Here is a 72,089-nt window from a genome sequence, read left to right as displayed (position 1 = left end):
TACTCTGCCCTATAGGGTCTCTATGCGTCAGAATTGACTCGATGGCAATGGGCTTGGGTTTGGGGGTTTTTCTTCCAGCCAACTGTGGTCCACCATCACTTCACTGCAGCTAGGCCAGTATCCAGTGAAGTTCTCACCATCACGACATTCTTGCCCAAGGCAGCACTTCTGTGGCTGCTGCGGGAGATTGCCCCACTGGTGCTGCCAAGGCCTGAGTGTCCAAGCCAGGCTGTTGGCTCCAACACGGGAGGCCCTGCTGACTATGCCAAGAAGCCATTTCTCAGCAATGTCAGAGCTGAGTAGCTAGCACAGTGCCTGGCTTGTGGTCAGCGTGCTTCCATGCTTTCTGAATTGGAATGAAGCTTTGTGCTCTTACCATTCAACAGAGATGGCTCTTCCACTTTATACATTTCCTTTATTTAAGCTCCCTTGACAGGACGCTGATGTGAGAGCATGAGGGCCAGGCCGGAGAACCATCAGAGCCGCCGGCTGTGTGTTAGGCTCAGAATCAGCCCTCCCCTCTGTCTCCTGATTTTTCCCCAGGAAAGTCCTTGGTTCTGCGTCGGTCCAGGCCTTGAGCAGCCTGGCTCCCCAGTCCTTTGGTAGGCCTAGAAAGGCCTGAATCCTATTGGTGAACTTCGGGCACAAGCCTGGACCCCCACAGCATGCCCAACCCTATAGTGGAGCCGCCGGCTGTTCTAGAATTTCAGTTAAAAAAGAGAACAGAGTCTGCTGAGCCTTTGGGGAGGTCTTCATAACAGAAATGAAGCTTGTAAATTCTATAAAATAAAGGCTTGCCACTATTCTTTTCACTGGCATATTGTGCTAATAAGTTATTTGAAAGGGTGTCAGTTGTAACTTGGTAGGCAAAGATTATTCAAACAAATCCCATGGGGGCTGCTAATTTCCTCTTACGCATTGCAATTGAAATTCTTAATGGCTGCCCTGAAATGAAGGAGCCTTGGTGGTTAAAGCACTCAGCTGCTAACCATGAGGTCGGCAGTTCGAACCCACCAGCTGCTCCGCAGCAGAAAGATGTGGCAGTCTGCTTCCATAAAGATTTACAGCATTTGAAACCCTATGGGGCAGTTCTACTCCATCCTATAGGGTCTCTGTGAGTCGGAATTGACTCATCAGGAATGGGTTTGGTTTTGGTTTTGGGGCCCTGAAATGAAAAGTGAGAGGAAAAACAGCCTCCATATTCAATTATTCTTAAAAAAAAAAAAAAAAAAATTAAATAATCATTAAATAGAACAGTTGTACTTTTACCCATGCACTAAACCTACTGCGTTGATAATAACAGTAGCAACAAAAGCTAACGATCTTGCTACAAGACAGTAGTATTTTAAATATTTTACTTTTACTAACACATCTAACCCTCATGGCAGCCCTGTGAGATTGGTGCTATTCAACCAGCCAACGAACCCATTGCCGTCAAGTCAATTTCAACTCATGGTGACCCTATTAGGACAGAGTAGAACTGCCCTATAGAGTTTCCAAGGAGCACCTGGTGGATTCCAAGTGCTGACGTTTTGGTTGGCAGCTATAGCTCTTACCCACTACTCCACCAGGGTTTCCTTGGTTCCACTAGTCTCCCCCATTTTACAGATAAGGAAACTGAGGCATGGACTCAGTTAGAAACATCATGAGGCAAGGTTTTAAGAAATACAACCATGCGGATCCAAGAATATCTTCTCACTTGTTAAAGACTTCTGTGACCTGTTCCAGTGAATACCCACGTTCCACTGCATCCCTACCAGTGTTTTTCAAACTGTGGATTTTGACCCAAAGAAAGTTGTGAAATGAATGCAGTAAGTCAGAACTTGTTTTTTTAACTAGAGTAGAACAAAAAAGTATAGAAATATCAGACTCCATTGCCCATGACAATGATAAATGTTTCTTGAAACTTTCAGTTCTGTTGTATGGTGTGTGTGTGTGCTGGGTAGTCATGTAACATATAACTGGGCTGCAGTCAAAACAATTTTAAAAACACTGCTCACAGCCTGTGAGGGGTGAGATTGTGAGGCCTTGCACTCTTGCTGAGTTAACCGGACCCTACCGGAGAAGGCTTCACTGTTTCCTTGCTTTATCTGAGCTAAGGTATCATAGCACTTTGCCTCTGAAACACAATGACAGCTACCTGTCCATTTCTTTCATAGTGAGAACAGAAAAAGCATGTTATCTTCATAGCATGAGTTAAACACAGACCCAAGAAGCGGAGCCACACACGCACAGCATGATTGACTTGTGATGATAACCACAAAGGAACTTTGGCAACAAAGCTTCGTTATCTCCTTCCCTCTGATTACCCCTCCTGAACGATTTGAGGCGTCTTGCCTAGAGGAAGGACTTTCACTAGCCTAGAAAGGAGACAGAGGCTAAGTAGGAGATTCTGCAAGAGTAATTTACTGGTGGATGCTAGCCAGCTGTAGCACCAGTCAAGGCTTTACGTCACCCTCCCTTGTGTTATAATTAGAGATATCCTTACCTGCCTTCTCCAAGGTTTGAAAGCCTCTTGGTGGTTGACTAAGCCATCTTCATCTTTGTAGCCTTCGGCGCCCCTGGTTTAGTACCCAGTATAGTTTCAGATCATTACATATTGTCATGAATTGAATTACATCCCCCAAAATGCATGTCATTTGGCTAGCCATGATTCCTAGTATTGTGTGATTGTCCACCGTTTTATCATCTGGTGCGATTTCTCTATGTGTTGCAAATCCTACCTCTATGATGTTAATGAGTCAGGATTAGAGGCAGTTATGATGAGACCAGATTCAATCTACGAGAATAGGTTGTATCTTGAGTCAATCTCTTTTGAGATACAAAAGAGAAACGCCAGCAGAAAGACAGAGGGACCTCATGCCACCAAGAAAGCAGCCCTGGGAACAGAGTGCGTCCTTTGGAATCAAAGTTCCTGCACTGAGAAGCTCCTAGACAGGGGAAGATTGATGACAAGGAGCTTTCCCCAGAGCCGACAGAAACAGAGCCTTCCCCTGGAGCTGGCGCCCTGAATTTGAACTTCTGGCCTCCTAAACTGTGAGAGAATAAGCTTCTGTTCGTTAAAGCCATCTATTTGTGGAATTTCTGTCATAGCAGTACTAGATAACTAAGACACAAATTTATTGAATTGAAGGGCTTTCTTCAGGTGTGTGCAAACGCTTTGAAACATAATTCGAAAAGAACCCTTCAAAAAATAAAATTATTTAACAACCTCCTCAAAGAAATGCATGAAGAATAAGTACCTGGTACACAACATGTTTGGGGACTTGATACATTCATAATAAGCATAAGTTTAAGCTAAGAAATAGGAAGCATCCCTTAGAAATGATTTCAATTGGAAAGCATCCCTTTTGATGTTGCAATCTGACCCTTATACCTTCCTGGAGTCAGAATCTTCCCAGGCTCTTCTCTGTCCAGCAGAGCACAGCCTGTCTTCCTCCCCCAACCCTTTGTGGGAAATGCTTTTTTACAATGTGTGTTCGTTATCTATTTATCATAAATTAGAAGAATGACTCATAGGCAGAAAAGTTCCAAGGAAATAGCTGGCCATTGTCAGGTTAGGAGATATGGAAGCGATTTTTTTTATATTCTTGGACATTATGCCATTTACTGCTCAGGCAGGGGCTCCCAAAGAGAAAAACAACCAGCTCCCTATAAATACAATGCTGCCATCCAGGCGAAAGTAACCCAAACCCAAAGCCCACTGCTGTCAAGTCGACTCCGACTTGCAGCAACCCCACTGGGTTTCCAAGGTTGTCGATGTCTACGGAATCTTCTGGTTTTGAATGGCCAGCCTTTTGGTTAGCAGTCAATCGCTTTAACCACCAGGGCTCGGCAAAAGTAAAGCCAAAAAATAAAAACAAAACCTGTTGCCATTGAGTTGATTCTGACTCTTAGTGACCCTATAGGACAGGGTAGAACTGCCCCACAGGGTTTCCAAGGAGCAGCTGGTGGATTTGAACTGCCGACTTTTGGTTAGCAGCTGAGCTCTTAACCATTACACAACCAGGGCTCCGGCAAAAGTAAAGAGGGGGCAAAACTTTCCCTTAAGATGTCACATTTCCCTTCAAACTCTGTGTGAGCCTTCACTTTTGCTCTTTTCAGCGACTCAAACCCACCGGCAGCTCCACAGGAGAAAAGACCTGGCAATTTGCTCCAGTAAAGGGGTTAGAGACTAGGAGACCTTCGAGGGCAGTTCTACTGTGTCCTACAGGGTCACTAGGAGTCGGAATCGACTCGACAGCACACAACAACAGCGACGTCTATCTAGTCCACATGCTGTTTATCACACCCTTGGAATATGTGACACTTTGTGAGAAATCTTTTATATGCGTTGTCTCATTTGATTCCTATAACAGCTCATGAGGTAAGTGCTACTATTATCCCATTTCACAGTGAAAAAGCTTAGGACTAAAGAGCTGACGTAAGTAAGGTGCCCAATGTCACAAACAATGAAGCTGTGGGCCTGGGGTACAAACCCAGACCTTTTAATTCCAAGCCCTTGTTCTTAACCTCTGGCCGCTCTATTCAGCTCCCCAGATTCCAGGCTAGCGCGCATCCCAACCCAGTAAACCCAGTGCCATACATCGGTCTGGTACAAAAGAATGGTCTGCTACATGAAAAGTTTATTATTCATTGCCTCATATACTTACTTGGGTTTCTGAGTATTTTCGTATGCCACAATAGTTAATGATCTACTCTGCCCCAGATAACATAATCCCTTTAAAAAAAAAAAAAATTGAGCCGATTCCAACTATAGTGACACTGTAGGACTGAGTAGAACTGCCCCATAAGGCTTCCAAGGCTGTAAATCTTTATGGAAGCAGACTGCCAGGCCTTTCTCCCACTGAGCATCTGGTGGGCTCAGAACACCCACCTTTCACTTAGCAACTGAGTGAGCACTTTAAATTTTCCCTGGTGTTAAAAGATAATTTTCTCAAAAAAAAAAAAAGGCAAAATCGTGACTCTCATATAGATATAAGGAGCCCTGGTGGCACAACAGTTAAGCGCTTGACTGCTAACCAGAAGGCTGGCGGTTCAAAGCTACCCAGAAGCTCCAAAGGAGAAAGACTTAGCAATCTGCTTCCATAAAGATTTACAGCCAAGAAAACCCTGTGGGGCAGTCCTGCTGCATCACGTGGGGTTGCTGTGAGTTAGAATCAACTCAGTGGCACCCCAAAACAACAACAATCTAGAGATATTAAAAGGAACACTTGTTAAAGATTTTATTTAACTCATTAATGAGGGAATCGGTTAGGATAACAACCAATTTAAAAGAAAATAAAAAGAGCAGATACGATATGAGATCAGGAATATTAAGATGAACGTTCAAACGAAGGTAAAACTACACGCTCTCCCACAGTAGGCGAGAGAAGTCAACGGCAGCCCTATCCTTTACAGGACAGAAATTGTATGCATTTTATGTGATTTTTTTGCGTTGCTATAGTTTTTATAGGAAACCCTGGTGGCATAGTGGTTAAGTGCTACAGCTGCTAACCAAAGGGTCTGCAGTTCGAATCCTCCAGGCACTCCTTGGAAACTCTAAGGGGCACTTCTACTCTATCCTGTAGGGTCACTATGAGTTGGAATTGATTCGACGGCACTGGGTTTGGTTTTTGTTGTTGTTGTTTTATAGTTGTTATAATGTATAGAATTAAAAAAGGTGAAGAAAAGGGCTCAAAGGCAGTGAAAGGCAAGAATCAGATAACCTAGAAAGGTGTGCTCTAGACTGCAAAATGTCTGTGGGCCAAATATGTCCACCACCTGCTATTCTGAGTAAAGTTTTATTGGAACACAGCCAATCCCGTTTGTTTACTGATTGTCTCTGATTGCTTTCACACTACCACAGCAAGACTGCTTAGCAGAACAGAGATCTCATGGCCCACAAAGCCTAAAATCTTTATTATCTGGCGCATTACAGAAAAAAGCTCACCATCTCCTCCTCTAAACAGTGCCTCGTTTTCCATCGAAGGACAAATTTTCCCTCACGCAGGCTAAAACTCATGGCTTCAGAAGCTATGAAAAGCAGGTAGAAAGGATTCTGGGTTTCTCCTTCAGTGCATTGACTAATCAAGGCAGACACTCGGAAGAGGAGAATTTGTACACCCCTCAGGTATATAGCAAAAAGTAGTTGGATTTTCTATCAACTTGCGAGAACCATGCCACTGTGGCTGCGTCCAGGAGCAGACCCATCACCATCCCACTCCTGGAACTCAGTGGCTGTTTGGGAACGCCTAGACTCTTGCCCTGACCTGTGTTTGGAAAGATTCTACTTTCTGACAGCAGCTAGCAGATAAAGAATACTGACATATTATCAATAACCTTAGCAGTGGTACATTCTGGGTATACTTTTATATTACTGTAGTTACCACGTATTTAGGTACATCATATAAACCAGGAAAAGCGATAGCTAACTGTAGGTCTGAATCACTAGCATAACATGAAGTTTATATTGGCATTGGCTTAAATAATAAAAGCAGAGCAGTCAGGTCCAAAGAGGGCTTGTTTCTTCTTTGCTCTGGAAGAAATTGCTAATGCTTTGCACCTTCGCTTAGAGATATATAAAGATGCTGTATACACAATGTAATGTTTTTAATATTAATGTTTTGCATGTCCATTAAAAGAGGTGTACCTTTAAAAAATTCAGCAATAAGGGATTATTTGTGGTCAAAAGTAAAATCCATCACAAAACCATGTCCTGAAGTCAGCTATCTGAAATAGAAAAACACTGTTCTAAGATCGTCATGAGTACCTGTTGTCTTCTAGGCTTGTTTACATACGCCATCTCCACTAATCTTCACAACAGCTCTTCAAGATGGGTGTTAACAGACCTCTTTTCACTGATGAACAAACTGAGGCTCCATGAGGTTAAGTAGCTTTCTCAGAGACGCGGAGCTACTAAGTAGCAGGACCCGGGTTCCCACCTCAATGCATCTTCAAAGGAAACGAGCTTTCTGCCATCTTGTTTGAAAGCCTTGTCCGTGATGACACCATATATGTTTCAAATGTGTTATCGTGGTGAAACTAGACATAACACAACATAGGCCATCACAACCATTCCCCCATGTACGATTCAGTGACATGGATTGCATTCTTCAAGATGACACCATGTTGTTTTTTTTTTTTTAAAGATTCTCTTTATGTACCAAATACCGCACCCATTGGAAATGAGCAGAAGGGCCAACGCTTGCAGATTTTGCACAGCTCAGGACACAGCAAAGAGCACTTTAAGCAGCATTACAATGAGGTTGTTGCTTGCCATTGGATTCCTGGCACAGGGGGAGACTTCACTGGCCGGTCAGCCCTGCTCTTCCTTGCAATATGATCTTCTTCTAATGTGTTTTTCTAATGCTTGGTTTAAGCCTCCTGGAGCTCTGATCCACAGAGCACAAGCCCTGAGAGCTATTTCTCTACATGTGGAAATTGGCAAAAAGAAAGGCGAAGAGTCTAAAAGAAAACAAATCGACCCCATTTTCTCTCTCCTTGGTTATCGCCACTAGCTATTGATTATGGGTGTTTGCTGAAATAATTAAAAGCCTCACCCAGTTTCTTAAGTTGTATAAGAAAAAGAAATTGAGAGTGTTCATGCTGTATAAACGAGGAAGAAAGAAAAGAAAAACAAATTATGCTTATGCTTACCGTCGTAGGGAATTAAACCAAAGCCAATCCCACGTCTGGGCAGTGAAGGCATAGCTTGGATATGCTGCCACAAAAATATTTCTGTATCGACTTGCTATGACCTCACGTTTTATTGGGAAAAACAAGAAAAACGGGCATTGTCTTCAGAAAGTCTGAGTTAAATAAACGGCGTGTTTCCTGAGCGAGGCGTTCTAACCTTTAGAAACTGTTCATCAGATTAGACAGTTGAAATCTGGAGGTGGAGGAATTGAGATACTAAACGGGGGGCGGGGGGGTTCAGTGGGTGTGATTCATGCTAAAGCAAGCTTTGAGGTGTAGCCATGGGACAAAGGAGGCCGGCATGGAGGAACACAGCCCAGAAGTCTCAGGAGGTCCAGGGCGTGTGGCCTGGATGGTTTGGGAGGAAGGAATAAGCAAGTTATGCAAGTATAGCCATAACTTTTTTTTTTTTTAACAGATACACAAGACTGTCTGTTTATGACGATTACTTTGAGGGCTGGAGGGACAGGAAAGAAGAGTTTTAACTTTTTAAAAATTTTATCAGATGCAAGCATAAAATTATTTTTATCTAAAAACTTTTAAAATACTAAAAAGATACATTTGATGGACTGAATGGTTGATTCTATTATGAAATTATTGTTAATCTTCTCAAGCATAGTAACAGTATTATGTCATACGGGAGGATTCCTTCTTAGATGCTGAGATGGAAAGAAGTGTTATCAGGTCTGCAACTACTTTTACATGTTTCAGTAAAAAACGTGTTAGTATGCGTGTAGACACATACATATATACCAGTCACTAGTGCTGTCAGGTTGATTCTGACTTTTGCCTATCCCATGTGTGGTGTGTCAAGGTAGAACTGTGTTCCATAGAGTTTTTTTCAATGGCTGTGAGCTTTCAGAAGCAGACTGCCAGGCCTGTCTTCCGAGGTGCCTCAGGGCGGATTTGAACTGCCAGCTTTTTGGTTAATAGCCAAGCGCTTACCCATTTGTGCCACTCAGGGACTCCGATATATGTATATACCTGTATGTATGTATATTTATGGAAGTCCCTGGGTAGCATAAATAGTTAGGAGCTCGACTACTAGCTTAAAGATCGTCAGTTCAAACCCACCCAGGGGTACCTTGGAAGACAGGCCTGACAACCTGCTTCTGAAAGTTCACAGCCTTGAAAAGCCTACAGAGCAGTTTTACTCTGCACACATGGGGTCACCATGAGTCAGAATCCATTTGACGGTAACTAACAACAACAATATATGTTTATGCACACACAGGGCATGCACAAGTGTGGTAAAATGTTAACAACTGTTGAATCTACGTGGAAGACATATGAAGGTCATCATTCCGTCTTGCCACTTTTCTGTATTTGAAAACTTTCTTTTTTTTTAATCTGGGGAAAATAAAAGAAAAAGATAAAAAACATTCAACTTATTTAAGAACAGAGAGCTTCATAGATCTCCAATCTTGCTACCTTAGGGTTGATATAAGCAGATTTCAGAGGTTGTTGTTGTTGTTGTTAGGTGCCATTGAGTCAGTTCTGACTCATAGAGAGCCCACGCACAACAGGACGGAACATGGCCCGGTCCTGCGCCATCCTCACAATCCTTGCTGTGCTTGAGCCCATTGTGTAGCCACCGTATCAATCCATCTCATTGAGGGTCTTCCTCTTTTTCACTGAAAGTCTGCTTTACCAAGCGTGATGTCCTTCTCCAGGGACTGATGCCTCCTGATAACACGTCCAAAGTAAGTGAGACAAAGTCTCTCCATCCTCACTTCTAATGAGCGTTCTGGGTGTACTTCTTTCAAGACAGATTTGTTCATTCTTCTGGCAATCCATGGTATACTCAATATTCTTTGCCAACACCATAATCCAAAGGCATCAATTCTTCACTCTTTCTTATTCATTGTCCAGCTTTTCCATGCATATGAGGTGATTGAAAATATCATGACTTGGGTCAGGTGCACCTTACTGCTCAAAGTAACATCTTTGCCTTTCAATACTTTAAAGACGTCTTTTGCAGCAGATTTGCCCAGTGCAATTTGTCTTTTGATTTCTTGACTGCTGCTTCCATGGGTATTGATTGTGGATCCAAGTAAAATGAAATTCTTGACAACTTCAATCTTTTCTCCATTTATCATGATGTTACTTACTGGTCCAGTTGTGAGGATGTTTTTTATGTTGAGGTGTAATCCACAGCAAAGGCTGTACTCTTTGATCTTCATCAGGAAGTGCTTCAAGTCCTCTTGGCTTTCAGCAAACAAGCTTGTGTCACCTGCGTAACGCATGCTGGTTGATAATGAGTCTTCCTCCAATCCTGACGCCCTGTTCTTCAGAGCTAACCATATTAAAATATTAGAAATCAGGTATCAAAATCTATAATAATAATAAAAACCCACAGAGAACAGTGGTTAGGATGGTCTGTAGTGGAAAGAGTTCTCCAAAAACATTTCTGTCCAGGGCTATAAAAAGCAGGGCAGCCTTTTTAAGTGCAGCCAGACTCTTCAAACTACTTAATCACTGTTGTAATCACGGTACCTGCTTGGCTGGCAATGCTGTTTAAAAAAATGCTGTGGTCATATTTCAAACGCTTTTCTGGAATCTGTTTTAGAGTTAGCATAAATGAGACTCTTAAAAACAATGCAGGGTGTGTGTGTGGGGGGGGGGTTGACTAGCCCTGTGACTAATCCATTCTCTTGCTAGCTCTTGAGGTGGTGACTCAAGGAGAAAGTATATTCCTGCAGGTCTGTCTTTCAGAGGAAAGGTATGCTGCCCTTCCAGTTGACAGCTGCCTCTCCCTGCCTTGTTAAAGATCACACACACTAGGGTTTAGGAGCCTTGCTTACTGTGTTTTACACAAATGCTGATGTTTCCCACATTAGCAGGGAAGATCCTGGTTGGTGCTGCTGGGTAGAGAGAGTGCTTAAGGAAAGGACCTCTCAAGGTATATTTTCCAGAGTTCAACAAAGTACCCGTTGCTTCCTCGTTGGAAACGGTCAGTAGTTCGTAGGCCACATCCAGGAGACTTTTTTTTTTACAAACCTGTGTGTGCCTGCTACACACAATATGAACTTCTAACCCACACGTTCCTGGAAAATGCTGTGGTCTTGGCTTTTTCTGGCACTCAGCCAAGCGTGTGGAGGAATAAAAGCACTTGTGTATGTTGAAGTGTGATTAACACAATCATTATTTTCATCTAAAATATTTAAGGGAGGCAGTAGGAGGCCTTATCTTTTCCTTTCCCCTTTTACAAGGAGGGGAGTTAAAAGGAAGGGACCTGGGTTTCTGCGGGAGGAGCCTGCGTTTGCTGGTCTGAAATGCTTACGCTGCACGTAGACTGTAGGTCACCTTGGCAAACGTCCCGGATGCCTAGAATTCATTTTTTTTCCTGCTGTTTTTGAGCTCAGTGCTAACTACTGACTGTTAGCAGACATGAAGCGCTCTGCAATTCTTTCCTCAGAACGAGGTACAAGAAAACTACCAATTATAGCCAAGAAACAGTCTTTCAAATACACACACACACATCGTAATGTGGGCTGGAAACCAATTGGAAACTTTTTGATTTGCTCTTTAAGGCCAGAGGCAGGCACTTACGGCAAGCAAACTCCTAAGACATTTTGAAGAACAAAACAGTTATACTAAATTTAGCATCCTAACCAGCTGGTTGGCATATACGCAAAGTTTTAAAAGAAAAGAAATTCAACCCAGAGTAACCGAAGATAAAGATGGATAAAAAGAAGGCCACTAATAGACACATTTGAAAAAAAAATATGCAAACGTAGAGTGGTTCTAAAAGTTATTTCCTTTCACACATGCATCTAAGATGCCAATTGTTAGTCATGGTGTTTTTGAATTCCTGACTCGAGGGTGAATTCCCTAATAGGAAGAATCTTGTCTTTCATATTGTAATCTCCAAAGCCTAGCACCAAAACCAGGTTTTGCCAAGTCACCTCTGACTCATGACAACCCGTGTGTGTCAGGTAGAATTGTGTTCCATAGGGTTGTCAGTGGCTAAGGTTTTGGAAGGTGATCACTAGAATTTTTTTCCAAAGTACCTCTGGGTTGGCTTGAACCTCTAACTTTTCAGTTAGCAGGTGATTGCATTAACCGTTTGCACAACCTGGTATCTTTACTGCCTGTTACGTTAAAAAAAAAAAAAAATTCTGACCCATAGCAACCCTATAGGACTGAATAGGACCGCCCCATAGGGTTTGCAAGGAGTGGCTGGTGGATTCGAACTGCCAACCTTTTGGTTAGCAGTCGAGCTCTTAACCACTGCACCATCCGGGCTCCATACCTAGTATATCCAAAAAACAGAACCAAACCTATTGCCACTGAGCCGATTCTGACTTCTATAGTACATGTTAAATAAATGTGTGTTGTGTAAGTAAATAAATTTGTATGTGTGTGCTCACTGTACAGAATCTTCTAGACTTGTATATAAACATTAAAAAAAATTAGTCCGCTAAAAAAAAACGCTAGAGAGGGGTTTTTTAGTATCTTGAACCAATCTAATAAAAAGGCTGAGAATGACTGAAATCATGCTGTTTCTACTTCTAAATTATTACTCTCTACTGTACATGTTTCTTGCTAGTAAGCTAAAAAGGTATTTTTTGGATTTGCTGTGTTTTATAAGTTACACTTCAAAACTAACCCAAAGCCCAAAACCAAACCCATTGCCCTCGAGTCAATTCAGACTCACAGCAACCTTGTAGGAAAAGTAGAACCGCCCGATAGTGTGTCCAAGGCTGTAATTTTTACTGAAGCAGACTGCCACATCTTTCTCCCATGGAGCGGCTGGTGGGTTATGACCTTTCAGTTAGCAGCCAAACACTTAACCACTCTCCCACCAGGGCTGCTCATTTCAAAATTAAAACCAAACCAAACCCATTGCCATCAAGTCAATTCTGATTCATAGTGACCCTACAGGACAGAGTAGAACTGCCCCATTGGGTTTCCAGGAGCGGCTGGTGGATTTGAACTGCTGACCTCTTGGCTAGCAGCTGAGCTCTTAACCACTGCACCACCAGGGCTCCTCAAAATTGGATGCATGCAATTGAGTTAAACCTTAGGAAGTCTCCACGAGTGTACATAAGACTCCACATTACAGGTGGTTGGCTTAAGTCGAGGAGTAGCTGTGTGGTTTGCTTGAGGTGAAACAAAGAGTCAGAAGTTGTAGATGGAGGTGTCCCAGATCCAGCAAGCTGTGTGTTTTCTCCTAGAGTCAAATTACACCTCATCAAACGTAGGTAAAGGAGTCCAAGATATACTAAATTACTCATGTTAAACAAAGAAATTTGGTGCTATATTTTAAGAAATATCTCTCATCTTTCTTGGCATCTCGAATAACACACAAGCTTACCCTAGGAGACTAAATACTCAGACCTGAATGAAAGATGTAGCAAAGCTGGGCACTCATCCTGTATCTTTTTTTTTTTTTCCTTTCTCCATTCAATGGACCCTCATCTTACACTGTAGTAGCTACTACTTTTTTCACATTCCTTTAATGTTGAGTTAATGAAGCCATTGCACAAAAACGACATATCTGAAGAGGAATCTTATACTGTTAGGTTTATGATTTGAGTTGATTTTAAGCAATTTTCTTTTTATGGTACACATTTATCTCCCCTTCTGTTCTTAGATTTTTCAAGATAGAGTCATCATGATCTCGAAAACGACGCACACGCGCACACACACACACACATGAAATTCTAGTCTCTTTATTCAGCATGAACGGCAGTTAGTTGGGAAATAACAGGCTATTACCAACTAAAGGATGGTTTTCAGTTCTACAGTTCTGTCACAGACTACCGACCTAGAGGTATAAATAATTAAAGTGGATAAGAATGTGCTCCAAAGACCAGTGCGAACAGGGTTCAAAACTAATTAAATCAATCTCGAGTCTATAAGGAAGACAAAGCTAGGCTGGCTAGGCTAACTGGCATTCAGGAGAGGGCCACCAACAGTGGCCAGAGTGCCTGGCCACTGGTGGGCCTGGATGAAGTATTTAAGCAAAAGAATGTATTAGAGGTCTGCTTGCCTTTCTCTGAAAATGTTTTTAAATAAAGAAAAAAGATCTACTTAATGAGAGAAAAGGCTGCAATACCAGAGTACAGCTCCCAGTTCAATTAACACATACAAATGATTAGTTATTAGATCCTTTTGAATTTTTAATCTAGGAAGGGGTAGAGAGAAGCAGAGCTCTGAGCCCCCAAAGAGGACTCTGGACAGAGGCAGTGGGTGGAGGGCAGGATGTAGGAAAGTGGGGGTCGGGGGTGGGGGTTGACTGTGACCCACCATAGGGGCCTTCAGAGCTTTGCCTGTGGGAGGCTTAAATCCAGATACTTCTGCAGAGCTGAAAATGCTAAAGGCTTTGCTTCAAATCATGTAAAAGCCAAAAGCAACCTCTGATGCCTAGCTTCGAGCCTTTTTATTTTATAGGCAGGGCTGCTGGGGCACAGAAAAGAAAGGGATTTGCCAAAAGGTCAGGAAAAGAAAGTCGGTTGCAGAAATAGAGCAAGAAGCCAGATCTCCCTTTTCATCGTTCACTTAACACATTAACTATCCACGACTAGCCATGAACTGTGTTGGTATTATTAGTATTATTTCCCTTATGCCATGCGTTTACATACACACAACAAAAAAACTTTTTTTTTTTTTAATGAGGGAGTCGATTGGTTTTTAAAAACATAATTGACTTCATATGAACTGTTTTGAAGAGATTTCATTTGTCCATTTTTCACAGTATAAAAATCCTGAGCCGGATGTATCTTTAGGTTTTGGGGCACAGTTTAATCACCAAAAAATTGATTAATCTACCTAGTTTGTCATATTACAAATAAATATAATATTTTAATACCACCCCATCATTGATGTATGTACTAGAGTAATGAGTACAAAAAAAAAAGAAAGAAAACCCATTGCCGTCGAGTCGATTCCCATGCACAGCAACCCTATAAGACAGAGAACTGCCCCATAGGGCTTCCAAGGAACAAGCAGTGGATTCGAACGCCCAGCCTTTTGGTTAGCAGATGAGCTCTTAACTACTGTGCCACCAGGGCTCCAGAATACTGAATAGGGGTAGTAAATAGTCATCCCTTGATATCTGCAGGGGATTGGTTACATGACTGGATACCAAAATTCCGAGGATGCTCAAATCCTTTATAGAAAATGGCGTAGCATTGGCATATAACCTACGCACATCTTCTGTGTACTTTAAATCATCTCTAGATGACTTATAATACCAAATACAATGTAAATGCTATGTAAATAGTCATTATACTGTATTGTTTAGGGAATAATGACAAGGCGTGAGGCAAATGATACTCAAACAACCAGTGCTGGAGAGAGACTGAGGATCTGAGTGACGGCTGGAGGCTACAGCAGGGGATGCCTGCACACCCTCATTCGTGTGGATCCAGCGTTGTGCTCAGCACAGCAAATCCAAGTTTGGCTTTTTGGAACTTTTTATGTTTTTGGAATCTACTCCACCTGCAGTTGGTTGAATCCTTGGATTTGGAACCCACTGATACGGAGGACAGGCTCCTTTCCATTACAACATGGAAAACTTGCCTTCAAGTAAGTCTATAGTGTAACTATAACAAACATAACCCCAAATCCATTGAAAACAAAAACAAACAAAAGCAGCAGACCACCTAGGTCAGTGCCCTTGGCCCTACAATAGCGATTATATTCTCAGTTTGAGGCATCTGAAGACCTACTTGCTACCCAACCAAAAAAGTAGAGTACCAATCAGTTGACTTTCGAGTCCATTCTAACACATGGCCACTCCAGGTGTGTCAGACTAGAACTGTGCTCCATAGCCTTTTCAATGGTTGATTTGTTGGAAATAAATAGCCAGACATTTCTTCCAAGGTGCCTCTGGGTGGAATCGAATTTCCAAACACTCAGTTAGCAGTCCAGCAAGTTTGCCCCACCCAAAGATTCTAAAATTAGAGTATTTCCTTTTTAACATACATTAGGAAAGTGATTTTTTACTATTCTTTTGCTTTTTTTTATTTTGGCGATTCTTCTCTGGGGTGAGCCAGAGACTAACAAGGAGTAGTTAGCCAGCTAGTGATGTTTTATTGATTTTCTTCTTATTTGTATTGCATACCTTCATCACAGTGTTTGAAAGGGCAACTGTTTTGCCAAAAAGGGAATTGCAAGCAGCTAGAGCTGTTTTGGAGCCTGGCAAGTCTGCTGGGAAAGCACTTGATTGATACAGTGTAGGGATGTTCCAACGACCGACTTATCTTTCAGACACACTGACCAGTATTTTGTTACATAGCCTCTGTGAGAAATTTCTGTTCCTGAAATTCTTTCTGCCCCAGGTGAAAAGACTAACAAATGGATACATTTCATTTTTCTATTAGCTGAGCTTGGCTTACTCAGTTTGGAAACTTTGATTTCAAAGACAAGTAGAAACAATGCCATTACGTATTTGGTAATTTAAATTATAATGTTGTCGTTAGTTGCTATGCAGTTGATTCCAAGTCCTGGCGACCCATGTGCAGAGTAGAACTGTCCATAGGGTTTTCCATGCTGTGACCTTTTGGAAGCAGATCGCCAGGCCTGTCTTCCAAGGCACCTCTGGTTGGGTTGGCGCCATCAACCTTTCGGCTAGTAGTCAAGTGAAATTATAATTGGGGCCACAAAATAGAAGTTGAAAATGTAACACTTTGCTGTTGTTCTTTTCTTTCTCACCAACTAGTAATCAGAAGTGATTTTTATAACTAGGGTAGAGTAATCAGCTTAGTTACTTGGCTATAATTTGTGCCCCTGAGTTTTGATCTGCAACCAAGGAGCAGTTTGGTACAGTTCATGCTGGAATAGATGAAACCATGATTCTAGCATCAACGACTAAAACCATGGGCCTCTAGATAAGCTGTTTTTGTTTTGTTTTGCTTTGTTTTATGGGGGAGAGTATTTGTGTAACGTTTTTTTAGCACAAGTACTATGCTGCATAAATCCTTGATTCGCAGGCCATCCTTTCATCAGAATCTCCGGGGGAGCTTTTGAAATACACAGATTCTTCCACTTAGTAGAGGTGTGGCCCTGGGCAAGTCCCCTGGAAAACCTTCTGGCTCACTTCCTTACTTCAGGGGCCCTTTCCACCTCCCTTCCTAAAAGAACACCTCATTCCGTATGGTACAGATTAACCTGAAATAACGCAGAGGTTTTAGAACTTTGTGGTAACTAATAGTAGCTGCTCCTACTACGATTACAGCTTTACCACCTTATAACAGATCACACTGATGGACGAAGCACTCCTGCGCATGTGGGGCTCTCACTGTCTAAAAGGCTCCCCCAGGGATTCTGATGACAGGCTTCACACTTTGAAGACCACGAGGGGCAGTGAAAACACTCACAAACTTCAGGATAAACAACCGTCAAAGCATATGGTCAACTTCTCAAGGAAGGCAGGCGTTTGAAAATGTGGCTAAATTCAACGTTGACCTCCGTCTCACCTAAACCCAGTATCACAAAATATGCTTTCATCAACGGCAAATTTCTACAAAGAACGTCAGATTTAAAAAATTTTTTTCATTCCTCCTGGGATTATTCTGTAAAGAAAAAATGAGGCGGTGGATGGCAAACTGCTTTGCTTGAATGGAAACTAGATCGATTTGGGATTAACTGTTAAGAAAACAAAAGTGTGTTTCCCTCCTTTTCCTCTCACGGCTAACTTTGCAGGTGATTCTTCAAACTGCAGTTCAGGTGGAAATAGAGACATCTTCTGTTCAGGATGGTTAGGATTTTATAAAACTTTACTGTGAAATATTACTTGGGAACTGAGAGTAATCCTTTTACCGGGAACTAGTGGGTTCATGTCACTTAACTGAATATTCACATCATGTGCTTGTCCTAATTTGAAAAGTATGCACAGAGGTCTATGGACGGAAATCTCGGGGTGATGGCAACTATAAAGAGAGTAGCAGGCAAATTAAAATAACGAAAGAAAAAGAAAAGAAAAGAAAAATGCAAAGAAAAAAAGAAGGAAAGGAAAATACTTGGGAGGCGCTTTTTCCATAGGAAAAAAATATTTTATTTTTTTAAGAACAAATTCAGTTTGAAACAGACGTGGAATGTGACTTCACGGATTTCATTTTCTGGGGGGTCTAACTGCCATGTGGAACTAAAGCAGATTTAAAACCTATGACAGGCTATTAAAATAAAACAAAGAAAGAAAAAAAAATATTTATAACTCAAGCATAATACTGTGTTACTTACAAATTGGACAAAGAAATTTTAAATAAATATTCATGGTACATAATTACGGCACAAATATGCAGCAATTTGGCAACCTTTTATACCATTTTTTTCCTCGTTACAGTGCAAAGGGGAATGGCACTGCCTTTAAACAAGCTGTAGCTAAATACATTGCAAAATTCAGATTTTATACAAAACATCTTGCTTAGACTTTATAAAAAACCAACATTACTCTATGTACACAATCTGGGTAAGAAAAGCCATTTCTGTCTTGTTTTCAGGTGTATTTTTTTTATTAAAAAGGTGAATAAGGCTACTGTAACACCCCAAATCCATATACAGTAAAATCTGAACCTATTTACAGCATCTTCATTTAAACATGACGGTGCAGATTCCAGAGTCAGGTGACTAGGGATGAAAATACAAGCAAGGCATTTACAGTAACTTTCTAAAGCTGAACCAACTTCAAATAAAGGGACAGTTGGTAGATTGTCATATTCTGCACCAGACACAAAACAGACGCACAGTACGCTTCTCAATGGGTTGCAGGTAACTCTTTGTCAATTCATCTGATTTTTCACAGTTTAGTATATAAACCAAAATGTAGCCACCTGATGACACATATATTTGATTCATGAAAACCAGACTCGCCATTTCCCATTTTTCCCCTTCTTGCCCCTCTCCCCATCCTAAAAATAATTTCCGATGGCTTACAAGAAACTCTTGTGTGAACACACATAAAGGAGCATTTGGGGTGATGGAAAGAATTACATACGTCCTGTGGGTGGTTACCACGGCAACCCTCCACAGCACTATATGATATAGATACATATAATATATATTGTTGATATATATTATACATATATATACACATGTATACCACACACCCACTCACACACACACACACACACACACACTTTGGACCAACATCATTTTTAGGTTCAGGAAATAAGAGAATCATAATTTCTGCGACAACTCATTTTTACAGGTACTCACTGTAGGTCTGAGAACCTTAAAATGCTGTTGCTACATTTTTTTTTTCCCTCCCAATTCAGAAAGCAAAGTGTTACCATAGTAACAGGACTATGTTAAAGATGTCTATTTTGCATAGCACATAAAAAAGTAGGTTTCCTGTTTACTTTTTTTATTTTTTTTCCCAGAAGGGAAGGAGAAGGGGGAAGGAGAGGAGGAGGGGACCTAAAGCTAAACTTTCAGCCGAACCCCCCTCAATGTGACCTGCTGGATTCTCGCGAACACTTCAGCCCATAAGGCAAGGGAAAACACCACGCAGAAAATAAACGCCGGAACATCTTGTCATTGTTAAATATATGATGCAGTGACACCGATTTCCTGGTATTTTGGGGCTTGTATTTCCTAGTCCACGGTTATTGTGAGATGCCTTCAGAGGACTTTGTTATTTTTGTGTTTGCTCTCATTATTGTTATTTTTGGAGTAATGTTATTTTTCCCAGAAGTCGCCGTCCAATTTTTTTTTTTTTTTTTAAGCACTGAGAGTGGGGACCATTTAATTGCCACGAGTGAATTTCACATCTTCTGGGTTGTACTCTGTGCAATCTTAAAATATATATTAGTAAAAAATCTTTCATTTTATATCCCTTGTGTTCTATATACCTATTATAAATACGTCCTATCTTCCTTCTCCCCCTCAACATCATAATTTATTTCAGTCTTAAGGACTCTCTCTAAGAGGTTTGCCATATGGGTTTCCCTTTGAAACAGAGCACCGGGGAGCTTCGCTCGGCCACAGCCCCTACCCTGCAGCCCCTCCACAGCACAGACAACACCCCACAAACCAAAGTGTCAGAAGGCTCCACCGGGGAGGGGGGTGGGAACTGAGGGGCGGGGCGGGGTATCTGACCTACCTTTTATACATGAGAATTCTTTAATCACATCAATGCTGATGGAATTACAGCCTGCTTGACCTTTGGCTTTTAAACGTCTAGGTCAGATTTGGCTCTCTGCTATTCTCCTAAATGCTTTCCCTGTGTTTCATAAAATGTGATAAGTACAGCAGCTGAGTCTGCTCAAAGAAAAAAAAAAAAATCATCCAAAGCAGACTGACTTTGCTACAGCTTCAGAGCTGTTTATCTTATTGCCAGTACCACTACAGTCCTGCCTGAACGTATCATCAGCGGCCGAGGTTTCCCTTCCCGCCAAGCCTGTTCCTCTACCAACAATACCCCTCTGTTCCGGGGCAGGAACAACCAGGTACTATCTTTCTCTGTGCACTGCTATTTGATACAGCGAACTCCTTCCCGTGCACCCTCAGCCACTGCGTGTTGTTGTGTCTCCTGCTCGCCTCCGAAATCTCCACAAAACCAAAGTGCTGTGCTACCTAATTGTTGTTGTCTTCGTCTTGCTGACACCCTGATTCAGAGGCAGCAGCAGGTTAAACTGCTCTCACAGTCAGCCCTTTCCCCCGGCCCACCCCCATCCAGGAACACCTCATCTTCCTCGGCTGACAGCTTAGCTTCTGGCTGGAAGGCTCCTTCTTAGCAAACACCGTTTCTATCCATGTATTACCCATTCAGCTGGGGCTGGGGCTGTGGCTGCAAACGGAGGGAGAAGGGGACTCCACGCATCAACGTTCCATGAGTGATGCAGGACGGAGAGAGAAAGGGATCTCAGGTAGAAGGACTGCCGCACCCTGGACAACAGAAGCAAGGTAACAGTGATGGACTAAAAGCTAGAGATCTTTCAAAGCCTGACTTAGCCAGAGGTCTGTGTGACCAGTCCAGTATGCACTGAGAGAGAGAGAGAGAAAAAGACCCACACCAAGGTGGCAGAAGACTGCATTTCCAAGCATGGCACCCTGGGCTGCCTTCCCAGGATGCTCCAAGCTCTCTGGTCCACAAGCCACTCTGTCTCCCCTTGGCTTCTGTATCTGCCGGAATTACCGCAGCACATGGCTTAGAGGGTGATACACGTAACGAGAATACAGCAATCCGAATGGGTATCTTCTACACACAGTCTTCCAGCTTGCAGTGAGTATTTTTATTCACCAAGGCTGAAATTCTACAGACTAGGGTCAACTGTCCAGCTCATCAAGGCTCTTCCAAGAAGGAGTGTTCCCGCTCCCCCACTGTGCTTCAGTCAATTCCAGAGCACAGGGTGTCATCAAACCCTCAACGGGAAGCATCCGAACAGTACGTTTCCTCTGGGAAAGCAAGGTACCGGCCGCGTGCTCTCAGACCTTGTAGTAAATGTTCGCTGGGCTCTGAGGAGGCATCTCCTGGACTATGTATACAGGGTGCCCGTAATCCCCGCTGACTTTTTCATAGTGAGGGCAGAAAACACTGTCCGCAGTCCTTAGTGGGATGATAATGTCACTGGGCTCCGAGCCATTGTTGTTGCCACTGCGCTTTGGCGTGGCTAACGTACTGAGCGACAGTGTGGTTGTGTGCTGCGGCGAGTGTTTCCTGTGTCTTCTTCGGTACTTCAGTAAAAGGACCACCAGAGTGATGATAATGACAATGAAGATGATGCATCCTGAAGCAATCCCTGCGAATAAGGCCACTTCGGAACCAAGGATATTGTTACCAGAATGTCCGGCGCTATTGCCGTCTGTGCTAGAACCTGCAGAGGCACAAAGAAGGAAGAAGAAGAAAGAAGTTATCACCGTCCTGAGTACTGACAGGCTATTTTTATGACCCTCCAGAACGTGAAAACTAAGCAGGACCAAAGATTTCACCGGCAGCTAAGCTTGACAAACCAGTTACCTCCTTTAATATCTAAACGCAAACGGCAGGAGTCAGCAATCAATGTGAAACGAGGTGTAGGGTCTCTAGGTCTGACTTTTACGCTGCTCGCAAACCACAATGTTTTCTTTTCATACATCATCATTCATCAGCAGCAGGGACTGGCTGTAATAGCCAGTCCTTGATCTCGCCTCATCTTTTAACCCATGTCAGCTAGCCTGAGGCAACGGCAGGGAGACAAAAAAGGAAATGGCCAATTCTCCAGGTCAGTTTTTAGTGTTCACGTTGTACTGCTCTTCCGCTTTGCTTTAGATACGGTGGTCTCATGTGAATCTTCAAACAGCCTGCCTTCTAAAGAAAAGTCCTGCCTGCTGGCAGGCCGAACAACCCAAGAACGTAAAAGGAGTGATGGGCCCTGGGAAAACGTTCAACTTGTACCTCGTTTGTATTATTTGATTTATGCTTAAAATATATCTGGAAGGCAGCAGAAACTTTCACACGGAACAGACTGCCAACCCAAATGTTAAGCACGAAAAAATTGCCTGGCATCATTATATTCTCCATTTATCAGTTTGTCACAAGAATCTGACACGTCTTGTCATTGAAAGTTAGAAATAACAACTTCCCTCCTTGACGCCTGAAAAGAGATGGAATACTACTGCAGATGCTAAACTCACCAGACTACCACCCAGGCATACCTACGGGTTCTCAACACAACTGCCCAAGTCTGCTCAACAACTACTATATTAAAAAGTCATTAGCATGGCAACGAACACATAGCTATTTGTTAGGAGACTGTTAAGGAAATGAACTTAAATGACAGCCAGTTTTGTCCAGTATTCGAAACTTTTGTCAGGGACCACTTTAATATTTTATTTCATGTTGAAAATAGAAAAAAAATTTTGATGATAACCATCTGAAAAAAAAAAAAAAAAAGCCACTAAGCCATTATGCAATATTTTAAAATGTTACCATCTAAAACTTAGAGAAGGATCAATTGGGCTCTTTGTGGATTAGACATAATTAGATGAGAGATGAGAACATTAATTATATATATATTAATATCAGCTTTAAGCTGCTGTTGAGAGCCAGCTTGATAAAGGATCAGCCAAGAAAAGAAAATAACTTTAGTCGGAGAGAGTCGTGTTAATAACCGACACTAAACATCTGATGAACTGTACTCTTTTGAATCAAAGACTTTCATGGGAATGAATCATTTTGCTCTCACTGAGTGTAATTAATAACAACTAGCCGAGAGCCAAGACCACCAAATTCTGTAACCACCAGCTAATCCTGCTGGTGTAAAAACACTCTGACTTTGTTCTACCTCTTGAGACACTATGTTGCTATACCTGGATTTGGTTTCACAAAGGGACTCGTGGTTGAGCTTCTTCCTTTTGTACCAGCTTCCAGTTCTGGACGTCTTGTGGGATCATTATGCCTGGTTGACCCAGCCGAACTTGCGTCTATATGAAAAAGAAATGATTAATTACAGCACCGACGGCTGATGGCATTTAGCTTTATGAGCTGAATATATATCTCAAAAGGCATGAATAGCAATGAACATAAGCTTCTTTATGCAAAGTACTGTGAGATATCAGAATATAATTTTCCTTTTAAAACAAAATGGTTATACTAGTTTTTTCAGAGGCTTGGATTGTGAGGCCATCTGTGGAAACTATAGGGATTCTTGCATTTGGCAGGCAAGGCATTGCAGATGACATTTCGATTCAACTAAGCAAGTTGATTGACTACTACACCAATTTCTAATTAGAAGAAGAATTCTTTCTGCACAATAGTTGTCTATATGTCAAAAGGCACAGCGAACTCTTCTGTAGTCAAGATTCAGAAATGAGCAAAATGGTAGAAACTTAGTTTTCATTCTAGATCTTTTAGTTTTGAACCAAAGAGATATTTTAAGAAGAAAAAATATATATATGGCAATAGACATTCTACCTGGTTGACCTTTACTTTTAGAAAGATCTCCAATAAAAGAAGTTTATTACACTGACTTGAAAAAATCTGCCAGTGGCTCAAGATGCATTGAAGGGTTTGCTTTCAAAACTAAAGAGAAGAGAAGGCGGGTTTTATCAACAATGGCTCCACACTAGCTGGGGGGGCTAAACCAGATCACAGTGGCTTCATGAAGCAGCAGATGGTCTTTACCTTGTCCAACTTTCATGAGGATCTTCATGGCTCTTGTCTGGCACACCCCTCCCTCCTGGTTATCCAGGCCCTCCAAAGACCCATTTGATGTAGCTGATTAAAAATAAAATGGACAAAACAAAAAAATAAAGAAAAATCAGGAAATCAATAAGCCAAGTTTACATGAACATGAAATGTCTGAAAACAATTTGAAAAATAAGAATTTACTCTTAGTCACAAGTTTTCTGAATGTATGGGATGCCGAAAGCCAAAAATAAAAAAAAGAAGAAGAAGAAATAAATAAAAATGGATACTGTAAACACTGCTCCATGTATGCTTTCTGGTTTCAAATTTACTTAAGCACTTTCTCTTTTCCTCACAATTGACTGTATTATTCTATAGATAAAAGGGGCAGCATCTTCCCAAAAAAGCCGACTATTTCAGGGCCAAGCTTGAAAAAGCAAAGTAGTTAATACAGTAACGTTTTAACGTGGCTATCATCACACAACACCTGCTTCCTCTAATACAGATTTCCTGTTTCGAGAACAATTAGCCTGATGCTCCCTACATGTCGAGCATCCAGGTTCTGTAAACAGTAAAAGAGGAGCCTCCCACGCCCCTTTTCTTCTTGATCTAGCCTTACACTCGCTTAAGATGTAGACTAGAGCATCCCCTTGGTGGGCTAGCATTCAGGTCTTCCCACTTTGAAGTTCTGCCCCATCATTTTGTAAACAGGAAAGAACGAATGTGTTACTGTTTTGTTATTCATGTCACCCTCAGTCAAACCCTTCAACCAAACTACCTGTGGTAGGAAAACTCTAGATGGGTAGAGTGGTCACCCACTGCTCATTTTGGCACTGTGGCAACCCCGGAGATAGGGCAAGGGCTTTTAGCAACCACTTGTCTCATATTCACGAACTCGACTCTCTTTCCACCTCAGCAGTGAGGGGCAGGTGGAAGGACAAAACCATTTTACCATATTCAGTATTTTTTTTTCCAACGGGTTATGTTCTTCCCTATTAGAACCCATATTCTGTCTCTTTAGGGCAGCGAGTTCTCTGAGTAGTTTTGTAACTAAAGCTGTAAACAGATAAGCTGCCAGAAACTTTGCTGAGGAAGAAGACTTTAGGTACAGTTCAAGTTCCAAGGAGGGGGAAAAAAAGGTGGAGGGTGCTAGACATTTTCATTCTTCTAAAGTCCAAGGGGCAAGAAACAGAAGTGTTTGCATATGTCTCTGCAATTGAAATCATTTTCGACTTTGATTATCAAAGCCTTGTCTTCTAAGCTTGTACTTTCAAAGAGATTAAAAGACAGGCTGACTTTCTGGTAAAAATAAATTCAAAAGAGCTTCCTTTAATGGGGTGGTTTGTTTTCCACATGGCAGGTTGGCAAACAAGTTCTATATGCACTTATGGTAGAAAAATACATGTCATGGATTATTTCATTAACTAGAAAATAAGGCATTTATTTACCTGGCTTTGGGTTCTTGAATTACTGACTTTTACTTTTACTGTTTCCCTTAAAAACAACAGCTGCCTCTTCTGTGTATAAATATTTCATTGCTTATCTGAGTGCCCGCTTTAACTTCTCAATCATATCTCTCTTCTACAATTGCTGACAGTGCCTTTCTCCTGGGAAACTGGAATGGGGCAGTACTTCAGTGAAAACTTAACCCGTTCCACTATCCCAAGTTCCTTCCATGTGATTCTAAAATTTAGGGCCCATAAGTACTATATATGAGAAAACCTGTCAGTGGCTCAAGGTACATTGAAGGGTTTGCTCTCAGAACTAAAGAAGAGTGAATAAAGGTGAGTTTTAGCGATATTGGCTCCACAATATATACATTTTGTAAAAAGTAGACAGTACCCTCTTGCAGATGGCTGAGAAACTGAGTGGCAGATAATTTTAAACAAATTCCTACAAACACTGTTTGTTTCTGTGAATCTAAAATTATTTTTTTTCCCATTTCCCTATTTTTTTCTTCTCCAAATATATGCTTAAATGTCCAAGTATCCTTTCCTCACAAAGGCTCATAACAGTACTGGTCTCTATGAGCAGACACTATTTCTGAACAATTTCAGAGCAGTGCTATCATCTTTAATTGCTGCTTAGAAATTTTTTATTTGATTTTTCCTGAAAAATAGGATACTTCATTGGGCAGAAAATGTGTAAAACTGATGTCTTTATTCAGCCGATGGCTTCAAATGTTCAGTTAACTCAGTCACCAGAGTTTTCAAATTCACAAACACAGCAATGTGCCCCTACACATCAGTGCAGCAAGCCTCCAAGTTAAATCAAGAACTCTGTCTTGCTAAAAAACTTTTAACATTAAGCTGACAAATGATAACAACTAAGATCTGACAAGTGATGACAAAAAGAAAGGGACGCGTATAGGTTTGTTTATCTTGGGAAAAAGGAAGTCAAAGACTCTGGTCTAAGAAAAAAACAAAAAGAACTAGATGACTTCCAAGACAAGACAGAGCAGACAAGTGTCACCAGTAAATGTAATTCCAAACCACATCTGTAGTGACAGAGACTAACTGACTGGGTCACTTCTACTTTGTCAAACTGGGTTCCCAAAGAAGTGCACATAATTTGAGTGGCTGTTTAAAAAAAAAAAAAAAAAATTTTTTTTTTTTATTTGGAGGTCAATTCCTTTACTAAATATCAATGTCTTTGTGCAGAGCCCCTTCAGTTTACCCAAGATGATGTCTGGGCAACCCCAAAAATGTAAAGAACTCTTATATATTCAAAGTGAGCTGCAATCTATAATTTAACATCCACAGACTATAAGAGAGTGGGAGGGAAACTGAGTAGCAGAAGAAACTGCTTTGCATTCTTTAACAGTTGAAAGTTCTTTTTTTTTTTCCTTCGTAAGGAAAGCCTTCAAGCGCTGGGGTTGAATAAAGCAACATCCATAGATACTGCCATTCCAGAGTTCTTCAGAAGTCACAGCCTATTGCCGGTTTGGGAGAGGGGAGTAACAAAGGGATAGAGGAAGACCAAACAGGGCAGAACAATCTGAGTGACAGATTCTCGGTTCCATTCCAGCCTCTGCTTTTTCTCCCTTTAATTCAATGAGTGACTTGTTGGAAGGTTACTGAAAAATTGAAAAATTACTATTGCTATTGCTAAAATGGCACCTGAAATATGGCTGCTTAAAACGAAGGTAAACTTTAAAGTACGATAAGATGCTCACCACAGGATTTTTGCCCTAAGTCAAGAACGATCTAAGTTATCCCGGAAAACCCCATGTTAAGGTATTTGTATCACCTGAAACTTGAGTTTAGCATAGAGAAGGCAAACTTTAGAGCAAGTATAAAATACTTCTGAATGATTTCAACTCAGTTTCTGCTTGGTCCAATAGTGAAAATTACAGTCACTCTAATTTCTCTCTTCCCCACTACAGACTCATCAGGGGCTGTCATTCTAATCCTGGAGCCCCTCTCACATGGAGCAATGGCACAGCCAAAATGTTCTTCACGGTAAGTGACTGCTCTGACGGTACCACTTTACTGGCAGTGAACTCCAAAATAAAACCACAAGATTAAATATTCTGATTTCTGCAGCCAAGGTCACCAAAAAGCTTTTCAAAGGCATAGCAGCTGATTTTGAAAAGTAACGAGGAATTGCCAGTGCTTGGGAATAAAATCTACTTCCAATCCAGGAGACAACTTGGCAATTATTTTTATTGTTGATTGGAATGTATTAGGGATTTTCAACTTAGAAAAAGAGTACAAATAAATTGCTACCTCTTTATGCTTAGTTTTTCTTTGTATCTCTCTACCAGCATTATCTAATGCAGCCACAGTCATAGTATTGTTAAATGGATAAAACTGCATTTAATCATTTAGAGACAGAAAAAATAACATTGTTATACCTAAGCTTTTAATGCCCAGACATCTCCCAGCCTTGGCCTGGGGAAAAATAGGCTGAATAAAATTAAAAATTACTAGAAGAGTTTCTCCATCTAGTTGGAAAATAGGTTTAATAAAGATTCATGGGCATTTTATACCCTGCTTTTAAAAGCTTTTGCTTCGAGATCTAATTACATGTACTGAGCATACTGAAATCACCATTAGGTGCCCCCACAGGGCCTGAGTTCCGGAGGGTGGAGAGAATTGCTCAGCAAAAAAAAAAAGGAACCCAGAGTTCACATTGCCTAAAAGTTCTCTAGAACATCTGAAAATTACATAGCCAACACCTGAGGTTTCTCATCTATTTGCATTCGAACTCATCAGCAGGTCTTACTCGCTGGGAATAGTATGCGAGTTATCTGAGTTGGAAAAAAGAGAAATCATTGAGTAAAATAGACTAAGAGGGCAAGAATATTTCTGGCGATATTTTTTAGACTGTCCCCACGGAGAGAAAGTAATAGTACATTGTAACACGTCTTCATTGGATGGTTACTGCTTGGCTCCCCAGGAGGCTAAGTTGCTGCGTTGGATCTTGGCTATTCCTCCTCCATCACATCGGTAAGGTTGTGCTAATCAGATGGAGAATGAAACTGCTGGATTTGAGCCCACATAGGGGTCTCATTCACAAAGAGATTAGGAATGAGGGCAACACAGAAAATTCTACAGGCTAACAGCATCCCTGTGAAGGAAATTTTTTTAGGTTATGATAGAAAAAGTGAAACATCAAGATGTACTAATACTATAGAGCACATTTCAAAATACTTAAAGATTTTAACTTATTGGTATGGGGGATAAACATACTGGGTCAGAAAAGCTACAGAGTTCAGTTTTCTAGTAAGAATGAAAACCTTGTCTAGTAAGACTCTAAAGCTGCTGTACTTGACATAATTCAGTCTTACTTGATTACAAAACAAATGGCATTTAAATAAGACCCTCTATTAACATCACCCTCTGCATGGACTATTCTTTTCCAGCATGTTATCACATGCTAGCCCTGCTAATTTGTGATTTCTTAGGCCTGCCTGCCTTCCTACACAGAAGAGAATAAACAAATCAGTCTCCTGAAGCTCAACACAGATTTCTGAAGAACCAAAAGCTTGTTATCTGGCAAACTGAGGAATTAAAAAAAAAAAAAGCACAATCAAGAGAAAAACACAGAAAGTAATTCATGGCATTAAAATAAACATCAACACCAACTAGATTACAGTTTTCTTTGATCATGCCTATCAGATATTTGGGTGTTTCCTTCCCTTTCCAAAAAAAAAACAGAAAAGAAAAAGGAAATGAAACGATGTATGAAAGCTGAAAACCAGGAGGCTGATGAAAATGCAATTACTTCATGTGAACACACAGTCCAGGAGGCTAAGATCTAGCTACTTAACTCCCTGACTTCAACTGAAATTTAAAATACACGCTGCAAACTCAAAATCGGTACGACAAAACCAGGGATCCGATTTCCAGAACTCAAATTAATGTAGTGTCATCTGAGTATCACGGTTATCTTTAAGATGCTAACGTAGACGGAGAAAAGTTTAAACACATCAAGTTCATGTCCAACGAGTACCAAATATGAACAGAGCTAATTAGTATGGGCTTCTGAAACGTAAATATCCAAGATGCCAAAAGAAACAAGTAAAAACTCATTTCTTCTAACCTCTTTCTTCTTATGTGCTCTTCTCTGTGGATTTATAGTGAAAGATGAGAAGTATACCTCATTATGGTGTTCTAAGGGCCTGGCTATTTTTGTTTGGCTTCAGTATTTAAAAAAAAAAAAAAGTTCAGCATTATTTTACATCACCTAGGATTTCATCCCATTTTATCAAAATCTGCCTTATCTAGGAGCCAAAATGTCAGAGAATAATTTCATAAATGACCCCCATTTGAAGGGAAAACAAATACAAAGGAGAATGTTTTCAAAAAGAAACATGTATCCACCAAAGCTTTTTTTTTTTTCCTTAAATCACCACTTGATGAGATAGCTCTGAGTGACGTTTGATTAACTCTTATTTTTTGTGGGTAAGGAAAAGGCTATGTTCTCAGCTAAAACACTATACAAACTAGCAATGATGTAGGATGCATGAGCTTCTTGTCCAAGGAAACATGGTTCAAGTATGGTATGAAAAATATCTTGAATTAAAATCGCCTTGCTATGGATATATTTGGAAAATCCAAAGCAGTAAGTTACGCACTGGGAGACCTGGTGGTGCAGTGGTTAAGAACTCAGCTGCTGACCAAAAGGTTGGCGGTTTGAATCTACCAGCCTCTCCTTGGAAACCGTATGGGGCAGTTCTACTCTGTTCTATACAGTCCCTTTGAGTCAGAATCAACTCTATAGCAATGAGTTGTTTTTTTTTTCCTCTTGGTAAGTCACGCACTGAGAAGGAACAACTGGAACAGCCTCACTGACTTCTACACAACACTGTTAGTTTCTTCACTACAAAGACGGATTTGGAAAAATGAATTCTGAAATTGAGAGTCACAATTTAGACCTTCCTCCCATTTCTAGCACTAAAATATTCCTAAAGAGACCATGTATCAAGTATAAATGGATGCTCTTGAATAAAGTGGTATAATTTTATTCTCTCAGTTTCATCATGCTCAGAAATGAGAAGATGAGTTTTTAAAAAATATAAACCTTGAAACAGTTCAGTAAGCTGATTCTGTTTGTATGTTCAGTCAAAAAGTTTAATGACATGTACTATTTAGCCACTTTCACTCTGCAAGAGGAGAAGCAGAATACTACGTAGAATTGAGTTAGGAAGAGCCAACATATGAATACTAACAATATCAAGTAACAAATACCACATCTATGACATAAGAATTCTATCATATCTTATTCCTATCATCTTTTAACCATTAAAAATTGTCTGTAAAGATTAAATGACAATCAATAAAGACTTTAGAGCCATAGTTATCTTTGATAATACAGTCTTTAAAAGTTACCGATAACATACAACCAGAGAAGTCCATGGGTGGAGCAAACAGTTTGCACTGGACTACTAACCTGAAGATTTGTGGTTCAAACCCACCCAGCAGCAAGCACCACAGAAGAAAGACATGGCTATCTCCTTCCATAAAGACTGCAGCCAAGAAAACCCTATGGAGCAGTTCTACTACGTAACACATGGGGCTGCCACAAGTCAGAACTGACTTGAGGGCATTGGGTTTGGTTTCTTGCTCATAACTACAACTGGAGTCAAAAAGATGGGAAAGGAAGAAAGCAGAGCATATGTGAGTATGTGCGTCTGTGTGCATGTGTGTGTGTGTACACGCTCATGTGTGGGAAGTGTATATCAGGGAAAGAAATACCCTTCAGGCTCAATGCAATATATTGACACTTTTCTGGGAAAGATCAAACAACAGTACTGGCAATAATTGGCAATAAATAACCTGTCCTTTTTCTACTAGAGGTATGCTTAAATGCATGAGATTATTTATGGAGTGGTTTACTTTCTTTCCCCTCAAAATATTGCTTGTGACACCTTGGTGTCTTCATTTTTAATTAATTCTGTTGAGGAAAAACATCCCTTTATACATCTAAGATTTTATTCCTAAAAGTTATGATGATTTGTACTGGTGGAATCTCTCATTAGGTAAAAAAAAAAAAATTCAACATGATTTCATAAAAAAAGCTTTTCATCTAGCTTGCTTTCAGGTAGTTTTTCTTATTGCCACAGTGATTCAGACAAGGTTAACACAGTGAGAATATGACAGTGAACAGTAAAATAAAAAATTACCTTTGTCTATGACAATCAGTCTTAACATGGGTCAAAACTTCCTAAGAAAGAGGAATTGTGTTTTAAAAATAGGTGGCCGGATGACCACTCCAATAGCATTGACTAACCTTACAATAAAAAGAATGATGTATTTTAAAGATAAAAAACAATTCCCTTGGTCTATATCAGCTCTGTTTAAGAATTCAGATTTTTTAAAATGAGACTTCACCATCAAGAAACAGTGATCATTTCTAACGAAAGCATTCCAAACCATGAAGAAGCATGTATTTGAGGGAATTGTTTCTAGCACACATCCAGCCCTTGCTCCTGAGTTTGAACAGTCTGAATTATTAAAATATTTTTGGTGCAGAGACGGAAGTGTCTAGAGAAGAAAGGGTCAGAGTAAGGAGCTCCTATGGGGAGGTGGGCATGACCCACAAAGCTCTTGCTCATTTTCCTGTCACTAATTGCACGCAATGATATTAATGACCAGTAATTACGAGATGAGTGGCACTGAAGTGGAAAACATCAATCTGAGGCAGAGTTCATCGCTGGGTGGTAGGACTTCACCAGTCACAGCGCTAATGTCTCCTGACAGTTTAGAATATAACACTTCAGATGAGAAAATGTGCCACTCTCATGGCCGAACAGTTTAGAGGGACGTGATGGTATCTGCTTTGACCATCTAGAGGCCAGCAGTAACCCGCAACAGAGTGCCCGTGGTTTGAGTTTGCCCTACAGATGAACCTTCCAGGGGAGGTGCTCTGTATGCCAAGAATCCGGAGCAATTTTCCATATTTGTTTCAATAAAAGAATACCTTCACCTCCTGATTTAGGCAAAGCAGGCACAACAAAGCTGGGCTATCTCACTAATAGGAAAAAAACATCTGTGTAACACAACTCTCTTTTAGCAACACATAGCCTGGCTTCTCTGTAATTTGATCAATTACGTTTCTGCCAGAGGTCTTGCCAAACAACCCAACAAACAAAAAGCTGTAGAACTTGTACTTGACTAAAGAAATCTGAACTTTTCTTATTGCCTGTATTTGTATATTTGGATACATATATATATAAAAAAAAAAAACCCAAAACCAGATACAGAGACTTTTATTTTTTTTTTTTAATAATTTTGCTATGTCGCAACTTTCTATTGAAAGGCTCAAAGTACTTGACAACATTTTGAAAATATAAAGTAGCATAGTCTTATTGGAATGCAACTGAAGATTAATAGACTAGTACATCTAAACAGACAAACAAACAAAAAAAAGGTCCCCTTGGTGGCACAGATGGTTTACAATTATCAGCTGCTAACCTAACCTAAAGGTTAGCAGTTTGAACCCACCCAGGAGCTTCGCAGAAGAAAGGCCTAGAGAACCACTTTTGTAAAGATTAGAGCTAAGAAAACCCTATGGAGCAGTTCTACCCGGTAACACATGGGGTTGCCATGAGTTGGAATTGACGCAGCGGCAATGGGTTTGGGTTGTTGTTGTTATAGCTAAAAAAAAAAAAAAAAATTAGAAGCCCTAACATTATAACCACATTTTCCCCCATGCTCCCTCCCCCTTTCCTACTACAGAGACTCTAGGGTTTTCTTCGTTTACCTTTGGGGGCATATGATTACAAGTTAGCTATGTTACATAACTATGGTACAGCATTAGTTCCAACACATTTGATATAAGCACAGAGTTCTTCAGGTGTCAACACCTCGTGAGCTCCTTTACTGTCACTCGTGGGTGCTTTTGTGTCTGGTCACAGAAGGAGGTGATGTCATGTGCTAACGACACTGGTCTAAGCTACCAACTGCCCTGCTTCAGGTCTGGACTCATACAGGTTATGACTATGTGGGCTGTACTAAGCCCCTCACACATTCTACGTTTTTCTTTTCTCACAGCATTAAGAATACCTCTGTCACTACCAGAAGGAAACTCTGGTGGTGTAGAGGTTAAGTGCTATGGCTGCTACCTAAAAGGTTGGCAGTTCAAATCCACCAGCCGCTCCCTGGAAACTCTATGGGGCAGTTTTACAAAAAAAAAAAAAAAAAAAATTTTTTTTTTTACACGGTTGGTATGAGCTGGAATCGACTCGATGGCAATGAGTTTTGGGGTTTTTTGCTTATCACCACCAGTGTTTCAAATATTCAAAGTGAGATCCTGTATGTGAAGGCCTCACCACTTCCGTAAATGATCAAAACATCCAGCCCGAGATTTTGAAATTTTAGGAACAAATGTGTAACTCTTAAGAACTACATAAGTAAGTGTCCTCAAGTCTTTTTAAGTTTGCCTAAAAAAATAATTTTTTATTTTTATGGCTTTGGCTATTTTTCTAAGTGTTTCATTTCACTTTAAAAATTGATCTTCATGATAAATATTTGGAAACCCTATGGGGCAGTTCTACCCTCTCCTATAGGGTCCCTGTGAGTCGGAATCAACTCGACAGCAGTGAGGTGGTTTTTTTTTTTGGGAGGGGGGCGGTTACTAGTTCTCCAGTATTGTTCAATTCCTTCATAAGTCTAAGTGAACTTAACAACAACAACAAAAAGCTATAAATAAGGTGCTGGAGATAATAAGCTGTATTTTATGAAACATTAAATGCAATTTTCCCTAGGTAATCTCCCTCATGTCCCATTTGCTCTTACATGTATTTTTTAAGTTCTTTTCAACAACTCCCCATCATTTTAAGAAAACAAACAAATCCACTGCCATCGAGTCGATTCCGACTCATAGTGACCCTATAGAACAGAGTAGAACTGCCCCATCGAGTTTCCAAGGAGCACATGGTGGATTCGAACTGCTGACCTTTTGGTTAGCAGCCACAGCTCTTAACCTCTAAGCCACCAGGGTTTCCATTTTAAGAATCAGAGACATTCTTTCACTGATTAATTTGGATATGAGGAAGTGGTACTCCGAGGACTACCTGTGACTAGTTGTAAAGGAGCTTGCCTGGGTGATGACATTTCATGTGAACAAACAGTCTCCATCTAAAAGCCTTCTCCTCTTTGCATCTGAGACTCTGAGCCACCTGGGACCAATATCTCAATGGCCTTGACTTCATTAGACCTGCGAGCCAGAGGTCTCTCAGCACCATCTCAGGTTAAGCAGAACCTGAGACTTTAGTCCTTCGTTAAAGAACTTAGCTTGATTCATATTAAATTCAGCAAGGAGGGGTCTTACTGAGGTACTCCAGTAGAGCCTTCAAATACAGTTAGAAATTGACCTAAGGATTTCATTTGGTGTTTTAAAAAAAAAAAAAAAATAGAAGCAATGCTTCTAATTATCAGGCTAATGGAGTACTGTGCTTTTCCAGCTTAGTCACAGCGCCCAGGCAACCCTGAAACGCATTTTTTCCCCCTCCAGAAGAATGCTGGTACTACATTCAGATGCTGCTGAGATTATCAATAAAAATGCAGCATTGTCTTTGTGTAACAGCCAACAGAGAAAGCCCTGGTAAGATTGGCTAAATGGAAAGTGGGAAAAATGATTATATCTATCTGAAAGACTCCTCCCCGTCTGTCTCTTCTGGTCTTACAAAGGATCTGATTACAAGCTCAGGCAATTCCAGGAATAAAAAGATACATAAGTGCACGTTTCTTGGTAAGGGAAACCCAAGGACAAAAGAATTTTTATAACCCAAAGAAGACAAAGAAGGATGGTCTTCCAATTAAGTTATACGACATTATTGAAACTCGTAAATTCTCCGGAGTTTCATTTGATGGATGGTTGTCAAATAAATGATATTTTTTGAACCCACTTCCTCTAGCTTGCAGTAAAGCATAGGCTTGCCTTTAGCCTCTGACTCACACTTCCTCCGCTGCTCCTAAGTTAACTCTTAGTTGAAGTTACTCTGTGTTCACCCCGGAAGTAACCACTTCATGTGTATTACCCCATTTAAATGCACATTCACCCTGTAAGGTAGGTACTGTCATTATCCCATTTTACAGCTGACGAAATTGAGGCCAAGGGTGTGCATAAACACAGCTCTGTGAGACCCCGCTAACCACCGTGTTCATCTGTGGCTCCAGGTGATGTGTGGGTATATGTCCTTCCAACGTCCAGCCATGCGGTCTCCTGGCAGGGCTCTGACATTCTACTAAAAGCATTACACTTGTAAGTTAAAAATAAACAGGCGTTAAAAGGCTTGAATTTGGCAATTACACCACAGGTATCAAACATATATCCTTATACCTGAGTGAGATGACGTAACTGCCATGCTGATGTTGCCAGATCACTAAAATCAATTACATTTAATGATGGAAATGTAGCGTTTATTACATTTATCATACAAAAATCATTCACCAAAATAAGCACGTAATCACTTCACAGAGGCCTTACTTCTTCTTCCATATTCTAAAGGAAACTTGTACGGAAAGGACAGTTGCAAGTTCCCATAACTATATCGCTAGGGGAAGAGATCACACCACATTTGGTATATTTCAGTACCACTCACCATAAGGACCCCCTAGAAGTAACCAAATCAAAGCAGAAAAGAAACACGAACAAAAAAACCCAAAAGGGAAACAAATGCATACAGGCTCAACAAAAATACAGGGAAGAGACTATTGCTCTTCTGTTTTAAGAATATTGTTTCATTATATTTGTGCAAGACATTTATTTATCTTGCCATTTTGCTCAGAAGGAGTACATTCCTAAAAAGAACAGCAAAGCTGACTATGGATCCTCCCAATTTTACATATATATATATTTATATAAACCTGTTGCCATTGAGTAAATTCCAACTCATAGTGGCCCTATAGGACAGAGTAGAACTGCCCCATTGGGTTTCTAAGGAGTGCCTGGTAGATTCAAACTGCCGACCTTTTGGTCAGTAGCCAAGCTTTTAATCACTACAGTACCAGGGCTCTCTCGCTCTCTCTACATATATATACACATATACACACAAATTGCTTTAGAGAACTAAACTAGTGAGGGTCTAAGAAATGGGAACTCATTCAGACACCAGTGATTCCCAAGGAACACATCACCAAGGCGTGCAAAGTGACAGGGTGGCTCTGGGAAGGACCACAGTGCACAATGCAGGGTGCAGGGTATAGAACTTTAAGCCAACCAATCTTTAGAAATGGTAACTTTTAGACTATGCTCCGAGATCATTTCTTGGCTGTCTCTACCACAAATTTGCAGTCAAACAATGTAAAAGCCATGTAAAGCTAAACTGGGAGGTGCTCAGAGAACACAGCTTTCTTTGTTTAACGGCTGTTGTAGCCACCCGTTCATTTAAAAAGTATCAACACAATAGAAGTCATTTTCCATCTCTGACTCACATAATTTTGGTGCTGTGATGAAAACCTCTTTGTAGGTATTTTGCAAGGTTTTATGCTAAGATTGGAGAGCCAACCCACCGAATCCTCATAAGGATGGACATTACAAATGGCAACACACCAAAATTCCTGACACATTCAGCTCTGGTTTGTCACCTCGGACAAGAAATTGTAAGCCAGGCACAGAGAGCGCCTAAAAGAAAACTTTGTGATACCAACGTGAATAATACAGGCTGGGAACACAGTTAGGAACACTTTCCCAGTATTCACTGCAATGTTTACTACGTGTAAGACAGAGCATTCCTCGAAGATGGCCAACATCAAAACAGTTATTTTGTGAACTCTTTTTTTTTTTTTTTTAATTTAAAGTCATAGTAAAATACACCCATTCCTCACAGGTCGACTATCTCATTATCCGACATTTCACACTTATGACAATAGCAAAAAATCTACTATTTTGTGTATTAACAACATACATCTGGCAGTAACAAATGCTGAGGTGCGAGGCAAGAGTAACGCTGGCTGTGATGGCTATGGTTATGTGTCAGCTTGGCTGGGCTATGATTGTCAGTCGTTTGGCAGTTACATAATGATGAAATTTGGCAATTACGTAATGATGTAGTCATCCTTCATTTTCATGTAACGCTGATTTTTGCCTTACCACCTGGTTTATCAGAACCTAATATTGGGTTTAACCACATTGCTAGTGAGGGGTAGGTATATAAGTTATCTAAAATGTTTACTGTGTTTTTAAGGCAATTAAAGATCTGAATTTAAAGAAAAACTGGGACTTTTTTCAGACCAAATGATCTTAACATCCCTACTTTTGGATCATTTGAAGATTAGATTTTATTATGCAAATTAGACTTGGAGCTAACTACTGAAATAGGTCACTCAAAAAAGTCGATTCTAAACATTACAAAAACCCATATATATCATTTTGCCACGTCAAGGCAAATAACCGTCTATGAGAAGAACTAATGAAGACGCATATCATTTTGCCATATCATGTCCTAAGGGAATTTAGCGGATACTTGGTAGCCTTAAAACAAAAGTTTCAACTAAAAGTTAGTATTTACTTCCAAAACTCAAAAAACGTGATGACTATATTTTAAATCTGGTAACACCACAAATAAAATCATATGCCTTCAAGGAATTTACAGCTGATCCCGTCCATTTTAACTGGAGAAAAATGACAAAAACAAGAGACCCTATATCAGATTCGTAATGTCCAATCATAAAATGACTTCCAGCTGGAGAAAACATCAATCGCTAGCTAGAAACACACCAACGACAAAAGCACTTTCTACAGAAGGAAATTAAAGTTCAGAGAAATAAAGTACTTTCTTATTAAGCTCAGGCAGCAGGATTAGAACCCAGATTTCAGACTCCCTGCCTAGTGTTTATCATTGTTTATCGAGGGAATCATCCAACATCTTTCAGTCCATTGGCAACTGGACCATTCCCCACAGGGCAATCAACCACTATTCCAAACTATTATTTCTGTTAATCCTTCCCATGGAAAGAAACCAGCACATTTAAGAATGATATTGTAACAATGATACTCTTGGATGTGAAGGTACTTACCAACTAGACACTAGGATTTGAGTCAAACCTGTATAGTATATATTATAGCAACTCAAAAGTTCATATTTACTGTCTCAAAGCGAGTCAATTATTTGAAGTATTAAAAATATACTTCTAAATGTGTGCCATTTCACTCATACTATCTAATAAAGTACTATTTTATGACTCTACCAATATCAAAATTACCAACTTCAAACGGTTTTATTCTTCTCAAAAAGGAGAGCGCAGAGTGTGGCCTGTGTGTGTATGTGGTGGGTAGATGGCGTGAGTGTGTATCTGTGTGATCATCTGACATGGAAAGTAGTGACTTCTAAAAACCTAGTAACGGTTCTGGTGCCTTGGCATTCTCAAAGCAGCAATGGAAAAGTCAACATTAATTCTTTAAGCGATTTTTTTAAAAGTTAGTCTTCTCATCTCCCATTTCCTCTGGAGGGAAGTCTGTATGTGGATGAGCTTTGCTGTAGGAGACGTGAAAAACTGGCTTCTAAACTTTCCCAAGGATCTGAAATGCCTTCCTATTTCTGTAAGGTAGTGGGGAAGCCTTTCAGCCCTCTGTTGAAAGTCTTGGTGGACTTCTCGGCAAAGCTCTGAGGCCTGGCCTCTTACCCATCCATGTCATAGTCACTCAACCAGCAACGTTCAAATGGCCCCTCATTGTTTCAGACCTGAAACCCTGAACTCCATTGTAAGAAAGATTCTTCTAGCCCAGGCTATTACATACTTCTGCACCATAAATCATAATTTTAAGGAGAGTTCTGGAAGCCAGAGTAGCTCAGTCACCTGCTAACAAATCTGTTAATAGTATATAATGAATTCTTTTTAAATAGAAAAATACAAGATGCCATCACTATGCAGATTAAAACTAAAATTACAAATGAAATGGTGCTTCTAAATATAAATACGTCACGTATAGGTAAAAAGTAGTATTAAGTCCTCACTACATTAAACAAAAACAAAAAGTTGTTGGTAAACCATTTACTTATTTGCATTCCTTGCATATTATTTCAGATCAAAGGCCAAACCCCTAATCTTTATTGAAATTCCACTGGCACCCAATAGAGCTTAGAATACACAAAAGTCACCTTTATTAAGCCATTAACTAAAGTAAGGGGAAAGAATCTGCTTAGGTCTGTTGACTTACTGCCATGGAAGGGCCAACTGGTGATACAGGCTGCATTCATGGTTTTCGTGCCTTAAATTTAACATCACAGATACATTTGATACTGTACAGTGAGTCTACTCCCCAGGACACCCACCTTCTTTCTCCCACTCCACCCAAGGGGGGCATTAACGTTCTTAATGAATTTATCTGAGGTCAGTTTCTATTTCCTACAAATGCTATATTATTAAATGAGTCCCGAGGAAAGAGTCTTATGTAAAAAGTCCTTGGAAAAAAATACACTAAGTTATGCTTTGAAAATTTTAAGGTTTCTATTTATTTTACCTAGCAACTACTTTATATTTTCAGATTTTGCTATTATTTTGGACACTTTACCATTCACTCCTTCTGCTTGTTTCATCTCCCAGAATGTGTTTATTTTCACTTTTATGGTAATTATTCCTTTAAATATAACATTTACCAATCTCTCTTTTTCTTTGTTACTCATTCTTGGTAAGGCCCTCTCTGAGTATCAGGTTGGCTTAGAAAGAGGTTTTCAGTCCCTGAGACATTTCAGGTTTGCAGCAAAAGGCAACAAGATAATTCAATGGCTCTGACCATCTTTGTTTCAATTACTAATGTAGTTTAAAAGTAATACATCACTGCATGCTACATAAGTATTCAGTGAATTACTGGTTTTGTGCTCTGAACAGCAGCTTGTTGTTGTTGTAAGGTGCCATTGAGTCGGTTCCAACTCATAGTGACCCTACATACAAGAGAACAAAACACTGCCCAGTCCCACACCGTCCTCATGATTACTACTAGTGTGTTTGCACCCATTGTTGCAGCCACCGTGTCAGTCCATCTCGTTGAGGGTCTTCCTCTTTTTCACTGACCCTCTACTTTACCAAGCACGATGTCCTTCTCCAGGGACTGATCCCTCTTGATAAGAAGTAGCTTAGTATGGTAAAAAGCCAGAGTTTCAATCTAACACCAAGAAGTAGCAGAAGCCTAGCCAGCTGATAGCAGCTTCTCGTTCCCTAATGAACTGAATTCTATGGTAACAAATGAATGAAGAATTAAACTCAATTATGAGTATAATGTTAAACCAAAAAGTTTTTTTTTTTTTTTAAGTATTTCATTGCTTGAATGATGTGAACAGCTGTCCCAGTCACCCAGACTTTACTCTGACAAAGCCTTGTGGTCCCAGGTCCCATCCTGGCTTTCTGTCAACTCTTACCCTGCCTGGTGCCAACACAGGATTTGCACACAGCAGGCATGTGCTCTGGGTGTGTGCACCACCTGACTTCTTAGCCTCAGGAGTTAATACTAGCTCAGGTTACTTTTGGGTATGACCTAAATGATGCATATTATCTACTTCTGAAACAATGTGTCCAATTATTAAATAGAAGAGGGGGGAGTAATTCATTGAGCAAACCCAAGTTTTATCTTATTCTAAATCTGATTTTAACGCAACCGTGACCATGTATAATTGCAGTTTGTCTGTAATCCCCGTACTTTGAACCTTTGAGCTCCATCACCTAGGGATTGGTAACTTCAGAAGGAAAGAGTACCATATACTACCTTGTTCACTGTTACATCCCTAGCTAGCACTTAGGCACTGTTCGTGGCACAGAGAAAACACAAAATGAATGAATGAATGGATGGCTGAATGGATGAATAGAAAAGTCATTGCATAAAATTTACCTATCAAATCTCACCAATGCTCCTTAAAAATGGCTTTGTCACTAGAAATGCTGAGTATATTCCTATATATCCATTTATTTCAAATACTACAAAGATTCGAGCAGGTTTTTCACCCTTGGGGTACTATATTTAACCAATACTGTTACTGTTAGTATAGGGTCACAAATTCAAGTAAGGTTTCTTTGAAAAAAAGATGAACAATTGCTTAGCAAGGGTTCCCACCAAATAATTTGCCACAATGATAATTTTAAGGAAACAGAAATGGATACAAACCTATTTAGCTTATCCTAATTTCTATAAAGCAAATGAATAGCGTTATACTTACATATAATGTAATAATCTTTGTTCTTCTGAAATTCTAGACCCCAGAGGTTAGGGCTGAATTCTTGAAACTTGATAGTGAATTTTACATCTTGGTCTGGTCTGGCACAGTTGAGGAGAGGGGTATTTTCCTTCTTAATAGTGCATCTATCTGCTTGGTCTTTATCAACCATATAAACTTTATAGTATTCATACTGGCCAACAGTTTTAGAGTCCACTTTGGGGCAAATAATATCCAATTTGTCTCCTATTTGTGGGTATAGTACCAGTCCTTGTCCAGGTAGAAATCTAAAAGCATAAAAAAAAAAAAAAAATGAGTTGATAAAAATGAACAGTATTAATGACGATTTCGACATAGTTAGACAACGTCAATAATCCCAAGCTACAATTTCTCGGATCCACAATATTATTTACTGAAAGTATTTTAGTTCATATCAGCATGGGATGGATGTATTTAGGAATTAAGCTTTGAAGAAAAAAAGAAACCACTCTCTTTTACTCTAAGCAATAGGATCAGTCAACCTGCTGACATTGCTTTCCCACCCCCTCGCTTATGTCATTTCAGTAGCCCTTTGTGTAACTTCACAGTCACTTTTCCTCTGTGGTGAGTCAGACCTTCCCACCTGTTTGTTACTTTGTAACCATTGGCAGCTTCCGTCTATTGGGCATGCCACACAGAGACTTCATCCATTGGAGCCAAGGGTGGATGCACGAATACTTTGTTGCCTTGTTATTTTCCATTTGCTGTTGATGTTAATTAACAGACAAGTTTCATCAAGAATGTTTCAAATCACTTATCATAATTAGTCGCTGATCAAACAATGGATTTTTTATTACGCCAAACAAAAGATATGTCTTACAAACCCATAAAAGACAATCAGAAATAATTAGTTGTAGTATTGATTCAGCTGCAAAGGGAAGAGTTCCCTGCTTGCTGGGACAACCACTACTGTCCTTGCTCTGTAAACCCTCCCCCGCCCCCCCCCCGGGATGTATTCGCTCCAATTAATTCTTAGAAGCAAATCTTTAGAACTTGGACTACTGATACAATATCCCCCTAACGCTTACGGCTAAAAGCTTCCCCCCACCCCCCCGTTTTCTCTTTCTTGCTAGCCATGCTGCTGAAAGATCTTTCTTAATGGGGAGTTTCTCTGGGGAAGTGAAAGAAGAGGTACCTAAAGAACATCCTTCTACAAGTGCTAACACTAACAACACCTCTAGAAAGCCCAGCTCCTTCGTAAGCAGCCAAGCCTGCAGGCTCATTACAATGTTAAAGCCAGAGAACAAAGCACTGCATTTGAGTCCTTTCTAGCCAACTCTTTATTGAACCAGAGAAGCCCACCAGCCATGATGAATAGCCAAAAATCAGATCCACTGCTGTCAAGATTTCGACTCATAACGACCCTTTGGACAGACTAGAACTGCCCCACAGGGTTTCCAAGGAGCAGCTGGTGGATTTGAACTGCCAACCTTTTGGTTAGCAGGCGAACTCTTAACCATTGTACCACCAGGGTTTCCGCATGATGAATGCTGGGTCATAATTCACTAATAGAGATGAAGAAAGGATGATAGGCACCCCCAATTTCTAATCCATACTGAGGGAACAGCCTGTGATTTACGCTAACGAATGGTACTAATATTCTGAAAAGTACATTGTTACAAAACAGCAGAGAACACACGATGTCCTATCTACCATAGATTCATATTTTTAAAAATACTTTGTATGGCAGGAAAAAGACATTGCACACAGTGGTATGTCCCTCTTTCTTGGAAATGTGCTAGTTTATAACCATAAACACAGGGGGTGGTCCCTTTTCTTCACTGAGATCTCTTAGCAAGGACACATTATATTCACCCCCCCTCCAAAAAAAAATAAATGAGAAAATCTAATACGAAATCTTTCTGCAAAGCAGAACTCCAAAGGAATCTTTTTTGCACCAATGATGAATTTAAAACAACCGTGTGTGTGTGAGCCCTTGAAGAATTCTCTAGAACTATGATAACCCCGCACTTAGTAATAGCCTCTCTGTGACCTTCTGGTCCGTTTCTACAGTCTTCTCCACAGGTGTTTCTAAAATTCAACCCCAGTGAACCGAAGGGCTTCCTCAGAGGACTCTTAGCCTCTGGGTTCCAACATGTCATCTCTGTGCAAAGAACACAAAGTACCAGCTACCCTGAGCTTCCCCTCAACTCTGGTTTCTCAGGTGCTGAACTGAATCAGAATTTTTTGTGGATGAGGCTTGTCTTTAAAAATTCCAGTGACTCTGATATGTAGCTGTGGTTGAGAGCTGGCAGGACTCATGACAGTTGGCACAAATTAAGTATAGTGAGCATGAAATTGCTCACCTTTCCTGACACATCTTTTTTCTCATGTCTTATCCCTTGACCTTTTTAGGAAATCTTCACTGCCTACAAGAGCCAGAGGCCCATTCTTGCCTGGGGTTTCCCACCCCACTCGTCCTCCCAGCCATTTTCTCTCTCTAAGTCTGCTCCTTCAGTGGCTGGCACAGCATAAACATCGTGTAAGTATTAGCTATTATTAGAAGTATTCCTAAATCACCGCTGGAGTCTGCAGCCTCTACCCACCTCCTATCAAAGAACTGATCTTCAGTTAAATTTTTACCATATGCCTGGGTGCTTGCCCAGGCAACTGAGACCAGGAGCCTCAGCAAGCCAGATGCACCCATTTTCTTGTCCATCCATTCAATTCTTTTAAGGAAATTCATCACCCTCCCCCACTTCCCACACACGCCCCTTTAATCTGTCAATTCTGTGTACGTCTTGGAAATCTCCCACTTCACACCCTATGTCTAAAGATTGGCTCACTAAGCCCTTCCTTTATCCAAATGCCCCAAGATCCTGTTTCCTCAAGGAAGACTCCCCCCCCCCCTTAACTAAAAGCTCACTGGAGATTCCTCCCCACCCACCTAAGCAGCTCCTCATGACTCTCTCTTCACTCACTGAATCTGAGTTACATCTTTTGCTGGCACTGATGGGGTAAGGTCAAGACATAGGACACAGGGGCCACTTTGGCCTCAGAGACCTCCATATTTTTGAACAGATATCCAACAGAGACAAACCACACAATTTCAGGAGTCTTTAACCCCATTTTGCAAACAAAACAGACCTCGATGTCAAGTTTTGATTCAATGTTATGCAATCCGAATTTGACCCACATTATTTGTTAAACCATCTGTAAATGTCAGTGACGGGGGGTAGGGGGGCGGTGATGGGATGGGATGGCTTATTAAACGAAAGGCAAAGGGAAAGATCTCAAATATCAGTAAGCATACATAACATGTTAATGAAAAGTAAGCCCAGACAAAACCCACCATACCTAATGTTTGTAAACGTTGTCTATTCACTTTTCAGAAAACACGTGATAAGATGTGAGGTAAAAATTTGATCCTCTGACCAGAAAATCATTGTTTAGACAGTTTGTTAAAAAATGACTGTTTCATTATTTTAAATCAATGCAAAAGGAAAAGATCCACTATCTGGGCACTTTAGAGATTGATTTTTTGTTTGTTTATATGTTTTAAGATGGCTAGCACACCAACAGCAGACCAAACACTTTAACTGATGAGATGATAAATCTCCATAGACAAAGTATAAGGATGAGTTGAGAGTGCAAATCACAGGTCTCCTGCATACACTACCACTCACAACAACAAAACGCAAACCAGATGGCACTGAGTTGATTCCAATTTCACGATCTCCTCTGTATTACAGAGAAGAATTGTTCCACAGTGTTTTCTTGGCTGTAATCTTTACAGCAGGAGATTGCCAGGCCTTTCTTCCACACTACTACTGCATACAGTCTTAGTTAAGGACTCTGCAGTATAGCTGCAGAAGCCTGTCTGCCTTACAGCTTCTAAGGAAACATGGGGCAAAATAGAGTAATAACATAACAGCTAAATCAACCGATTTTGTGCCAGGCATTCTGAGTGACAGGCCACCACTGCGGGTGATTAGGAATTTACAGTCTAGTTCCTTGAGGGCAGGGAGGTGCCATGTCTATCTGATTCAATACCGAATGCCCAGGGGACTGACATAGAGTAGATGCTCAATAAATACTGTATTCGTTGGGGAAAAATATGAATGAACAAATGGAATCTAAGATATGAACAAATAAATGTAGGTTGGATTAAGTGCCACAACTACATGCAGGTCACAGGCACGACAGGAATTCTAAAGATGGAATCATTTAGGACAGGGGACAGGGGAGTACTGAGAGTAGAGGCAGGGTTACAGAAGATGTCGTCTCAGGTGCAATGGTGCTTCTGATCCATTCTCTCCAGGAAGACTCGGGAGTGTCTGCAACCCTGGTGGCAGACTGGTTAAGTGCTGTGGCTGCTAACCAAAGGGTCTGCAGTTCGAATCCACCAGGTGCTCCTTGGAAACCCTATGGGGCAGTTCTACTCTGTCCTATAGGGTCACTATGAGTCAGAATCGACTTGACAGCAATGGGTTTGGTTTTTTGGTTTTGCAACCTTCGACATTCCTCCCTATTTAAAACACAAGGTAATTAACAATTTCCAAGACCAATAACTAATAAAAATGCTGGTGCTTTTCAGCCTATACTCTTTGCCAAGCACTGTTAAAAACATCTTACCACATGATTTTTTATTCAACTACTATATGAACATGTAACACACAAAACAGATGAAGACCGTTGGTGCCAAACATGAGAAAAGATGGGAGAAGCCCCCTTTCTCTGCACACTTCCCAGTTCTCACTGCATAAAGTAGCATAAAGCTACTTCTTTAAAATACTTCTTTTTTTTTTCTCTAAATTGAGCTTTTTCATAGAAAAGCCAGAAAGGAAGCTGGAGACAAAAGCCATACACAACACAACCTCAGGAGTGTCTCCTAGAGAGCTGCAGGGAGCTGAGTGCAATGCCAAGGCCACATTACAAAAAACAAAAACAAGAAAAAACCCCACTGCCTTCGAGTCCATTCCGACTCATAGTGACCCTACAGGACAGAGTAGAACTGCCCCATCTGGTTTTCAAGAAGCAGCTGGTGGATTTGAACTGCTGACCTTTTGGTTAATAGCTGTAGCTCTTAACCACCGTGCCACCAGGGCTCCGCAGCCCACGTTAGTCTTACCTAAAAAAGGAAGTCTTCTTTTAGGGCAGACCATAGCTAGACCATAGCTCATCAAGGCTGGCACCTGGTGTCCATACCTTGTCCCAGGAGACCAAGCACCCAAAGGTAAGGATGAAACAGACCAATGAAATGGAATTTACGTTTTACACGCAGTATTTAAAAGATGGACTCCAGAAAATTGTTTATTTATAAGAACGGCAGAATGTACGTGAAAATAAAACGGTGTGCATTTCTCAATGATACCTTTTTTTTTAATGAAAGACCAGGACCCCGATACGTTATAATCAAGTCGATAAATGTTAGAGTTTTATTTCTGAAGCTAAGTCATTTATATTTGGATTGTTATTTCAAGGCTTATTAGAAACATTAGTAAACCAGATTACACAGCACATTTATGCCCCATATTTTTTGTAATATTCAATAATTCACTTGTTCTATGTTGACTTTGGAAGTGTTAAAAAAAGTGTAATTATAGTGGTGACAACTGGCTAATTTTATGTCACCAAACTGTCCACGTTGTCATTGTTAGCTGCCATCAAGTTGGCTCCAACCTCATGGTGACCCCATGCGTTACAGAGTAGAACTGTTCCATAGGGTTTTTCTTGGCTGTAATCTCTACGGAAGGAGAATGCCAGGCCTTTCTTCCCCAGTGCTGCTGAGTAGTTTGGAACTGCCAACCTTTAGGTTAGCAGCCAGTCACCAACTGCTTGCCCCACCCAGGCTCCCTGATGATCTACCACCAAAAAAACCCCATCGCCAACTCATCACTATGAATTGTAGGACAGAGTAAAACTGTCCCATAGGGTTTCCAAGGCTATAATCACTGGAGAGGCAGGCTGTCATATCTTTCTTCCATGGAGCAGCTGGTGGGTTCAAACCACTGACCTTTCAGTGAGCAGCTGAGCACTTTAACCACTGTGCCACTGGGGCTCCCGTTGACTACCCATAAACCTAAAAACCAAATCCATTGCCGTCGAATCGATTCTGACTCATAGTGACCCTGTAAAACAGAGCAGAACTGCCCCATAGGGTTTCCAAAGATTGAAAGTGCGGCCCTTTTGGTTAGCAGCCGAGCTTTTAACCACTCTGACACCAGGGCTACATAATGGATGTCAAATATAGATTTTTTTTTTCCTGTGTTAAGGTAACAATGTTCATCTTGTAACCAAAAATAACACAGCGGAAAACCCACAGAGTAACAACCCCACAGGAGTGAGGTCATTCTTGTTAAACTTCACCCAACAAAAAGTGGTTAAAGGAGCCATTCAATCAAGCCTACTGATTTTTAATCCAAAATGAAAAACAAAAAAAGATCAACAGTGAGTCATGTCCTATAGAGAACACAGAACACAGCTAGGCCAGTTCCTGCTACCAGAGTGGTCCCTCTGCTGTTTCCTGGGATGTGGGGTCTGAGTCTTCCACCCTCCCCATCAGCAGAGCCTCAGGGACTCATGGAACAGGGGCAGGGGACTGCCTCCTAGATGATGGTGCTGTGGCGTCATGTACCCTCACTGGACAGTCTCCCCGGGGGCCGTGGTCACGAGAGTGGGCTGTGCTGAACAGAAGCAGGCAACTCCTATGGTTTTCCCCAATGAATCATCATTCCAAAACGATACATATCATGACTTTAAATCAGATATTGAGACAATAAAACTGGAAATAAAATGGAAACCCTAAAATAGATTTGAGTTGACACGCCGGAAGTGAACCGATTTGATACTAAAATCTAATTTTAGTTTTGAAATACCTATAGAACTTAACCCAAGTTTTTAAAAAGTATTCCCAAACTTGACTCTGATACTTTCACGTGGAACATGTTTGTATATGTCTAATGATCTAAATTAGACATTAATATTTAACAATCTAAATTAGACATTAAGCAATCTAAATTAGACATTTTAACTTCCTATTCATAATTGTAGAAACCTTTCTTAGCCATTGTGTGACACCCTGTTCTTCACTGTTAACCGACCAGAATGTAACACAGTTAATGAAGACTATAGTAGAAAGTTTTAATCCAAACTGTGAAAGCATCTTGTGTAAAATACTGACCATAAATACATTTAAAGCATGGCTCAGCCATTCAGGGCTCAGGGGTCATCATGTGCAATTTTCCTTCTTGTTAAACTTCACCCAAATGAAACTTGGTCAGAGGAGCCATTTAACGAAGCCTATGGATTTTTAATCCAAAATAAAAGATCAACAGTGATTTACTTCCTATAGAGGAGACAGTGGCTATGAGTCGGAATCGACTCAGGTTTTGGGGGGTTTTATAGGAGACTGTGATGTCAAGCCTTCATTTTTCTGTCGACTAGTATTGCATTACCAGTCTCGTGGGGTGCCTGGGAAATCAGACGGAGGCAGCAGTTGCCAGATCTGTTTCTGAATCTCATCCCATGTAAATACGAGGATCCATGGGAAGCCAGGAGTTGAGATGCTTAGGAGAGCTGTACAACAGGAAAAATGTTGCACCCCCCTCCCCACCCATGGATAGTCTATTTTCTCTGCTTCCCTTTTCTCCCCTACCCATTCCTGCCTTTCCCCCTGACCATGACACATGCCCTGGTGGTGCGGTGGTTAAGCGCTTACCTGCTAACCAAAAGGATGGCAGTTTGATTCCACCAGCCACTCCTTGGAAATCCTAGGGGGCAAGTTCCACTCTGTCCTACAGGGTTGCTGTGAGTTGGAATTGACTCGACTGCAACGGGTTGGGTTTGGTTTTAGAACACATGCACCCCAGTACAAACATCCAATGACACCTCCCATTTTTGTTCAAGGTTGGCCAAAGTTCGTGACAGGTCAACCCTGGAGAACACTGAAAACCGCTGAGCGCAATGATGTAGTGAAGTGATGGACGTGGTGCCGATGTACACGAAAAACAGAAGATACGGAAGCAATCCATGCCGACAAGTGACTGAAGAATATGCGGACACCACAGTAAGCGAGGTCAAAGTAGTATGCTAGCGACCAAACGCAAAAACATCAAGCTGAAACAGATCAAAGGCATCAGAGAAAAAAGATATAGAAAAGAATCACCCGTTTTTATGCTCTAGTGTCCACACAAATCATTGGGTCAGGCCAGTACAGAATCCACGCAGAGGTGCCGTGAACGAAAGGCCTGGTCATCTACTTCCGAAAAATCCGCCATTGAAACCCCTGTGGAGCACACCTTTATTCTGACACACGTGGGGTCGCCATGAGTCGGAACTGACTCCGCGGCAACTGGTTGATTCGTAACATGTAACACGACCAATGGAACATGTAACCCACACACGCTGGTGCCCATGCCAGCTGAGTAAGTAATGGGGTGAGTGCGTGTGTGGGTGGAAACCTACTCTTTCATGCTCTTCTATCTTTGGAGCAAATTGCCAAGCTAAGTGAAGTTCATGGGTAATATATGTTTCTTTTCCAGGGAGAATTATTTTTTTTCATTTCAAAGTTGTATCATTAGGCCACATGGTTCTTCTAAGTAAACTGCTAATTTCAGTTGAGAAATACACACGTATGTAAAATATGTGGTATGCTATCTGGCTTATTTTTCTGACTACACGGAGGCAAACAAACATAGGTGGCCATATTCCAGGTCTTCACCTGGGACAGCTATTGGCTCCTGGACGGTGGGTTTAGATTGATTTTTAGCTCTGTTTTTCAAAATTCTCTGCAATTAGCATTCAGTGCTTCGGTGATCATACTGGAACATCATTTTCTAAAGCGTAGTTTCAAAAACAAACTGTACCATCTTCTTGAACTATCTTTCCTAATTCTAATTTGAAGAATAAGCACTTACATATTTGACCTGCAAACTTTTTGATGCAATTCTTTAGAAAGCAATGAAACGAAATAATTATAGTCTGAATTATGGTCTACTTAATAAATTGACTCCTGAGTTCACAAAAGCTGTAGTAACGTGTTGTTGTGTGCCATTGAGTTGATTCCGACTCCTAGCGACGCCACAGAATAGAGTAGAACTGCCCCATGGGGTTTCCAAGGCTGTAATCTTTTATGGAAGCCGACTACCACATCTTTCTCCCTCAGAGTGGTTGGTGGGTTTGAACAGCCCACCTTTTGATTAGTAGCCTGGCCCTTAACCACTGCACCCCCAGGCTCCTTTGTGGTAATACATAGCTTGTTTATTCAAATAAAAACATGGGATACAATTTATGCTTAATCATTAAACTGCACAAATCTCTGCGTCAGCTAGCATTTCCTGGAATCTGAATCCCAGCTTTAGAAACAAGTTTATTCCAGCAAGTTGGCAAACTGTTGTTTTGTGCCGTTGATTCCGACTCATAGCGACCCTAGAGTTGGCAAACTAAGAATCATATAATAGGTTTATCCTCAAATCAATGTTCTCTATTAAATACATTTTAAGTTTACCATTTTTTTGGGAAAAGAGGCACTTTTTCCATCAAGTGCTTTTATTTTCCTGTTAATTAAATATCAAAGGGTGCAGTGCAGGAGAGAAGCCAGTTTGTAAATTGGTTTGTCTGAACTTCTGAATGAGAAAAGCACTCTGCAGGTTTGCTGTAATTGGCTGGTTTTTCTAGCTACCTCCTAACAAATGATGCACGCTGCCCTGGACAAAGCCTAAACCCTTGACCCCTAACTGCACTGTGCCCTTCTGGTCTTCAGCTAGGAGCCCCAAGCACCAGTGTTTCTGCTGAGATAGGAGAGCATTAAACAGAAGACCAGGAATTGTGTATGTTCACACAGACGCCCAATTCCTTTCAGAAATGCTCTGTACACTTGGAAATATAAATACTACTGAAGAATGATCTAAATTCCTGATGATGCCAATTTGATGGCACATTTCATAAACAGGCAGGATATTCAGTCTTGCCTTGCTTCCGTGAAATGCTAGATTGCTGCTACAGCTTAATAAAATATTCTCTAAATGCCCAAAACAGAAGAGTTTTGTTATAAAATGAATACATAAAAGCAGGACCCAAGAAAGACTCGGGCAATATCCACCACAGGAAACACTTGGGGAAAAAAAAATTTGTTTTTTTTTTTCCTTTTTGTGGATAGCCCTTTACTGCCCCCTTTTGCATTTGAACATCAGAACAAGTTTCTCCACGTGCCTGCTCTGAAACCAGAGAGACAGTGGGGCTTAGCTATAGGGTATAGAGGACTAGGGTACCAGATACTGCTGCTTAGAGCAACAAGTAGTCACCTTAAAACTTCAAGCAACTGCACCACTATTTTCTCCTCGGCCTTAACCCTCCAAGAAGCAAGGTAGTAATGGGAGGCTTTAATTCAAATGTGTAGGTGTGTTGGAACAATTGCCTCTTTTCACAGGTGCCCCTTCTTTCACACTTTTCTAAAAAATGAATATCTGCAACATGAATCTGATTTATTCAAGGAAAAGAAAAGGGGCATAAAAGCAGGCTAGACAATTTGGGACCATTAAAGTGTTATAAATCCCACAGCTCAGAGTGGGGCGGGAGGGGGTGTACATTTCAACCTTCACACCAATGACAGGCAAAATCTTCTCAAGAAAAGGAAAGATGAGAAGCCCAGAGGTTCAAACTACTATGAGCCTATAGGCCCAGAAACCAGTTTAGCAACTCTCTGATGTGAGGCATGACAGCATCTGTGCCTCTGCAGCTAGGGGCGAGGTATACACTTGGACAAAGTGAGAAGACTACAGTTGAAAGTTTTATTTAAAAAATTCTAATCTGCGGAGCGACAGACCAGCAGGCCCATTTCTCAGCCCAATGACCTCAACTTCCCTGTGACAAAGTCTGCGTGTGCTGTTGTGTACACTTTTATTTAAACGTAATCCATTTCCCTCTGTCATTCTACAATTATCTTACAAGTCAAAATAATATTAAATTTCACAGCCTACACTGTTGTACAATTGGATGAAAACTGACTCCTTTTGATCTTAATCTTTTTTTTATTTGCGATACAATGCTCACAACACTGGTGGCGAGAGTGAATTTTAGGTTAAAACTCTCGGACATATTCTCATAATTTAAATTTTTTCCAGAAAATAACTTTTTTTTTTTCAATTTTTATCTGTATCATGATTTTCACTGTAATAAAAACCTCTGTGTCACAGAAAGGGAGCACACACAAAGAGCTGAAGTTGAAAAAATATAACTTCAACTTGTATATTAATTACCTATAAGACAAAGTTAAAATTAAGTGTGTGATGAGAAGGTAAGGAGGAGACAGGGAAGCTAGATTAACACAAACAGAACAATCAGAATGGAAATAACAAGAATGCTGACACATTAGGACTAAAGGTAAACAATGCCACTGGACAATATGTATAAAAACTGTTGTTGGCGAGTAGATTCTGACTCATAGCGACCCAATAGGACAGAGTAGAACTGCCACGTAGGGTTTCCAAGGAGCTGCCGGTAGATTCAAACCTTATTTGCTCTGTAAACTTTCACCAAAAATACAATAATAATGAATTCTGTGACGTGCAAATATCATTGTTGTATCTTCTTTCCACAAGTTAGCAGAGATTACTTGATCCCTGACGTGAAATTAAAAAAAAAAAAAATCCAAAACAAATCGTTCCATGAATTTCATAGCTACATAAGGCAAAATTTGAGGATGTAAAAACGAAGGCTGGGATGCTCTAGTTGGCATGCACACTGAGAACGTGAAACAGGGACTGATCTCATTAATGCCAGACTGTGTCACGCTGGCTCTACCAGGCCAGCTCCACGACTAAAACAAGTATTTCATAACCTTTGGAGACGAGAAGAGTTTGCAATATTCTCTCCCAACTGTAATTTGTTTGTACCTGTACTGTCTTGTTTGAAGCCAGGCCTTTAGCAAGAGTCTATAAAAGAAGGTGGAACTCTTGTTATTTATAGGTGTGACAACCTCCTCCCCCCGAAAAAAAAGTGGCTTTTATATAGAAAGAAATGCAAAGGGCATTTCCTGCTGGTTCTCTGTTGTTTTAGGTATGTGTTCGAACCCATCTGGTCATTTACCTGAGTGAGAAATAGCAGAAATGAGAGGCATACGTAAATCATACCGTGAACGGCCTGGCATTAAAAAAAAAAAAAAAAAAGCAAAGAAATAAAGTTAAAATATATCTCAGTTCTTAGTCCACAGCAACAGTATATACTCTAGAACTTAGGTGTATGCATATCTTATATCAATCCTTTCTCTTCTCACTCCCACCATGGTTTTTTTTTAATTTCCAGGAATTTTGCCTATTTAGATGAAACAAATTCACCCATGCTTTATTAAAATGGAAATTCCTCCCCTGGTGTGGGGAAAACAGCATTATGAGAGAATACACTCCTGTTCTTCAAGGTCAAGTCTGAATCCCGGGACAGATGGTCTGTCTTACTTTCCTGTTAGGATCTCCAGCACCTGCTCAAGTGCCTTGTATACAGTGAGTGCTCAATGGGTGTGTGTGTTAAGAATGAACAAATTAAATGAAGTATGAGACAAAATTCTTCTAGTTTTCTCTTCATATGAGAAGAAATGCACCTTGCTGTCAAGTGTAACAAGCCTAGCAGCATAATTTGTGAGGATGTTTGCAGTCGCTTCACAGCCGATTAAATGGCTGCTCCAGACAGGAGGAACGCTGCCTTCTAGACCCATCCTTCTTCCCAGGCTCCAGAGAGGGGTCCAGGATAGGTCTGCTGTGGGTGTATGGCAGTAGAGACATTTTTCTGCACCTTTCAGGGGCTCTGTGATAGCCTACAGGGTAGGGGAAGAGAAGGGGGACGAGAAACGAAGCAGGTTACGAAAGAGAAAGGTCTGCACTGCCAACACTAAAAAGATAAAGTAGCAATATCTGATTGGGTTATTCATTTCCCTATAGATAATGCCAAAACTGTGCATCTTTTAAAAATGTGAACTGTGCTACATTGTAACTGTGTGGACAACAGACTTTTTTTCCTGCTTAGTTACCATATGCTGCCTAGAATCACCTTGAGCAGAAACCAAAGTCACACCAAAGGTTAAATACTATGACGTTGTTCAAACAGGATGCTGCTGAACTAAACTGGGGCTAATTGGACACGAAGAAGCTAAGAGGATGCAATGGTTCCCCAAGATGTAAAAAGAATCAAGATATGGTTGCTGGAGTGCTTGGTTTATAGGTAAGCAGGTGCTCAGCACCGGTGAAAATACTAAGGTGAGATTGCTTCATTATGAAGTCAAGAGACAGCCATATAACGAAGAGAGTAGGCCCCCCAGTATTCGAGGCATCGCTTCCCTAAACAAACCACTCCAAACTTGCAGAACATCAAAAGCCAGATGGGCTGTACTGAATGAATCCACAGGCAAAAAGCCAGAATCCCAGTTTGCTGTAGAAATAGGCCTGGACTTGATTTGAGTCTTCTCAGCTCTGACAAGCTGGAAGCTGGCACAGATCCTAAAATCCAAAATAAAATGGCATTTAATTGTGACTAGACTCTAAAAAAGATGTCACACTATACCTCCTTGGCTTGACACGCACTCAGCATCTAACCACATGGAGCTCTCCTCAAGAGTCTAACCGCTTTTTCTCCCAACAAGGAACAATTTTTTTCTTAAAAGGACAATGTTAATGGTCAAAGATATAATACTCAGTAAATGCATCAATATTACGTGGTGTAATAAATATTTAACTATACTTTAAGGGCTAATTGTTATCCTGTTTTCATTGGCCACACCCTATTACCTCGCAAAGGTTCAAAGGATCTACGCAGAATTGGATATCTATCGTAGGAAAGAGACGATCATTCAAAATGGACAACTAAAGAATCATAACCAAAGCTTTTTTTAATCTACCTTATACGTATTGCTTTGAACAAGCACCCCCTTGATTTAGTTACAAGATAACTAATTACTCCATAAAACAGCATAAGAAAGGCAGAGCAGTTCAGAGAAGCGAGGCTACAACCAGGATACAACAACCCAATGCCATCGAGTCCATTCCGAATCACAGTGACCCTATAGGACAGAGTAGAGCTGACCCCATAGAGTTTCCGAGCTTGCAAATATTTAGAGAAGCAGATTGCCACATCCTTCTCCCTTGAAGCAGCTGGTGGGTTCGATCTTTCAGTAAGCAGCTGATCGCTTTAACTACTGTGTCACCAGGGATCCTACAGCCAGAATAAAAACCAAATAAAAAAAAACCAAACCCACTGCCGTCGAGTCCATTCCGACTCATAGTGACCCTATAGGACAGAACAGAACTGCCCCATAGAGTTTCCAAGGAGTGCCTGGCAGATTTGAACTGCTGACCTCTTGGTTAGCAGCTGTAGCACTTAACCACTACACCACCAGGGTTTCTAGAACCAGAATACCTGGGTTCAAATCCAGAATGTACTACCTATCTGCTTTGTGACCTTGGGCAAGTTAATGAATTAATTTGTGCCTCAGTTTCCCCCACTGGTATTATGGGAATAAAAGTACCTCGTTTATCTGGTTATTATAAAGATTTAATGAATCAGTATTTGTAGAGCACTTTAAAAAAAATTTTTTTTTTTTTTTTAGAACAGCTGGCACACAGTAAGTGCTGTATACAACTACAGTCGTCCTTCGGTATCCACGGAGGATTGGTTCTAGCACCCCGGATACTACAATCTGCAGACGCTAAAGTCCTTTGTATAAAATGGCATAGTGTTTGCATATAACCTACACACATCCTCCCACATACTTCATCTCTAGACTACTTATAGGAGCCCTGGTGGCACAGAGGTTAAAGCGTTTGGTTGCTAACTGAAATGTCAGCAGTTGGAACCCACCAGCGGCTCTGTGGGAGAGAGACGTGGCAGTCTGCTTCCATAAAGATTAAACCAAACCAAAACCATTGCCATTGAGTTGGTTCCAAACCATAGAGTAGAACTGACCCATAGGGTTTCCAAGGAGCAGCTGGTGGATTCGAACTACTGACCTTTTGGTTAGTAGCCAAGCGCTTAACCACTGTGTCACCAAGGCATTGGAAATACTACAGGGCAGTTCTACTCTGTCCTACAGGGTCACTATGAGACAGATTTGACTCGATGGAGGTGGATTTTTAGTGGGTAGGTTACTTATAACACCTAGTACAGTGTAAATGCTATGTAAATAGTTGCTATATTGTATTACTTAGGGACTAATGACAATAAAAAAAAAGTCGTCCTTTTTGTTTTCCCCCAAATATTTTTGATCTGTGGTTGGCTGAATCTGTGGACGCGGAACCCGCAGATATGAAGGGCTGACAGTATTGTTAAATTACGTCCACTGGTTCAGTAGGTTTCTAAATACGCAATATAACATTAATGAATTTTTGTATTCATTCAAGGGTCCAATCTCCTATTGTACTGTGGACTAGAATATACAAAGTGGATTCAACACAGCCCCTACTCTCAGGCCATGTTTGAACAAGGGCATTCAGGAATGTAAGGGTTATAATGAAAGCAGCAAGAGTATGCAGGCAAAGGAGAGAGTACTTAATTTGCCAGTAAAAGGGAAATAATAATAATAATAAAAAGATAGATTATACAGCAGATAAGGCTCACACGAATCTTAGAGAACAAGTATGTTTAGTAGGTAAACAAAGTGAAATATAATATCAGAGTTCAAAAGGTCAAACTGTTCTGTTATAATCTTTATTGACAGAGAATTTTCATTTATTCTGTATTTGTATGTGAAAAGCAAAGAGGACTCTAGCCAGACGCATAGTAGATATTCAATAAATCTTGATTAGTAATAGCGACATTTATTGGTTTGTTGTGCCAATAAATGTCAGCTGTTATTAATAGCTGAGCTAAGCTCTGTAAATATATTTCATCTTGACCACAATTTTATTATCATTTTATTTAGCACTGTTACATTATTGACCCCATTTTAGAGATGGGACTACTGAGAGACACAGAGGATACAAAGAGACACAGAGGATCCCAAAGTTACATTCAATCTGGGATTGAACACACGCAAATTCAAAGGATGGCCTCTTAACTACACTAAAATAGCAATTTCCCCACTATGCTGAATTGCTTTGCCCACCCATTATGCTCATTTTGAAAACAAATACAAAAATCCCACAAATCAAGTCTGACTTGCGGCGATCCTATAAACCAAACAACCCAAATCCATTGCTGTCGTGTAGATTCCGACTCATAGCACTAATTCTGACATGTGAGTTATTTTATAAAGGAAGCTAAGATCAATACGTTATGGCAGGGATATTGCCCTTTTACCTGCTAGCTAAATACTGTCCCCAAGGTATTACGGGCAGATATACGAAAGGATATAGTATGTTTATAGATATACACTTTATAGACGCCGGCTACCTTTAACTGAAATTTAATACTTTGACTTGCTTACTCTTTTTTTTCAGATATCCACTGTGACATTGCTTAAAGATGTCCGTTGTCTTTCAAAACTCAAGATTCTGCTCCTCAAGGCTGCTTTCTTGACTACCACCTCCCTCCAGGATGAACGCCATCCCTTCTCCAGGGTGAACACTCCTACTGTGCGCCACACCATGGCACCCTGGCTCCCAGCGTGTTTGATTCCAGCAGGGTTTCCCTCTACCAGCCTTTGAATTTAAGTTACTTGAGGGTAGAGACTGTTCTTTTTTATATTTTCGGATCCTAGTAACGGGCCTAACAGCTGATAAATGCTGGCTGAAAGAATCAATGAATTATTCACCATCCTGTGTACAAAAAAAAAAAAAAGCAAGAACGGGGGTAGGAGGCAGTAAGGAAAAGTTCCACACGATTCTTTCAAGATCACAATGTGGCTTTTAAATGTATGATGATCAAACATCGAGTAGTTTTCAAGAAAAACTGATCCAGAGCAATGGTTCTGAAAATGTGCTCCCGGACCAGAAGCACCCACAACTGTGTCACCTGGGAGCTTCTTAGAAATGTAAATTTCCAAGTCCCACCCTAGACCTCCGTAATCTGAAGCACGGGGGGTGGGGCCCAGCAATCCCTCCAGGTGATTCCGATGTCCTAAAATTCTTGTCTTAAGACTTCCATATGAATCATGACACAGCAGTGTAAAATGTTCTTTCTACACCCAACATCTCTCACTACAAAGCGCTTTGGGATTAGAGAGGAAGGATTTAAGGCAACTAAGTTTGGTCTATATCATAAAGAGAAGGAGCGCATTAATAGAAAACGGCGAACTTTGTTGGACGGTCCCCTACAATGAGTCCTTCTCCTACAGGAAAAGGTGAATTCAAGGCCTGTAAGAGCTTATTTTTACCTGAAATGTAGCCGAAATATAGCTCCGGTGGTTAAATGAAAAATGACATTTTCTGACTTGTTCTGCAGTTAGATACATTCTGAGCTGGCCTTAACCACAGCTGCCCTACTCAGCTCACCCATGAGGCAATTCTGACTGAGGGCGAATGTTTTCAGGCCACACAGTAAGCCAGGCTGGCTGGTGGAAAGAGAAAGGACTGAAGGAATTCTGAAGCAGTTCCCCAGCTATAATACCTGAGGCTTGAGGAAATCATTTTAAAGAACAATCTGGAAGGCAGAGAGTATGAGAACCACACAGATTAGGTATTTACTCGGCAGGGACCGTAGACTGGGGAACAACAGGAATGGAGGCTGACAGTAGGGAGTTGCACCCAAACTAAACCACACACAACTACCAGGCAAGCTAAAAGTTTAGGGCTATATAATCACTTAGGAAACCCTGGTGGTATAGTGGTTAAGACTTGGGCTGCTTACCAAAAGGTCGACGGTTTGAATCCACCAGCCGCTCCTCGGAAACCCTCTGGGGCAGTTCTACTTTGTCTTATAGGGTTGCTATGAGTCAGAATCGACTCAACAGCAACGGGTTTGGTTTTCCGGGGGTTTTTTTGGGGGGGGTGTTTACAATCACTTACTTTCCTCCAACACAAAAACACACTACTCCTACTGGTTTCAAAAAGCCGGGTAGCACTCATATCTATCCTAGGATGTAAAGGGATGGTGCAGGTGAAATGCACAGCGTCACGCTTTAGGGGCAATGGGACTTGCAGCTAGTTAAGGGTCACAAGAGCAATACAAATACTGAACTTACAGCTGGACGCAAAGAACCCGAATCTTTAAAATCACTATACCTCGGAAGCATGAGGAATTTATAGTGCTGAAAAAAATGATGTTTTCAAAGTATGGCACAACACCCATTGTTCATTCGTGGCCCTCTGAATGTATACCCGCCGCTGTGAAGTTCCAGAGTTTACCTATTCATGCCTCAGAGAATGGGTAATCGCAAACTACTAATACTTGACTACTGCCAGTTTTCCCTTCCCATTGTTTACATAATTACTAAAGAAGGGCTGAAACAACCTGTTTTCCGTTACTGGAGCTTTCTCCGTTGGGCTTTTTTTTTTTATTTTTTTTCCTTTATTTCAAATCAGCAAGTATGCATTCACCAAACCACAAAATGCTTTGGGACTAAAAGTACATATTTGGATTTATATAGAGAAAGGAAAATATTTTTAAAATGTTTAGAGGCACTGCTGGTTCTCTGCTAGAACAAGAGAAACAGGTCCACCTCACATTCAGTGTGCATGGAAAACATTTCCTAACTGATCCCCTACCCCTCTCACTGGTGTGCACCGGATCCACCATCCTCATCTATAATCCTTCTGAAATACGTTAACGCAGGTAGACCAGAAAGCCCAACGCTGGCGGATGGAGAGGAAGCCAATGGTATGGATTCTAGCATCATTTCTTTAATCACTTTAACCTTAGCTCTAACAGAAAGCTGGAGGCCAGGGCAATTCAGCTTCTCCTTTTGTCATTTGCCTGCCATAAATATGCACCAGTCTGCATCTGAAAAGCTGAAGGAGGCCGCAAGCTTGCCGGACATTTATCATGCTCTGTTCCCTGTTAACAAGCAATACTTTAGTTGAATAGGCCATTAGCAATCATTGTCAAACGTAGAATGCAAGGTGCTTGGATGTGACCAGCTTGTAAATTAGGGGGTGTCCCTTCCCTTTGATGAATCCCCATAGACAAAACGGATCTTTTGATATAGATTACTGAATTAGGAAGGAAGGCAAACCCATCAGGCACTGGCTTTGGTGTGTCTATGTACAATAATTTAAAAACGTTTTTAACCTCCAAAACATGAAGAAAATGCGGCAATCTAGAAAGCCCGCATGTTGCTGTTAAGAAAACAGCACTGAATTCCCCTTTGTAAAACACACCCAAAATGCTCTCCCTCAGGAAAGACACTTACAGTCCTTTTAGGCTTCGGTATTTTCAATGTCTTAAGAGTTCAGACGCCCCCAAAGAAATGCTAAGAGTTTTCTGTAACAGCAAATAGAAGGCAATAAAGCAAATATTTCCTTCCTGGCTTCACAAACTGCGGATGTAACTCTGCAGGTAACCCAATCATGGGCTCAATGGCTTACTTTGTTTAATGACTAAAATGGAAAGTGTGGACGGCAGAAACAAAATCCAGCTTATTTACAAGATTTCTCAGGATAGAGGGCAATCAGATTCAACAGCATGGTGGATTTTTTTTTTTTTTTAACTTTAAGCTGTGGGGCACTAACGTTTTTATAATCCTGTAATTTCCAAGGACACAGCCCATTCCGTTCAACTCAAAGCTTCAGACAGTCATTTAAGAGTGATATAGCATCTACATTAAGCCCACTGGTTTGGGCATGTTAAATTACTACTCATTTGAAATAAAACTAAATTTCCCCCTTTATTTATATTATTGTGTTTTTCCAGGGTGGGAAAGACAAAACCTACAGAAGAGTTATCTAGCTGAAGGAGGCGGACAATGTGTAATGTTTATCTTTGCTTCTCCCATGCAGGGTGAGATGGAGCTGGGTCTGAAAGATGGCTGAAATCAAAAGGTCTCTGTTTTCTTTTCAGATAACCCCAGCCCCACCTACCCCTCTGGTCTCTGTCCCTTCCCAGCGTGTCCCTGCCTGAAGCTCAAATAGATTAAGGCAAGAGCCAGAGAAGTGCCGTTAATCCTACAGAATGGCTGCCCCTGTTAGGCCAGGAGTTAAAAAGGAAAATCTTCTAGGCCCGAACAACTGCAGTGATCTGAAGTTTTTAATCAGCTCCAATCTCAATATATAAAAAAAGGCAGTCAATGAAATCTACTTTTGCCATATTATCCACCACCAATGAGCAAGAACTGAGCAGCTTTTCTTTACTGCTCTAACCATCCCAGGCCACAAGTAGGCCTTTCATACCTTCTAATCCTAGTTTCCAAGTCTGTGTGCCTCTCACAATACCCAACAGCCTGGAGCAAGGGCCTCCGTTCTTACACCCTTTTCAGAGACGTGTCATTTCTAACATCAAGCTAATCTATATGTTGCCATGGCTCCGCTCTTTATCTGCCTTTACATCTTATGAACTGCATGGATTTACCACATTATTTTTATCTGAAAGACAGAAAATGGTGGTTTTATTGCCATACGATCAGATTACTGCTCCTAGTTTCTCTATGCCTTTTTACCACACTTCAATCAAAAAGGATCAGTTTCTTTATGCTCTGTCCTTGATTTACATTACATCTGTAAAGACCTAGCCTGGGTTGTAATCCCTTTATTAACTATGGTCGGGGTTGATTTGCCTAAAAATAAAAGCAAATTGTGTCAGGCCCTTTCACTTTGTTTTTGATTCGGAACTACAAAATGGATTACTAAAGAAATCTTCAGAGTTCACACGGCCAGTATAGTACTGAATTTAAAATGAGAATTAAACAAGTTAAACAGGGGAGCCATGTCAACGGTTTACATTTTCCATCATGGGAGAAGGGCTGCATTGCTTATGTCTTTGTATTCTTTGGCTTTAGAGAGACAATGAAGCCACAGGAGTTTTTCCAAGCTGTTCGGAACACTGTTCCATTTGCTATCCTTCTTTGCTTCTTACATTCCTCCCCCAACCCCATTCTAATTCCCCCCAGAAAAGGAGTTGGGGCGGGGGGAGCTCTTCCCTGAAAGAGCTAATTCCTAACTAGAAGCTACAGTTCTATGGATCCTGCATATTTTAATCAAAATATTTTAAACAGCTGAACACTCCAATTTAAGGCTCTACTCCACTAGACAAAGACTGAGCTCATAAGCAAATCTATGTAGATGTGTATGATAAGTGACCTGAAAAACAGGTTCTTTCTGTCAGCAGCAAAGGAAGGCCCAGATTAGGCAGACATGAGTACCATTTTCACTCACTATTTTTCTTAGAAGGGCGCTGTCTTTTTTTCTTAATTTGCAATTAAATATTTTAGAAGACTAAAGTTTTCATAAAATGTTAAAGACAATCATTCCTTTAAAAAAAAAAAAAAAAGATGTGACTAGGGGCCACGTTCTGGGTTCCCTTCTCCCTGCCACTCCCATTTCTGTGACGCATCACTGCAGTCATGCTGGGATCTCAACTAGTTTCCCATTAAGTGAAGGCACTCTGGAACGCTGCTCTAAGCTACGTGTCACACTGAGGCTCCGGTGAGCTACCTAAAGGGCACCAGAGCAAGGTGGAGGGACTGAGCTGCTTTTATTGCAGTCTCCCTCTGAAGGTAACTGTCACACTGATCCACCAACCAGAGAAGCTGCCTCATTAAAGTTTACAGATAGGAGTCTCACAATAACCCCTATAAATAATGGATCAATTACTCTTCGGCTGACTCTGCTGTGGAGCAGTCCTGCCAACATGTAGCTTTCAGATGGTCTCAGGGCCTACCGCTAATGCACCTGTCTTCATACTTGAGCCTAGGAATCCGAAACATTTAGGAATGTTGGAGCATTTGCATTTCTTTGCATCACTACAAGTGTCAACAGCTTCGCTTTGTGAAAGATTTAGAACCAAGTGCTTAACAAATAATCTTAACCTCCAGCTCCTGTTACTGAGGCTTGAAGCGGTGATTGTTGGGGTTAAAAAGTGCAGTCCTCTAGACACAGGGTTCCCAAATAAACTCTCGTCTGCCAAGGAGGCTACCAAGCATGTTGTGTGATGCGGCTTTGTACTCTGCCTGGTTCAGTTGTCCTGTGGAAGGACGACAGTCCATTACCTACAGTTTATCATCCTGACAAAATGGGAGCAATGTGGATGTGAAAGTACTAACAATTCCCACCCCTGGTGCTTTGTTCTTTTCTCTCTCTCTATTAAAACCGACAAGATTAACCCAAACGCAAACTGTGGAGCACAGTTCAAGGGGCCATTCAATCAGCAGTGAATGTGCACTTGTTTACCTACAAAAATAAGAATTTCAGACACAATGGAAGGCAGGCTGGCTTCTATATGTTATTGAACGGGCTGTTTAAACAGGACTATGCTTTTTTTTTTTATGCATTGTAGTTTATTTTATCAATCTCGGACAGGTCGGTATTTATGCAGAGCCTGATTGTTGTGGAGTCCATCTATTACAGGTTATCTAGATGTTATCCAGCCATTCTTTTGTACCACCCCAAGTCAATCAATATCAGGAACTCAGTATTATGTTGGGGAAAATTACATGGGGAAAGAAAAATGCTTTGTTAGCTAAGTAGTGTGCGACATACAGGGAACAGCAACCTTTGATATGAGAACCTAATGCCTGGCTGAAATTTTCAATAAAGTCAGTGTCATTGCCTCTAAAATGCCACCTCAATACAGGTTTGCTCACTATAAAGTGAAATTCGTGTAAAAATAAGGGCTGCATATTTTATTTTGGCTTTAAAAACATCGTGCCCAGAAAAAACTGCTCTGCTTAAATGTTCTTTGGGAGTAGAAGCCAGGTTTTGCTATTCTGTGTTGAATTTGAAAGAAAAAGTTTAACCAATCTAAATGGCTACAACTGACCCAACTTTCCCAGACCCTACTGATGCAATGTGAACAACCTAGCAGCACACAAGACTTCTTTTGATTATTCCATAAACTCTCAGGGATGGGGGCAGCAGACAGCATGACTGAAGTAGTTATGGAGACGGTGGTAAATTTACAAAGGATTTTCTGGACCCTGTATTCAAACAGCTGCTGCAAGCTCCCTGTGTCTACCACCTGCTAAAAAAAGCTGACTTTCAAATGAAACAAATCTAATTACTGAGGATTGCTTCATTACAAATGAATCCTTCTGCAGTTCATAGGAACTGATGTGAAACTTCACTGCACCAGGGGTTTCGATCATTACCAAACTTAGAGAAAGGTCTTTCACATCATTCCCCCAGGAAGAAATTTTCTGATTCCTCAAGCTAGCACAATTCAGCTGTGTACTTTGTGAAACAGACCTTTTCCAGGGACAAATTATCCAGAAGCCTCCAGGCAACCCACTGTAGCTGAGAATTTGTAAAGAAATCCTCCTCTTGAGGATGGGACAATCACCACTGCAGCCTCAGGAGTGCCGGGAGGCAGGTTTCACCAAAATACAGGCCTCTATTTTTTTTTTTTTTTTATCTAGCTGGTCTACTGAGCCCTGGTGGACTAGTGATTAAGAGCTATGACTGCTACCCAAAAGGTTGGTAGTTCAAACCCACCGGGTGCTCCTTGGAAACCTCGTGGGGCAGTTCTACTCTGTCGTATAGGGTCGCTATGAGTCGGAATCGAGTCAAGGGCAACGGTTTTTTAGTTTAGTTTTGTTTCAGCAGGTCTATAAATCTCTGACCAGAGCACAGGGAGGAAAAAAAAAAAACTTTCAGGATGGTGAGTAAATGTTAGTTTTCATCCCGCCCCCCATCCAAGAAAAAACTACCAAAAGAATGACTTCTAAACATTAGGTTGAAATAAATATTGCTCTATCTTTTTCCCTCAAAAGGTATTTCTAACTCCCCTCCCAGAAACACAAAGACTGCAGAGTTAATAACGAAAGGTGGACATCCAGAGTTAATCGCTGAAGGGTTAACGAGAATTCCTTTCCATTAGATTTAAGTATAAATATTGAATCTTGATAAGAAAAAACACCAGCACCCAGAGAGAGCCCCCACCAGTGAAAGTGGAAAGCAGAGCAGCAGGCAGTCTGGAAGGGGGGAGGGGGCGAGGCCTGGCGCCGCGAGCGTTGCGCATGGAAGAGTGACCCCTGTAGGCACAAAGCGCGCACTGGCTCGGGCCTCGCTCCCGCCGGGCTCCCCCGCCAGCGTCCCGGCTCCAAGGCCGCTGTCTCCTGGACGCCGGGGGCTGGCGACCGCCCGCAGGTCCGGAGCCCGGCGCTTTCGGCCATCACCAGGTGCCTCACAATTTGGGCTTAGTGGCAAAAGCTCACCAACGTGGTGTACTTTCTCCGGGAACAGAACACCTGATTCTTTAAAAAATCCATACAGATTAGGCTACTTGAAAGGAGATTGGTATTAAGTAACCATAAATACGAGCAGCGTTTGAAAGTGCCATCTCAGGTACCACGCGAGAATTTCTGTTTAACCCGGTTTACAACTGTGACGTTTCTCGCCCGTTTAATTGGGAATTCTTGGCTAGTATTTTGGAGAACTTAAAATTGACCGCTTTCAAAAAGGCTGGATAAAATTCCTTAATTACGATGCGGTTTCTAAATCAGTCCTTCGCCTCTTTACCCCTAAATCCATGCCTGACCTGCTGAACTTCAATAAAGCCATTGATTTTGTCTCTAATATTAAAGACTCACTTCAGAACTAGTCAATGTCTCCATACTTCTACCAAGTTTCCTAAAGCTAAAATCCCATAATTCTGCAAAACATTTTCTGAAATGTATCCTGAGAATGAGGTAATACACAATACTGCATGCAGAGATGATTAATTACGAGTATGGCCGTTTATATTCAGGAATGTATCGCATTTTCTAAATTCTTAAATTTACATTACTTTCGTCACCCAAACTGAAAGTCGCTCACTACAAGGACTGCCTATCTTCCGTTTGATACGTGACAGTCTGATCCCCAAAGGTCCAATTTCTGCCCAGTTAGTTTCCCCAAACGCCAAGGCTTTGGGAGCAGTGTTTACTGGGTAGTACCCTAAGCTTTTAGAAAATGCCTTCTTAAAATCAAGTCGACTATCTCGACTGCAGAGTTTGGAGCCGCTGATTTATAAATGAACAACCCAGTGCGCCGGGGGCTGAGATAAGAAACCTAAAGCAAGTCCCCCGGTCAGGGGGTTCAGGGGGGCGAGGAGAGGGCTCGCCGCCCGAGTTCTCTCACCGAGCAGGCGAGCTCCTGGCGCGCCCTGGGGCTGGCGGCGCCACGACGAGGCGCGCGGGCTTCGGGCGCTGCAGCGCCGGTGGCGCAGGGAAACCAAGGGCTCCCCTTTCCGAGGGTCGGCTCCACCGCCCGCCCTGAGAAGCCCAGGGACCGCGCGGTCGAGCGCGTTTCTCGGAAGGGCCACATCCCCGCCTTTCTCGCCAGCCCACCCCTCTGCTGGAGCCCGCCGGCCCCACCGATTCGGCCGGGATTATTTGTGATCACGTTCTTCGTCCTCTAAAAGAACCGAGGGTCAGGTATCGCCATCGGACACCTTCCCGGACGTGACATCCGATCCGCCAGAGGCTTTTAGCGCCGGGGAGTGCCTGGGGGAGGGCGCCCTTTCGAGCCCGCGCTCGGGCTCCAGAGCCAAGCGAGGTGTCTCCACCTAGTGAAATGTGGCGGCGGGGGTGGTGCGGGGAGCCGGCCGAGGCTCCAAAAAAAAAAAAAAAAAAAAACCTGGCTCCGCAGCGCGGCCCCTGATGTGCGCGGCCCGGCGGCGGTAGGCGCGTCCGAGCCTCTCCTCCCTCCCAGGGGACGCGGCGTAGGGACCAGGGCTGGGACTCGCGGAGACCGGGGGACGCTGGCGGGCTTTGGGGAGAATCGCGGGCGCAACTTACTTGGAGTTCGAGGAATTCCAATAGATCGGTTCTAAAACTATCGATCTGGACATCGCAGTTCTGCATAAAACCATCAAAACTCCCCAGCAGTACTTCCACACGGAGTCCCTCCTCACGGCCATGGCCACACCACTCCCAGCTCCGCGCGACCTCCGGACCTCGGAGGGGCGGTGCGTGGGCCCGCTCTCCCCAATCCTCCTGGGCACGAAAAAGGGGCACCAACGCAAGGCCCCGCGAATCCGGAGCGACCAGGGGCACGATCGTCGCGCCCAGCCCGCTCTCTGCGGCTCACTGAGTCCTCGGGACGCGCTCGCCCTCCGGGGGCTCCTCAGGGCGCCAGGCGGGAGCCGCGGGAGCCCACGCTCGGTGCGCGGCGTGGCGGCGGGCTTGGGGCTCCGCGTCGCCGCGCCGAACGCAACTCGGACCGGCGACTCGCGTGCGAAGCCAGGGTGCCAGGCGCATCCACGGCGGCGCGCTCGCGGGCGTGCAGAGGAACGCGCAGCGCGCTGGGGTTTAAAAACAAAAGGCAAGAAGAGGCGAGACGGCCGGCGGAGAGGCAAGGGGTGCTGCCGGCGGCGCGGGGCTCGGCTGGGGGGGCGCTCCGCCCCGAGAAGGGTGGCGTCCACTATAGATCCAGAGGGGAGGGCAGCGGCCCGAGTCCGCGGGCGACGCGGCGGCGCGATCCCATCTTCCAGTCCTCAGGAGGGAGCTCGGCGCTCGAGGCGGACCTCCGGGACGCGTAGGAAGCGGCCCGATTCTTGCCGCTCGTCAAGGACCTGCGCCCCGCGCCCTCGGCCCACGGATGCGGGAAAAAAGGGGAGGCTCGGTCGTGGCTGGCGGGCGGGCCCCGGGCTGAGGCCGCTCCCCCAGCTGCTGGCTGCGGCCGGCCGGGACGCTGAGCGCGTCTTTGTGTGCGCGGTGAGTGCGCGCCCCGACCCGAGGGCTGGGCGCACGGCGGCTCGCTCCGCTCCGGCCGCTCCCGGCGCCGCGCGCGTCTCCGCGGAGGAAAGTCGGCGGCCGGCGCGCTGTCAGAGCGCTATAAACGCGCGGCCCCGCCCCGCGCCGCGCAGCGCATTGGCCAACCTCGCCGGGGCGGCGCGCTGGTTGGCTGGGCGCCCTGTCCTTCGGCCGCCGACATTCGATCGCGCAGAGGCGGGGCGGCCGGCTGACAGGTAAGTCCCCGCCCCCGCGCCGCGTCCCGGGCCCCCCGCGCCCCAGAGCGCAGCAGAAGGGGGCGCGGAACGCGGGAAGTCTCCCTACCGTCCCACGGGCGCCGGCCACCCGTTAGCACGGGTCCTCCGCCAGGTCGCCTTGGAGACCCTGGTGGGAAAGACGTTTAGAAAGAGGAACGGGCCGGAGTGGGGGCTGGAAAACGTGGCAGAAAGCAAGGGGCGACCCCTCAAAGCCTCACTTTTCCTCTCTGCGACCCTCCCTATGGCGCATTCCTTTCTTCCTACCGTCCTGCCTCTGTTTTCTGGCAAAATTTCTAACGTCAACACGCAGATAAACGAGAGGGCAAACTTTAACTTTTGCAGAGTTGAAGGCGATAGATTTCCTCTTGAATTTTCCTTCTGAAAGGTTTTTTCTGATTTCTGTAAGACTTTTTTTTTTTTTTTTTTTACACCTCCCCCACCCCTCGCGCGCACACACACACCCTTCAAGGCGCCTGGCTCCCTTTGCAGTTTCTCACGATGCCCCTTAATGATGGGTTTCAGAATTTGCTCTGTGACAAAGCAATCAGCTCGGAGCCTGCCTCAGTCAATAGAGACTGGAAATGCAAAACGGCTTCAAAAGGACTGGGCGACGGAATTCGCAGCAGAAAATTAGGGGCTCTCCACTTGGGTGTGAACATCTTCGCCCTCCCCTGTCTGTCGGATTCTAGGTCACTGTCTCCCCGCCAGGCTTCTCTTCCGCTCCACACCTGTCTCGAGCCGGCAGCACGGGCTTAGCTCTCACTGCACAGTCCCCGCCAACGCCAGCCAGCCACGGCTTTCTCCTTCACCAGCCTCGGTGGGCGCTCAGGCCTTCCCGAGGGGGATCGGGGGTCTGGAGAGGGACGAGGACAGACGCCCGAGTGTGGCATAGAAGTCGATGCCTATGCTTGTTTGCAGTGCTTAAAAGACTCCGATGAAGAGGAAGCAGGAAATTCTTTATGACTTGGATTCTCTGTTAAGTGCTTGCCTGGAGAACAGCTTTGAAACTCCTTGAGGACCCGGAGGACGAGCTCAAATCGCTGATTTTCCACGGACCCACAGCGCCCACTAGCGACCATTTTTACTGCTCCGTATCCTGGGAGCGCAATTCCCGCAATGAGTATATTGCGGCGTCTTAATCCAATCAGAAAGTATAAAAGATTATGTTTTAAAAGAGCCAACTGCAGGGAGGACGCGGTTGAACTCAGGCACAGTACAACCGTGAAACTCACAGCTTGAGAAAAATTAAACAATAAAATATAGCTGGTATACCCACGACACGTGTTTTAAAAATCCTGTCCACGTCAGGATTTCTTCATGTTTCAAACCCGAAGCACCGGACAGTATTCCTACAAATTGTATTTCTTTAGTCAGCCAAATGATCCGCTCAACTAAATTTAAATGAGAAAATACACGTGGCGAAACACCTCGTTAAGGTACCGGATCATTTTTTTCACTCGTTTTCTTTTCAACGAGTGAATCTTTTAAATCCTTGAGGATTTTTAGAGTGTGTAAACTATAAGTTTTTTGAAACATCCATGTAAATCCATTTCAGCTGAGAGCGTTAGAATTTTATAAAGACTAGTTTGTTAAGATTGAAAACGCTAAGACGTGCAAAATAAACACTCATGTTTTTACAAATACGTCTTTAAAAGGGAAAACTTCTTTCCCCCATAATTGCTAGTTTCAAACAAGCCTTCAATTTGAAGAATGAATTTTTTCAAAAATGCTCATAGACGATATGCTGCTTCGCAGTCACCGCAAGATTTCTAGGAAAGACCGAAAAAACAGGAAGGGGCAGGAGGTAACTTTATAAAAGAAAGGACTAGTTTTTAATAAACTTAAAACATTTAAGGAATTCATTTGAAATGTAACCAAGTTAGCTTAATGATCTTTTGAAAGAACTGAGTATCTCAATACAGAGCTTCGTATTTAGCGAACTTCGTGAGATTTGTGACCTCTTAGCTCGCTACATCCTCTCAAGTAAAAGAGGAAGTAAAGGTTATCTGCCTTGTCTGAAAATAGCCGTGGCTTCCAAAACTATAATTTTCACTAAATCAGGTAATCTCACATCCAAAGCATTTTATCTTGAGAAAAATGTAAACGTACATTTTAAAATCGCTTCCTTTTAAAAGTGTGTATTTGACCCAAAAGAATCCTACACGGTGACTCCTATTGTATAACTCCAGTGTGTGAATATGCATGACTTACTTTCAGTAAATAAGAAGGAGTAATTAATTAGGGACCAGTGGTAGAGACTATCCGAGGGGCATTAGCAAGCAATTCAAATTTCCACTGCTGTTTAGCTATTAATTTGGGTAATTAAAAGCATTATTGTACATGTATCATGCCAGGCTAAAAAAACCCCCAAAACATCATATTGGACGTGTACAAAGGACCATGTAAAGCAGAAATTCTAAAGCACCCCAAAAGGAAGCAGCAATCACATCGGTGTAATACTCCCCAGATTTGGACTTTATTCACAATTCTAGAAGTTTGGTTACTTTTGAAAACCTGTAATTTTACCAGGATGTATTTAACCCCACATCAAAAAATATTTTACTTCAGCATAATTATTTATTCCAGTTCAGGAGCAAGTTTCTAAATGTCAAATTCATAAAAAGGTTGGAAATTTCAGATAAAGTTGATATAATGTTGAATGGGGTGGTAAATATAAAAGTTAGATAATTCCAGTTAAAGAAAAAATAGGAGGGCAATATATTTTGCATAAGAAAATGCCCGATTATGGTCCTGCCCCTTTTGAATTCCTAAGCATGTTTTGGTCTTTAGAATTTAGGGTTATGGATTCTTATATTATTCCTTGTAGTATTCCATTCTAAGGTGTTTAAGAAACATACTTAATGTAACTTCTGTAAGTTTTATCTAAATGTAAAGCTGCAGAGAAATTACTGAAATCTGATATATGTTGATTAAATGTTGTCAAAGATAATGAATGTTCTATGTGGCTATAAGCCTCTCCTAAAATCGTATTCTTTCGCTTTCTGGCACTGTAGTTGATTTCATAAGTCACTGAAGTTTTTAGAACTCTTTGGTCTATCACATTTTGCCCAAATTACTCCCGAGGGAAGACCTTTCTGACTCAAAGTAAAATAAGACTTTTTCTTAAAATTAACTTTGCTGCACACCCCTCCCCTACTTATCTGCTTTAAAATGTAGATGACACATTGAAGTATCTTTAATTGTAGCCTACATATTTATGAATTTGTCAGGAAAATTATTAGTTATTACATCAGGCTCTTGGTCAAAAGAATCCTTTTTCCTTGTAAGAACAGTGACAACGCATTACTCATGGACCATAACACCATGTTTTCCACTGGTCGTTTTCATTTTGCTCAGTCTGCCTTTTACAGCATTATCAGGTGCAAAACCAGCATGTTGGGGAAAGAATCAAGGAATGGGTTCAACTGCACCAGGCAAGAAGTCCTCTTTCCTTATTTGCAAACCAAGAGCTTTGGAGGACCAAATTCCAGTCATCCCATTCCAAGCTGAATTAGGGTGGTAGAGGTAAGCCAGCTACCTGTGCATTTTTCTGATTTTTATCACTTACTAATTCCAATACTTCAGCCTCTCTAAACATGATTCCCACCTTAAGGGCTGATACGATACAGAAATGAAATAATGTATATGAAAATAAAAATGGTTAAAGTCCTACTTGCTCTCCACATGTAAGGGCAGGCATAAGGAAATGACTTTATTCTGGGTCTATAAAACCGTTTTTTTTGCCCATTTATTAAGCTTTTATAGTAAGGTATTCACCAGCACTTAGAACCAACTGCAATT

At 41.7% G+C, this 72,089-nt stretch overlaps 1 protein-coding gene across 1 annotated transcript; it reads right to left on the bottom strand.

The window, feature by feature from the left end:
* Positions 1–19,344: 19,344 nt before the first annotated feature.
* Positions 19,345–67,790, bottom strand: EFNB2 (ephrin B2). Its single transcript, XM_003413973.4, has 5 exons — positions 67,096–67,790; positions 41,334–41,617; positions 23,732–23,824; positions 22,918–23,031; positions 19,345–21,443 (listed from the first exon to the last, which is right to left on the bottom strand). Exons 1-5 carry the CDS (start codon positions 67,215–67,217, stop codon positions 21,055–21,057), a joined length of 1,002 nt encoding a protein of 333 aa, XP_003414021.1. The 5' UTR covers positions 67,218–67,790; the 3' UTR covers positions 19,345–21,054.
* Between the last annotated feature and the right edge of the window lie 4,299 nt (positions 67,791–72,089).

This window comes from Loxodonta africana, chromosome 23 (genome assembly GCF_030014295.1).
Source record: "Loxodonta africana isolate mLoxAfr1 chromosome 23, mLoxAfr1.hap2, whole genome shotgun sequence".
Classification (NCBI taxonomy): domain Eukaryota; kingdom Metazoa; phylum Chordata; class Mammalia; order Proboscidea; family Elephantidae; genus Loxodonta; species Loxodonta africana.
This window is presented reverse-complemented; position numbering and strand designations above follow the sequence as displayed.

What these genes read in the sequence shown, in the direction of transcription:
- EFNB2 (XM_003413973.4), bottom strand. Translation starts at nt 67,217, where the DNA reads ATGGCCGTGAGGAGGGACTCCGTGTGGAAGTACTGCTGGGGAGTTTTG. An exon ending in CAAAGATTATTACATTATAT is followed by an intron (nt 23,825 to 41,333) that starts GTAAGTATAACG and finishes ATTTTTAATCAG; the next exon opens with CTACATCAAATGGGTCTTTG. An exon ending in CTTTGTGAAACCAAATCCAG is followed by an intron (nt 21,444 to 22,917) that starts GTATAGCAACAT and finishes GTGCCTCTGCAG; the next exon opens with GTTCTAGCACAGACGGCAAT.